Here is a 72,089-nt window from a genome sequence, read left to right on the forward strand (position 1 = left end):
AGTACATACCGCCCAGCTGCGGTTACCCCTTTGGTCTTGAATCGCCATGTTTAGCGAGCGCCTACAACGTAAATTCGAAACATTCCTTAAATTTCGAATTCCTTGAATAACCGGTTTTGCTTGTGGATAACTGGACGGGTGAAGGCACCTCGTGAAACTTACGCCAAGTATTTTCATTTATCTTAGTTCTGAGTAAGTTAGCCTCAAGGCAAAAACATAAGTATGGAAAAATTACAAGCATTTTGTTCACTATAAATATTGCACAATTCCTTGTACAATTTGTGAGGTATATTGCTGGAATTGTTAAATTTATATATTTACGCCTTAGTATTTTCATGTACTCAAAGTAAAATCTTGAATAAACAATCATTAATGTGATAGAACATCAATGTTGTTTGCTGTCTATATTGAATTTAAAACGATGCATGCACTAATTAATTGTTAATTCTTATACATATATTATTTTGTACATATAAATAGAAAAATAAAGTATTTTCACCAGGTACTGTGTTATTCGGAGCTTTAAACCATCAAAGCATGGATGCATGCAATCAAATCACAATAATAATATTGCCATCATGCAAACTCAAAATAAAATTCCTTTACGTTTTCACATAAAACTGTACTCCAATTTAAAAATACCCAGGTATAAAATTTAAATATATAATTTTTCAATAAAAGCAAAACAATGCTGTCAGTCAATCAACGTCGAAACCTGAAACTTGTAGAACAAACGATCGACATGAACGCGAAATTTTAAGCTATGTTTCGAACACGACATCGGAAACTTCCCAGGGATTTCACTTGTTGTTGCCCAAGTACTGTTTCCATCCGGGCTTTAATTAGTTCATCAGATAATTTAGTTTGCGCGGCGCTCGTTACGCCAACGAAGTGGACAGGCTAATGCAGCCTGAGCCTATAATCTAATTATTCGACGAGACAAATACAAATTAGTGACGTCGCCTACCTGCTAGCTACAGCGCTGTAAAAGATTTTTATGATCTTGTTAAGATGGATTATGTAGATTGCAAGAGTAAGGAAGTCATGGTAAATGAACAAAGATAAAATAAGACTTAAAAATGTATCATACTTACTACGTAAACATTTCTTGCTTCTTATCCAGCACTCTCATACACAATATACACACTGCTTAATATTTTTGATATAAAAACTCTTGTACTAAACCCAGACTCAAATGAAAAGAATAATGTTTCCCTCCAACAAAATTACTCAAACTGTTTCAATTTAAAAGCGGACGAATCCTAAATAATCGTTATAATCTTCGTGGCGTTTACTCAGAAAAGCTTGTGTTATTATTTATACAAAAACATTGAATATTTAAGCAAACAAGTATTGTGAAAATCGATGACATTTTTGTACGACAAACTCCATTTTTTGTCGTCATCAACGATCAAAGGAATCTCGGTTTATTCCGTGACGCCGTACCATAAAGTAATTTATACAGAGCTATAATTTACGAAAGAATTATAACAAGACAGTAATATAAGAATGTTGGGAGTCCCACCTTTACGTCGCGACCCCAATGAAGCGAAATGTGTCACATTTTTTGTGTACTAAATAAAAATATTTCATTGTCGTAAAATGTGTCTTTGTACATTTGCCTTGTTTCTTTTGTTGTGAAACAGACGGCCTATTCGTTATCCCGGTATACTTTTTAAGTCGTACCGAGATTTTATAGGTATGAAAGAAGTACTTTATTATGTTTTATGTTATTAATTTCACTATGGAGCACAATGCTGTGCAATATTATTCTGTATATAATAAGCAAGCAAATAATGTAGCGTATTGTTGGTTTCAGTTTGAAGTACTTTTCTAATATTACCTTGGCTTAACTTATGTTCATTTAAATGTAATGACATTTCGTCTTTTTATAATATTTTGCGCGGTCCTAATGGATGTTCGGCAATTACCTTTTTGTTATAATCGTCGAAGTGACATTTTGTTTATGACATTTGGTCCAAACAATATTCAATGACCTTCTGACGAACTATTGTTATGCTAATTGGATAATTGTTTAATGTACCGTTTTACGGTGAAAATTATCAACCAATTGCAGATACTGTTACTTGATCAAACTGTATTTTTATTTTTCATAGCAACAAAAAGGTGTGGTTTTTAATAAAAACTATGATCTAATTTTTAGAAATGACTTTAATCCTCCTTTTACCTGGAAATAATTACAGACTTTAAAAATCTTAATCTATAATTTATTTACAATCGATATCTAGTTAGTTACAACCTTATTGACTATTTATACACAAAGAAAAAAATACTAATTTAAGTTATACATTCTGTGAACGCTTACCTACATTTTTACAACCTATATCACATTTTCATTTTATTTCTAGTGTCATTAAAATAGAGAGGGTGAAAAACAATTGTAGGCCCAAAGTAATTCTCAACCCTAAAAATTCTAACCCTTTTTGTATTCCAACAAAATTATTCCGTTGACCTTCGAAAACGAACACTGCCCTACGATTGGAAGGACAATACATTTTGATACTTGCTAAATATCGATGAGTCTCTTGCCTACAATTAAGATTTTCACCCCATATTAAAACAAAATTGCAGGAAAATATCTTGTTATATGAAGTTACTCAATAAAGTGAATAACATAATTGAATTTTACATTAATTTCACAATTTATTCTATTGTTTTGAGTCAGTCACTAACCACTCATACTACTAACATTTTAAAATGATTTTACTTTGTATCTTAAAATCGTATTGTCAAGCGTTTTATGTACATTTAGATATGTTATTTGATGAGAATAAAATTACTGTGAGATTTGATGCAAAGAATATAAAGTACCAAGTATCTGATGTCTGCTATTCAAACTTATTTATAGTTAATATATTTACACAATATTCTACAAAGTCAAAGTCGTAGTCTTTGTCTCGATATAAAACAAATCACCTAACAATAGAAGCCAATTTTTGTACCATTACCGGCACAATCGAGTCTGAATTTCTATTGATCAAAATGTTAGGGGAGGCACTTTTGCCGAATTCAGTCTTCCATCTAATGTTAACTCAAAGGAAATTCTGTTAAATTTAAACGTCTAACAACGCTAAACCGTCGTTTCAATGAGGTCCGGGGAGGGTCAACAAAAACCATCTTTCAAGTCCGGATAGCCCAAATCGGGCATTGCTCTTCTTGAACCGTTGCCTCTCGAGTTCTCGACTCGCATGCCTCGACCGGCGCGACCTAAACTAGCATACCTTGTATCCGAGAGCTTGTCCCTTTGAGCCACCTCGTCGTAGTAACGAGCGTCGTTCAACCCTGCACTGTATTTCTGACTTAAGCTGTATTTATCTATCGTCGCGTATTTTTGCACTGTTGCGTATTGTCGCGCTGCTTCTGGAACACCGTTTGTTTTAGCGCGATCAAAGGGTCTTTCTTCGGGCGGAAGGGCACCATCTAGCCTTGCTTTGAATTCTTTGTCTTTTCTTCGTCGTCTGCGACAAGCGCAAAGGGCGACTGCGATTGCGCACAGAAGTAAACCTACTCCAGCGGCGGCGGCTACGTATGGTGGAGGTAAAGATATTCTGAACGAGCAGTTAGAGTCGTCTTCATCGTAGCCCGAAGGACAATGAGCGCTTCCATCACACCACAGGGCGATGGGTATACAGGCATTTAACTCCGGGCAACTAGACAGAAAAAAAAATATTTTAAGTGTTTTATAAGATACTTATAGTACCAAAATATTTAAGAATAATAATGACGTGAAACTTACCTATAACGACATTCTAATGAGACAGGTGCTGGTATAATATTCGGTGACTCAGGATCGTGCTCAAAAGAAGGTTTTTTCATAAGCTCAATCCATTTTATAGAATAATCTGCTTGCTCATGTTGCAGAAAATCAATAACGTAACTTCGAGCGTGGGGTTTAAGTGAAGTTTCCAAAGTAGTTTGTGACGATTTCCATCCTGGCGAGAAGAGCTCAATGACATTTGTGGTATCGGGACAGACTTCTCTTAGTTTTGATGTATCGTGAGCCTCGTATATGTATAATCGGTTTGGGGTAGTACAGAAAGGTGACGATGATGACACCTCATATCCAGGTATTTTAACATACAGGTATCTTCCTTGTACTGGTGTAACTTCGTCTCCTCCGGGCTCAATGAGCCAAGGTCTATGGACACAGGCAACCTCCGCCCTCACACTCTCCGATATGACATGTCTATCTCCAACAATTTCTGGTGCAACAGGGACTTGCCTTTTATCAAACAATCTTATTTCTCCACTGCTGCCTCTCAGTCGTCTTTTTCCCCAACCAGAAGAGCAGACGGTCTCATCGCCTGGACCAGTAGGAACAAATTTATATTCACCTTCAAAAGCGAAATCATCGTAATCTTCAGTGATGTTCATCATTGTGACGGTAAAATTGACCTCCACTACGGGTGCTGTCAATGTGTGAATATTCAATGGTTCTGATCTATTAGTACAAATGCAGTCTCTTTGTATAGGTACTCCTTCCCAAGGATATTCTGTTATTATGATTTGAGCGAGTCCTTCGCCGCCAAAGGTTCTCTTCGCAGGCCTATCGCATTTCCAACGACTAGTGCGCGAGTCTTTGTGTGTATTACAATATTTATTTCCAAAGTAAGTGCTCGTGAAGGTCAATTGGATTCTTTCGCCTTGTTTTGCTTCGAATCTGTAAGTATTGTTTTCGAGTGAATAACGCATGTATGTAAAATAAACACGTTTAAATAATGTAAAATGTATGTTAGTGCCTTACCTTAGAATGCAAGTTAGATTTTGTGCGCCTCCTCTTCCGTAGTAAAAGATAGCACGTGGAGCTTGGAACCTGCCAGAATAAGTCTGAGCAGATTTGAAGACTCTGTCACAGGCAGACTGTGAGTCTACCAATGGTTGTCCTTGTTCACTCACGTCGACAAACTCGTAACGAAGGACAAATGAAACAGGATAGAGAGCGGATCCTTGACGAAGTTCCTGTAACAAATTATACAAGTTAGTAACATACTCTATTTTAACATAACCTATCCCTCATCGTGTCTATTTTAAAATTTGATCCATGAACAATATTGATTTCACACTATAACTTAATTTTGTACCCACTTTGTCCCTGTTCAGTTTCAAACACACTGTTAATATAATATGAGAACTCCACAAACCGGTGACCGATCCGTATGATAAATAATTAAAGTTCAATTTATTAACTTTGTAACTTATTTTCAGTTGGAAACTAGTGTATCATCAAGGTCGACTTCCCGTTGGAGCAAGACTGCGTGGTGTAGTAAAACTTCAAATATTTAGTTAGAAACTTGCTTCCTTCCTCTGTTGAATTTAATATTGAATAATAAAGCAGTTCTCAACTAGTGACTTTAACAACTTGCTTAAGACCAGGTTTCCTATATTAACTAGGACGTATTCTGCTGGCTGCACAGCTGCGTAAGTAGAATACTAATGACAGCGTTGAAGATTTTGGAAGTAATTATTGTGTGCGTTAACTACTGCATTCATCAGCTTTCGAAACGTGATTCTTCGTATTTATTCAGTTGTTTATTCACACGCCTACTCTTGTTTGCATGTCATACTAATTTAGTATTTGCGAGTTCTAAATTGACACAATCGGAAATAGAGACCAAATAGCTAGGATATTATTTGTCATTCGGTATTGAAATCAGCGCTGATGAATTAGGAATTTAAGTGCCTCGTGCAGTGATTGCGGAATGCGTCATGCCATTTCCGAACATGAAAATTGACCTCTGAATTTTGGCTTCTAAACTCGTTAGCTCACTGCATCGACGAGTCACAAGCCTATTGAACTGAAAAGTTCTTTCCAGTTATACATGACGTTTGACATCACGTCGAGCCGTACAGTCTCCTGATTTTATGCAATACATCGCCAAGAAAATAAAACACCCATAACGACTGATGAGGTGTAATAAATCCAAGTTTTAGAAGCATTTCCGTACGTGTCTCCCCTTGACACTCCTAACACTTGAAATAACGCGACAACACAGAAGCGTTCCATCACCGCTACAGGAGTGAACTAGCACGTACCCCTTGCATTATTCACTATGGCAAATGCAACGGACGCTGAGCACGTGACTTATCTATCCCGGCCGCTATGAATGTTTCACACGCCAGAAAAGTTACAGCAAGCCATGGGAATACAGCTGAAAGGGCAGTGGCGAGGGAGAAAAGGAAACAATAGATAGTCACTGACGTAATCCCGCGTGGATTGCTGCTTTGAATGTCAGAGTAAGGGATCAATACTCGAATAGATAACTGTGTTTTGTATGCGTGAATCGAGTTATAATACTTTTTGTTTTTCCTTACTCTACTCTACATATACATATATGCTTTGCTGACTTCTGATAGTTGGTATTGAAATATTATTTGTACTGAAACTGTAATAAATTTCATTCAAAACAAAGAGCGAAAAAGTTGAGTATCGTGTCGGTCATGCATAAATTCAAAGGGTACTCAAATGCAATACTCGTGTAAGTATGCCATTCTATTTTAAAAAGAACTATCTTTTAGAAATGCGCCCATAAATATATGACAAGACGGGTATAAAAATTCTAGAAATGCACTCGCATTATTAGGTTCCTTGCACGATGCGTCCTTTAGCACGACTGCTTCTAAATTCTCTCGAGGTCACCTGCTAACTTTATTTAATGGCTAGTATATTTTATTTATAACGTGACATAACATAGAAGTCTTTCTTGCTTAGAAATAAGGTAGTAGCATAGCAGCTTTTTACTTTGGTACAGAAGTTAAAGTTAACTTTACAAAATCTATCATAATATTTTTTTAAAGCTTTATTTCAAATACACACACCAAGCAAACACTTACTAAATCTTTGACTAAACGTACCACTGCCTGTATCACACTTACACAAAATCTCGTGTCAACTGAAACCCGAACTTATTCATTTACAACCCACTCAACAATACGTCAAAAGTGTACCATTTTTTTGTACCAACATCGGTATATCAAACGGCAAATTTCTGTGACATTTTTGGCACGACTGCTAGCAAATTCATGACCGAGTCACCTTCCGATGCAACGTTCGTGTTATATGTTGGCTAAAAATTTCACGCTACCAGTAACCCGCTCTTTGCATACGTAAGTACATGCCGAAATGGGAAGATAAATATTTGCAGCAGTAATTATGTGAGCTTTGGCAGTTAGTTGTTTGCAGTCTGTTTGTGCCTTTAATTACGCGCTTAATTCTTTTGTATTACTGTTGTGTCAGACTCTTGTGAATGTGGATCACGGCTGTAAGTGCTTCTAAAGAGGCTTTACTTTTGATGTAATTAATTTGTATTCTACATTGAATTGTATAGACTAACGTTTACTCAACATACAAACTTTGATTCGAGGGATGCGATTACATGATTGAAAGCTTCGATGTTTCAAACCAAATGATAGAGTGATGAATTTGAGATGTTTTTACTCGAAACACATATTGATATGATTATATCGACATAGTAAAAATATTTTGGTATTGTCCACTTACTTGCAGTATGGTGAGCGCGTTGCCAGTAGTGATGTAGCTCTCGGAGGGCGCGCACGGGCGGGTAGCCCTTGTCGCGTTCGACAGCAGAGCGTGGTCACACAACCTCGGCGACTCTTCCCGACAGAACAACCCTAGCCGGGACTTCTTATCACTCATATCCAACTACGAACAAATAATAAAAAATATGAAACCAAAGTATGTCAAGTAATTTTATTCAAATTCCAATATAATATATAAGCCTGATAAAATTTATGTAAATTGAAAGAAAACTAAAAAGCCCTGAATAAATTATTTATTCAACTCAGCAACACTATTTACATAGTGTATCTGGGAGCGAACGGAAAAACTTTTCTGATTAAAGTGCCAACAAAAAATAAGTTGAACTAGAACCGCTTATCCATTCTTAATGCAAACTGAGGAATCTCGAATGAATGAAACGAAACACCGCACTGCAGTCGGTGGAACTCGGTAAAAGTGCTCAGACACATTAAAGAAAATTAATGTTTGGCTGCCGACGTCAAGTAGGGAGGTTGAGGTAGTTGGCAAAGTGAAATGGCACGGATAAAGGCGGTGCGAACGCCGCCCAATTCTATATCGCTTCGTACTTGTATCATCGCATTAGTCTTGCGCACTGCGAAACTTTTACTCACTACACGCTAAACTTAATCCACATTTCATTACAATACACGTTGGCTCCCGACTTTTTACCATTTAAATTCATGTTCTATAAAATTTTATACGAACGACCCTGTATTGTGATTCGGTATGCGATAACAATTTAAATATTTTATTTTTATCGCGCGAACGCCAAGAATTGTTTCCGATAAGTAACAAAGTTAGACAATAACAGTTTTAGTGCAGATTTACTGTATTATATGAGATATTAGACAGCACATGGAACTCTCTACATTGTTTTGCTCTTGGCAGTGTAAGGGAAATATCTGCTAATAGCATAGTATAATTAACTATTTTATTTTCCTGTCTCGTTTGTTTTAATTAGGTGTTATTAAAAGGAACAATAAACCTGACAATTATTTATGAACGCACTTATCAAACCTAAAATGAGACTAAATAATGTTTCAGTAGCTGTAATACGGCTGGTAGATATGACATTACAAAATACGACCATTTCTTAGCACCAGAGAAACGGCTATAATCTAGCAATTATTGTTCAAAATGTTATGTTTGGCCTTGCCTCGATTGTATATCTAATCCCGCAACGCTAATTAACAAGATAAATATTCGACTCATTACGGGAAAGGACCGAGTGGCCTCGAAATATCCCGAAAATATCCGGGAAAATGTTCAATTAGAACAGCCTAAAATTGTTTAAATATGCTTACAATTAATAAAGGTAGTTCCAACTTTTAACAAGGTAAAACCCTAAAATAATTTGAATTTAGGATAAAATATCAGCTGAATCAGTTGAAACAAGAATACCAAATTATAATTGCGTAGATACCAATTATAATTACAAACATATAATACAAGCAGTACCTCAGTATTTATTAAAAATAACGGCCGTACATTAACACTGAAAAACAAGTACTTTCTTATACATAATTACGATTTATCATCTTCAATAACGGTACACGGTTTCTCATATTTACTACAAGAATGAGCTGCTAAACAGCATATTTATACATTAAAATTTTAATTCACTCGCTAAGATACGATACAATACAAGCTTCGTTGCATATAAAACGTGTTCTTTATTCCTATGAATAACCGAACGGTGGAATCAGCAAGCATACTATGTTGAAAATATAGCTTAATACAAAATTCGAGCGCGCTCGCCTGCCCTATATTGTGCTGCATTCTAAGTACTAGGCTAGTAGAATCCAGTAGGAGATTACAGATTAACTTGTAGTGCTCCGGAAAAGTCATGCGGGTGGCTTTATCAATCATGTTCTTTGTATGTGGTTTCGGAAGCAGAAGTAGATTAAATGAAAAGTATTTTCAAGAAGTTTAAAAAATAGAAATTATTTTGGTGGAATTAATATGAGACAGAGAATTTTATTCGGGAATCGTAAGAAGCCTCTTTGACGTGCTAAGAAAACTCTGTTATAAGTACAAATAATCGCGTAAGAACAGCCAAACATTAAAAACCTTGATGTGAGATACTAACATTTCGCTTAAGTTTCGGAAACTATCATTGACTATCAGCGTTTGAACTAAATGAAAAAATTGATTTAGATTTTTGATTTTGGAGACAATCAAAACATTATAACCTAATCCCTACACACAGAAATACGAACACAAAAATATGAAACAATAAATCTTTATATATATAACTAGCTGACCCGCGCAACTTCGCTTGCGTCACTTAAGAGAATGGGTCAAAATTTTCCCCGTTTTTGTAACGTTTTTCGTTGCAGCTCCGCTCCTAATGACCGTAGCGTGATGTTATATAGCCTATAGCCTTCCTCGATAAATGGGCTATCTAACACTGAAATAATTTTTCAAATCGGACCAGTAGCTCTTGAGATTAGCGCGTTCAAACAAACAAACAAACAAACTCTTCAGCTTTATAATATTAGTATAGATTCTTCTGTAAGTGTGTATGACACTGAACTTCTCTTAAACGACTGGACCGATTATAAATTAAAATGCACATTCTTACCTTTCTATCTAAATCTGCATCGGGAGCAGCACCGTCCCATATAGTGAGTTGCGATGAACAGTCTTTTTGCTGGTCAAAACCTGCAGGCTCTGTCCCCGCTGAGTGGTACTTCACGAATGAAACCCACACGATCTCATTGGCACGTCCCTAAAAATAAAATAAAGTTTTAATAACACGGCCTAAAAATAACTTAGAACTTAGTAATAACGCTCACTCACAAAATATAAATACATAAACATGCATTTGCTGTTCTAGGGTTACGTACCCAAAGGGTGAAAACGCGACTCTATTTTGCTTTAGTTTCATTTACTAAAGTCTGTACTGAATCATTACGTTTCATAGTGATGACTACCTACTAATGTAGTAAGTCCGTTGCGATCGAAGATACATTTATCTTATAATCTAAATCAGTTAAAATAGATTTCTAACTAAAGTAAATAATCGTAATATCATCCATAATACGTTTGATTGATCCATTAAGATCATAAATACAATTGATCATCACAACTTTGTATCGACTTATCCAAATTGCTACTCGTTATAACTTAACGGATCTAATATTCTTCATGTCTGTCCCGAGGAACATGTAATAAATAATGGCATGGTTCATTAGTTGAGCCATGTTAATCCCCTGATTGATGAAATATACATCAATGAACGGCACACGGACCGATAAGTTTAGTCAGTAGACAACATTTGGGTATTTTGCTACCATAAAACACACATAGAAAATAGTATCTTTTGTTTATTTTTATTCAAAAGATTGAAAAAGTACTATTCCCATTTTCGTTTTAGATTACGTTTTTTCTCAAATCTTCCTTATTCCAGCATGATTTGAATCGCTGCAAGCTACATCAACATGAACAACAAAAACAATCTCGTGTAACGTGCAGACGGAACTAAAATATTGATACAAGCCACGGAAAACACGAACAAACCTGAAAGTAGTAAACACACGACGTATTCGGGGGCAGAGAATGCCTCGGATTCCTCAATACCCCACTAGTTTTGTCCGAAGAGCGTAGTACAAAACGACAGCGGCCGTCTGAGCGCACGTACGAATGTGAATCTTTGTCCACGTACAGCACCTGCACCCAAACATATAGCCACATCAAAACACCGCTTTGTATAGAACACAATCAACGTAAACGTGTATAGAAAACTGGAATAGATTTAGATACGATCAAATACTCCACATTATTCCAAAATCGATTCTGCTACAGCTAAACGCAAATTTAGAAGTCACAAGGATTTTTACCTCGAACAATAGTATTATGTTTTTAATGTCAAATCAAAGGATTTTAGTTTGCAAAGTTTCATAAAAGTTTTCTAATCTAAAACTTAAAAGTTATGCGAAAATGTCGCTGTCAAAACCAAGAATATTTGCGTCAAAGTATAATATTTACAATCCGAAAATCTCACCTGTACTTCAAGCTCAAATCCTGGCAGGTAGCTCAACGGGACCGGATGGAAAGGATTATCGTACGGCGATGTATGAAACTCCAACAACATATTGGGACCTCGACTGACAATATCGGGTACAGCGTCTCCTCCACAAAGGCGAACCAATACCGGGGAATCGCGAGTAGGGCCGTCCCACACTGTGAGGTAATCTTGCACAACATTGCACTGGTCCCAAATCCTGGGGAATTTTGATGCATTAGAATGGAAAAGTTTTACTTGACAACTACAGTAAATTTGAAAGACGTATTTCTCTCAAGAGAGTAATACGTTTACAGAGTAAAGCTGATTATTACCTAAGTAAATTACTGTAAATATTTTATCAAAGCAAATAATATTTAATAACAACGAACAATTCAAAATGTTTACATGTAACTCAAGTAAATCCCTGACAAAATCCATTGAGAATTATATTCAAAGTCTTTGAAAGGATTTCAATTTTAATCCGCTCATAAAAACTTCAACGAGACTGTCATCAAAAACGCGAAACTTGCGATGCAAGTTGACTTTATTAAAGCTTCAAGATTATTATTAAATCAGTTTATTTAGAAGAAAAGACCGGTCGATTTTGATGCCCTAAAGGTGAGTTTACGCTAGAAGAGACGAAACACGAGCCGAATACAAGCAGTACACCGATCCAGCACAAAATATTAAAAGTACGATGCTCACAAGTCCACACTATACTAATTTGTTTTCAGCTCGTGCTACACTCGTTCTCGGTTCCTCTACCATAGACCCACCTTTACAGCTTTATTTAATCAAGCGTAAATAACGCCCCAAAAATGTCTTGTCGAGATGGAATTTGTCAACATTATTAGCGTTACAAATGGAAGCCTTGTTTGAAAGGGGACTTGCGTTAATAAATTGTGTTGGTCAGTAGTTTTCATTCATTTGTCTTTATTCTAGTTACGATTATTATCGCAGTGAGTAATGACGGCTATAGGGTGCGTGTAGAGTGATTTTAATACTGCTAATATCAACATTATTTATATTGTTCTGGACAAATTAACCGTTCAGTTTTATTTATTTGTATTAATTTGTGATTGTAGATTAAAAATATACATTATTTTGATCTATTGCAACAATAAAACATTAATAAAAATTCCAAAGCTTCATCTCACGCAATTTTTTTTCTCCATTGTCAAGCTTAGACTCAAATCACGGAAACAATACGTTTACAGTTACAAAAAATATCCTGTTTCACGACAAAACGTAGTGAACAGTAAAAAATATATAGCTACCGTAACTCTTTTCACAAGAGACAAAATGTGAACAACTTTCAACTACACTAAAGAAAACTTTTATGGATACTCACTTCAAAACACGCTGACTCCTGTCGTACTTCACTATCTGATCTTTGATATGTATTTTGTGACTATTAGTCTGTCTTACTGCTAGTAAAACATGTTTATCTGCCGGTATCTGCAAGGAAAACAACCATTAGACCAAATTCCACTTTATTCTAACGTGGTTAAAGTACATTTTTCAGCGAAAAAAGTAACTCCTAACCCTTACACATACGGCATTTATTATGTACATTTCAGGTGTAACTGTTAGGCAGTTTGGTGTGAATTTTATATAAAATATTAACACAAACAACCACACAAAGCCCACATAACACATCTCTTGTTCACGATTTATTTTCTAAACAAAATCATGAACAACCGCTTTAATTGCTTTGTTCCCTCGTTTTAACTTTTGTGTCACACTTTTCATTTTAATGTGTAATGTAGGTCTTTAAGTAGCTTGAAGTGCTCGCGAGGGTATGTATGTAAATACGCTTATGTCTAGACCGAAATAAATTAACTTCATTTATCAAAACAAAAGTGGTATTATATAATTCTCTCGTTGTTTTACCGCAGCTTACGTACGCGCAAATGTCAAATTATTCTCTTACAACCACTGGGTGAATTAAGACTATTGTGGAAAACATTTTCTATTTCGAATAATGATACAACCTCTCTGGTACTTAGCATTTTGGTACAGAGTTATTACTAAAGTGTATAATGCACAGATGTTACATTATTATGTAAGATTCATAAGCACATCGTAATAGTCTAGTCAATTGTTACTGGAAACTAAATCATCTACGGCAACAATACAAGATGAAACATAGCATACAATATACATAGACTAACCAATCGCATCCCTAGTTCTCCACAGAGCAAGATATCCTCGTTCGCAGATAAGCCTTACAAATTTCCATTTACATTATCCAATGCTTACCTTAGTGTGTTCGATACGGTATGTACAGGTCGCGTTGCGGGGATATACGCCGGGGAAGTTGGGCGACTGTATGCGACAGGCTCTGAGGTCACAATCGCTCAGTATTCTATCGCAATACGTCCCCGGCACTCGCTCGCCTCGCCACGCACCCACTGTCGCGTTCCCATACCGTAATCTTGCTTCGCTACGACGAAGAAACTTGTAAGCCAGTTTGAAGTCGAAATTGTAGCCCACACCCTGTGAAAGACATTGGCGGTGAGACATTCGAAAAAAGAACGACTAAGTTACTTTTGTTTCTTTTTGTTTCGAACGATCGAGGGAAGAAAGAGACGTAAAATAGGCCACGACGGAACATCAAACAATTTACAAGAAGCTGGTAAACGTAATCAAATTTTCCACTTATAAATCGAAAAAGAGTCATTAATCAATTAGGAGAGCGGAATTTCATCCAGAAACATTCAAACGGGAAATATTAGTAAGAGATAAAGCGGTGCGCATTAACAAAATTTAGGGAGCCATCCGAAATGTTTTAAATGGCGAAACGAAATTCCCATTATTAAATTAAGGAATTAAGGCGGTGCCCAATAACATTATTGTAATAGCGAGGTATCCTTATCCTGCGGTCCCGGGAGGGCGTCCGTAATCGTCGCCTAATTAATTGATCGAAAGTTCAACCCCCGGTGCACATAATACGGCTGCTAGCACAAGATAAAGGAAAGGCAGCGAACCGTTAAAAGCGGGGTGATGTGAAATATTAGCCGAGTCACAGGCGAAAACATGTAGTTAGCTACGTGACGTCACTAAAACACAAAGGGATGCTTAGTAAGTGACTCTTAATGAAGATAAATACTGTTGTTCATTTATACGGATTAACTTTGCTGAGAGCAAAAAGTCTAATTAAACACGTCAGTTTGTTGTGTTAACAAATTGTATGTTAAACCATATAGCTGTGTGTTTTGCGTCTAAATGGTACAGATTTCTCGCTCTTATACTTAGTAGTTTTGTTAATTAATTGTTTGCGTTTTGGTATTATTCTTTAAGGTTAGTATGAGGTGACATCAATTTAACGTTTTTATCTCACCAATTACGGTAAGACAACCATAAAAACTACTAGGCAACACATTTTAACTTATACTCGTCGGTAGCATGATATTTTTTGCGTAAAGACTCTGTAGGCCGTGTAGACTCTTTAAGATTGTTTCTTTCTTATCCTTAAGTCAAATTTAGTAACCAACATAGTACACGTTGGTTACTAAATTTGTGTCGGACAAAGGACATGGCCAATTTAAAAACGAAGCTGTACAAAATACCGCTGTAAATATTTGGCAACACTGACCTGTTGACTCAGCCGATCTAATCTTAAAGTCATATTTATGCTGTCAGACTCGCTGAAGTAGACAGTGTAACCCCACGCAGAGCCGCACCACTGTCCCGTGGGTGGCGACGGACTTCTCTCCACGATCGTCATGTGCCCGTCCGGACACCCATCAGAGGTGAACGACACAAACTTACCCACGGTAAACGTGTCGAACGTTAACTAGAACAAAGGTGAAAGGTTAAAAATCAAAGATAATAACATCATACGAGTATTTCCCTAGAGGCGACGATGAAAATAAGATTTGTTATTGATTTAGGAATGTTTTTTTGTACTAGTAGTGTTCGACCTCATTTGTAGTTTCACAGAATTGTATTTAAATTCCTATTAGATATATGATTGCAATAGATAGCCAATAAACCTTCATTCGCTCGTCGTGTAGAAACCATCGGGTCTACACGAAATTACAACAAAGGTGGCCTAACTCTGACAGCCGAATGTATGAATAAAATATGTATGCTAGTGATGATTCTGCTTAGAGGTGGTTTGTTTGCATGTTCTTTTAGCTTAAGCGGTTATTTTAAATAACATAAATTAGCGGCGACGTTTTTAAAGTTTACGATATCTTATTTGCTACCCGACATAACAATTGATTCGCGTACAAATTAGTAACGCCATAGTAAAAACTTGAAACTACATTATAATTAAGAAACTCCATTCCGGTTCCTATTAAGAAAGAAAATAGAACTATGAATACTTTAAAATGGTTCTGTAGAAATAAAGCTGGGTACACATCTGCGAACACGTAGCACGTAGCGCATGTAGCATGTGCTGCACGTAATAACGCAAACGTAAGTTTTCATTTCTAAGACAACCCACTTTCGCATTGTCAGATAAATTGGGAAGAGAATGCAGCCATGTTTGCTTGAAAAACTAGCATTAAAACTAAGTATATTTTTGTTTGAATGTGCAGGTAAATATTTCAAATTCAAAAGCCAAGTTTAAAAAAAATATTATTAAAACCATTACCATACATTAAAATTGTGAGTCTTGTCTGATTTATTAAATAATTTAATGATAATTTGAGTATTAAATATACCACTTCATCATGTTGTCAGACATAGAGCGAAAGATGACCGTCCCACAAGAAGTATATTAACGTACTTAATCTAACTCTAGTATTTTAATCGCAACTAAGACTATTAAAAACTGAAAGGCTATTATTAACTGTTCACCCTAGAAACCATTAATCGATAATAATAATTATACAATCAGCTATAATACCGTATCGACGTTTTTAACATTATAATATTTATGCTTTCTTTTATCATGCATATTGTCTTTAAGTGTGAACCTTGCTTAAGACAAAAATGTCGTTCATCCGTGGGTTTTTTAACGAGCCTCTCGATACAATTCACTCATTGTTTTAAGATATTCGTGAGTAAGGATAAAATTACAAACGTATCTAACTTTTGTGCCAAGAATACTTAATTTTGTAATCATTTCTATATTTTTTGGTCCTAAGTTCAAATGATAAACATCTTGCTTTGTGGAATGAAAATGTTATATTAAAGATATTAAACAATAATGTGTTTTGTAATTATAATTACTTAAAATAACTTAACTATAAGTGCAATAATTATGTCATTTAACTATCACAATAAAACAAAACATTGCATATCCTAAAAACACTATTTCACATGTAACCAACGTCCGAGCCTCCAGCCTAAGCCGATCCTAAACAAAATCCTACTTCAGATTACAATCACATAGTTAATTCGGACCGATCCATCTGACGGGGGTCTACTACTTGTAAACTCGATCACGTATCTTCTAAATACCTGTATAATGTCTCCGTAGTTGCCTCCGGTGGCTGTGAAGTTGAGGTGACAGAGGAAAGGGAGATGGTCCTCGCGCGGCCGTCGCACTTCTAATTCGTATGTACGACCGACGTCGCCCATGTAAGTCCTGTTGCATGCTGGGAAAGAGAAATAACATGTTAGATTTATTGCTGTTGGTGAGGAAAAGTGCGGTGGCAAATTGACAACGTGAAGAAACAGTCTTGTCAACCCTAATACATTTATGTCGTAAATAATAATTCGGACAGTTTAGATGTATCATGAGATGTGCATTAAAGATTAAACGATGACAATTTTTTTTCAGATTTTCAATAATTAAGATGTCCAAAAACAGATCGAATATATTGCCATATTATTTTATTGATAAGCATCACGTTGTACGTCAGCTTCTAATCTTTTTATCACGTGGCTAATTACCATTTAAATACTTGGAAAACGCTTACCAATAAGAAAATGCTAAGACTGCCATTATAATTTATAAAGTTTTCAAACTTGCAAATCTACGTAATTCACGAATATCAATCTAAGCAGAAAAGTTCAGGCTAATTCTGCATTCTTTGAAAATATAGATATAAGTTGCAAAACTTTGTACAAACCTATTATTACATTAGGCAATAATTCAAGGGTTAATGAGAAAAGTTTTCAGTGTCAGACCTAAGAGTAACGACTTACGAAAAACACGCATATAAATACTGAACCAAATTCAAGAAGCTTGTATAACCCTAAGACAATGTAGGCTTACTTTTGTTTTAGAACAAAATATAAAGAAGTCGTGAAACATTAAAAAGACAGAACTGTTGTAAAAACGTTTAAAACCAACATAATTTATTCATGGAAAAGTGTACTTTAAAGTCGTATTGTGTTACGTTTCTTAAGTATGTTTTCACCAGTGTCACAAGATGACGTCACCACAAGTTAGTTACCGCACTTTGATATGTCTAAACGATTGCGATAAAATGTCAAATTGTAAAAATAATTAGGATAGAATCTTAATTCAATTGCTAATATTATAGAAACCTGTAAAATGGTACACTCAAATCCAGTAAGTATATATAATTAATTTCTTGAATAATTATCTAATTAATATGTACAGAATAAACAGGAGAATTGACTCAGAACACCAATTGCGATTTAAATGACGAGATTATAGAAGACATTGCAGTCATTTAAGCATGCCAATAAAAGTGTGTTAATCTTATAAAGATAGTTTTATTTTTGCGTGTTAAACGACAATCGCCAACTCATATAACTACTTATTCTAAATGAACAATTGCCAAAGATTTCAAAAGTAATACTCAGTATTATTCCTTGAAACAAAGGAATTGCTTACGTTTAATATCTAAATATGTGTATGGAATATAATTTTTGGCACGGATAACAACAGTTTCCTTATCCGTAAGTATGTCACATAATTGTTAAGCATACCGTGAAGCGAGTAGGTCGCTGCTAGACGGAATTTCTGATACCCTGACGTGATTATAACGTCACTAGGCTTCAGTAAAAGCTTTAAGTTCACTTTACTATCTAAAGACCGCTTCGTAATTAAAAATGTTGAAGCAGATTTTTATAATAATATTTTTTATAATGATGTTGATACTTAGAAGTGACGCAGGAGTCAAAGTTGTCATTTGATGGGTGCGTCTCATAAACTATGCGTTCAAGGAAATAAGTTTGTTTTTTTTATGTTTTACTTGTATGTTTCTTTAAAGATTTAAAAATGTTATAGTGTATATAAGCTACATAATATAGTAGATACATTTTTGTACGTCGCTATTTACCGCTGACATCTCTGTTTTCTTAGACGATCTACGAGCCGCTACGATTTCGTAGCACAGCTTAGCAACGTAGCGCGTCGTAACCAACTTATGATTTCATCAAAAAGTGTTTTGTACATTAGCGGATGAGGCCTTTATTTTTTTTAAAACAGAGCAAGCAAATAATGAAAGCTATTGAACGCATGTACAATCATAAATACAATTCACAAAATTAACAAGACAAGTTAATCCATACATCTTGTCCTGTATGGCAAGATATTATGTACATATGTGAAGGAAGCAAAGGAAGTTTGTAACCATCGTATCAAGTGGTGGTTTCTGATCTCTGCCCTTCACTTTCAGAAAAAGGCGTGATTTTATGAATGTAAAGTTAACAAATAAATTAGTCTGCAAACTAGCTCTTATAATATGAATAAAAAAACTGCAGTCAAAATTCCCCGTCACACCTCAACTGAACAGCACTTAAGTTTGAATAGAAAAATAAAAAGCGGTCAAGTGTGACTTGTGCGCTGGCGGCTCGTACCATGAACTAAATGTCTAGCCACGCGGTAAGAGAAAAATTAAATATGTAGCACTGACCTGAATAAAATTTATTTATTTTCAACTTATTCGTATTGGGAATTATGTGGTCAAAGCACTTGGGTATCGTTTGCGAACGAATGTTGGAAATATTTTTCTTTCTTTTAGGAAAATTTTAAACACGCTTATAAATGAAAGGGTTTTCTAAAAGCTATGTGTGTAATGTTCCCGTTCGTCAGAAACATGATTGAACTACGGGCAAAAAGAAACTTATTTTGTTTTAAATAAGAAAAAGCAGGACATCAATATTTGCATAAAAAAGTATTATCAAAACAGACTAACAAACAAGATGAACCGGTGTGTTGAAATATGAAGTATGTAGAACCAGCATAAAGACAATTAAACAAGCCAAAAAGGAATCACAAAATGAAATATGTGTCCTAAATTTATGCAAGTCATTATAAAACAGACCGTACCTGTACTATTGTTAATCCTTTCAACACAAAAATAGGGAAATGAGAAGGAAAAATATCGTGAATAAGCGCCGCTCACAATGGACTGGGGCCATATTTTTACGATCTTTTTGAAAAAAAACTGCCTTTGTCCTCCCTGACAGCGCATTACATAGCATAAGACAAGTGTTCTGCTCCCCCAAATATCATTGTTTTCATTAATGTGCCCCACTGTTCTTCTTTTGTTTTGACGAAGTACCAAAACCAGTTCACCGCTTAATTACGTAAAATGATATAACCTAATTTGTTTGGCCTATTCTGTCAAAACTTAAATTCGCAACTTTTGATTGTTCAAGTTTCAAGTGAAAGGCGAGCTGTCGAAGCCATTTCGTTATTTTAGTTCTCACTCGCTAATTAGTCAACTTTTGTTAAGTCAACAAGTTTATTATGTCAAATCTTCGAATTGTTCGTAAGATTTCCGACACTTGACTCGGAGCCATTTCAACTGCGGGATTTTGGCTTCAATAGTCGTTTTTATTCGCAATAAATGAACATTGATTTCTGAATCACAAGTACTAAATCAGTTCTATGAACCAGTTTGAACAAATAGTACTTTTGACTTTATGCAAATAATTTTAAATCTAGTCAAAATAGCTTTTTACACTTTTCTCTATTGATTTTCACAAGAATGAAGATGTTATTATCATACGTCAAACATTGATTCTAAAGTAAGTATTTGATATATCATGAGTAGTACGTAAATGTAACTCAATAAAAGACATTTCGTAATAGTAATACTGTAATAATTATCTTCAAACATCAACATTTTAACTTAACATAAAAAATAACTCAACTGAAAACTAGTAATATAAATATGTTTAAAACTACAAAGGAGCTTCGAATACGACGGAATACGAACAAAAGTGTTTGCTTAGCGAACATAATTGAGACATTTTAGTGAGGACGCCGTTAGTACTCAGTGAAGTTTTACCCGAATGTGAACGGAATTGTTCTTGCAAACTTCCCCGGGAATAGGCACGCTAGCGAGCGTGATTGTCGAATAGGGGATAAAGATGTGAGGTGAATGACACTAGTGAGAAATAATTGGTATGTAACGCAGTGGAATAATTGTATGTTTAAGACTGTGTGAAGCCGGCACCAGTTATGTAGTCTTAGGGATTCACCAGCATTTGAATTAACTTGGAGTTTGAATAAGATTTAGATGTTTTGGTACGTTTTTTAATTTACAAGGATAATTTGATATTTGTTGAATGTGTGAACGTTGGATATGTAGTGATCAATGGTTTTCTTGTTTTTAATTTTGTCTTCAAAAATGTAGTATTTAGAAAGGTTCCAACTAATAAAACATTAATAATATATCACAAGGTTTAGATGGAAAGCGTTTCTCAAAAATAATTATTTATACAGCATACAACAATTTGGGAATTTCAAGTAGAGATTTCATTGTACTTTTCTTCTCGATCAGCTTGACTAATTTCTAATAATAATACCAAAATTATTTAATATATGACATATTATTATAAACTAAAATTTCACAGAAGTAATCAAATACGATAAAACAGTAGTCTTAATTTTAGTTCCCGTGGAGAGTGTGTAACGTTGATAACTCTACTAATGTGCGCAAAGCACGATTTCCAGTTTGCACATAATTAGTGCGCCACACGTGCTTGCTCCTGTTTGCTAATACAGTTTTACTGTAGGCTTACTTGTGTACTTAGCACTGATTACTATTGCAAATCTGATTATTGTGTTTACTTAAACAATCATTTGAGGTCAGTGATCTGTAGGCATTTACTTCACTTGATAATATAGAACGATCGTTTGATATTTAGTTGAAAAATAGTTCTTATGGAATACGCTAGGGGCGCTGATTTGTCATTTACACGTATTTAACAGATACTTGGTTGTCGATAGTCAATAGGCAATTTTAAAAAAACCTCTTGGATGCTCCATTTAAGGTGATGGTTCTTGGTTATATAATATTTATTGTTCGTCGTAAACCAGAAAAGATCGCTATGGGTTTCACGACACAATGCATCACTTTTGATTTAATTAACTAATGTTAAACAGGTATCCTTTCCTTTAGGAGGAAGAGAGAATAGTTTAATGACAATTTTATACTAGAAACTCCAAATAGTTCCCGTGAATGTAGCGTTTAAAATGATAAATCATTCATAGCTTTTATTATATTTCAATAACCTGTCTAATTAACAACAAAGAGATTACAAGTACTAACTATACTAACTAAGTAATACATCTGTATAATACTGGTACAACATTTTCGGTTTCACACTAAAATCTACTAATTTAGTAAGACTACGCTCCCGAAGGCTTTAATTATGTGCATACGGTGTCGCGTGAACGTTTGTGGTGAACTTAATTATTCTTTCGCCACTGTTCGGGATCCATTGTGCATTGTTTTAAGTGGTTATGTAGTAATAACGTGAAATACTGTTGGACTAATGACGACATGTAACGTAAAGTTTATGTTTGTCTTTTTTTTAGGATATTTTGGACAATTGTTTTATATAGGTATTTTAAATGATGGGATAGGAGAATGGGTAAAGATTGGATAAAATAAGAATTTTGCTTTTCTTCTTGCCCGATTAGCAATATTTTTGCCGAAAGATATAAAACATGTGGATTTCTAAAAAATGACTAATTTAGAGACCCAAATTATGTATGTTCAATGTGCTGACGTTTCATTTCCAAAATAATAACTGGTACCTGAACAACGAGAAAGTTCTACATCATAAAATAAACATCCAATATTGCCCGATATTCTCGTATTTCATCACAACGATTACTAACATAACAGGACATACGATACACGTCAATATCCGTCCAATTTTCTAAAAAAATAACACACATTACATCGTCCAACGGCTATCAAAATGTTTGGTTTGAGGTCCATGACCCCGCTACGTCACTGATCCGAATTCTCGAGTTTCTCGGCAAAGGTTTTACTTCCTCTTACCTACACGTGATCGGATGTTTTTCACAGTTTGCCCCCATTTGCCGGTAACCTATCTAGATCGATCAAATCGAGCCTCGAGCTTTGAATTGACAATTTATTCTCCGAATTTCTGTGTCGGACTCAGACTATTTATTTTTCTTTTGAGTTCAGATTTTCGGTACTTAAAAGTAAGTTAACATAAATACTATTTTTCTTTGTGGATAACGCTCCCGTATCCGATTTAATATCAGTCAGATGTCGTAAAGTAACAGACATGCATGAACTTCATAATGATACTTACATAACATAACAAAATATGGCCTACTCAAGGCTCAAAATATGGCCTCAAGGCAATTATTATAAAAATATCTCTGAATTCATAACAAGAAATAATAGTGAAACTCTTGCACAATCGCATTACACATCGACTCAGCCCAGCAGAAAATGAGAATAAGCTCTTAATAACATCCCACTTAGCTCGATGCAGTGGTGAATTTAAATAATTCTTTTAATTAAAAAGCCTCTCGTTCATTGGACTACCTGACCTCATTTACGTTTCTACGGGCATTTTTTTCTCGCAGCTACAATTGATTTCGAGTTAACTCACCGTAGTGTGACCTATTTGCATTCTTAATTCCACAATAAAACATAAAATAGCTATTTAAAACGCGAATGAATGTAAAATATTTTAACTTAAAGCAAAAAGTCGAGCTTACATTTGGAATTTTCCAATTTATTAGCCGAAAAAAGTAGGGCGTAACATTTTGCAGATTAAAATGTAGGTTTCATATTTTTTTGAAATATGCTGGGTCTTGACGAAGTTATTACTGAGTAGCAGATGTTTAAAAGTTAGAGTGATAAAGTAAGCCTCTTTACATTAAGTATGATACTAAACGTTCCAAGAAAAAAATAACAACAAACCGAGACATAATAGGACTCCATTCTTCTTTATTTCCTTTATCATTCAATACATAATAGTTTTATTATTCACTAAACGGCACTATTACCGCAATTTCGCCGGTAAGAATGCTCCGTGGAGACACACACGGGATCTCACCTTGGGTTCGTGACTAATGACAGTCCATTTTGTAAACACCACCCCGGTAAACTTAACACCTTATTAAACGTGGGTTTTTTTGTTAATTGTAGCTATATTTTGGCTTAATGACCACCTACGTGGGCACGATAAAAGGGAAAGCTCGTTTCAGCGGTCGCTATAATTAAAGAAGGTTTATTGTTCGCCTCAGACTTTGAGTGGTTGCTATTTAAAATTTCACGATGTTTGCATGAATATTTCCTGACGCCATTTCAGATCATTTTTGTGTTTAGTGAACCGTTTAACATTTAGTGTAATTGTGTCTTTATGAGGTGTTTAGTCGTCAATTTATATTAGTCGTACATTAGCTACACTAGTTTTTTATTTTACCTATTTCAAGTTATGCTTTTTTACTAACTTTAATATTTAAATAATACTATAAAGTTTTTCAATTTTACCTCCATGGATGCAGGTGTTCAGTACAAATTAATAAAACAATTTATATGATAACATTTCTTTGTTTAATTAAGTCCACTTATACTCCATCGCAACTATTCTCCAAGGAATAATGATAACAAAATGAATTCTTTTCCTTGCAAAAATTATGCAAGGAATTGCAGCGAAGAGGGTGAGAAAATTAAAAATTAAACTTAATAGCCAAGGTAGAGGACACTTGTATTGCTGATAAAGTTATACTTAAGTATATATACCTTAGTTTTATTCGTACCACCGTCATACCAACAGATTGTTATTTTTTAATATCTTTAAGTATTACCAGTCCTATTTAAGTATTGCCACTCTCGTTTGCTTTTTAAGCGGCGAATGAGAGTGTTCTAATAATAATTTTACGCCGCCTTTATCATCTGCAATAGATGACTACTGGCCAATAATAAGCTATGTAATAGTAGTACCTAAAATAATTATGTATTTTTAAAAATATTTTTTTGTGCCCATGATATAATAGACGTTTCTTCTAGTGCTAAACAACACTTACTGTTTTCACATTCTTCTTCGTACTGTTTGCAAAGTTTACCTCACTTGACCTGTTAATCGATCACTTGATCCGCAGCCGAGTGAGTGCAGTGATAAAACTAGTTGGAGCATTACTCAAAATAAACTTAAGTAACTAGTGCAAATAAATACGACCCCGTCTAAGCAAAGCTTTTAAACCAGCTTCGGACAAACACTTTCTCGCAAGTACATTTAACAGTGTAGTACTATCGGCAATCCCAAACACAAATAAATTCCAGTAAAGCATGCCTTAATCTGCCTCGCGCAGTTTCACCAAAACGGCTCTCATTTCTCGCTAGTAAAATACGTTTTTGCTCTGAAAATGTCTGCAACGATAATTGTCTTACACAAAAGAGCTCGAAGATGTACTCACAAAGGGAATTGAAAGAACTAGATTACAATGAGTTTGCACAGTTCTATCTCTTGGGAGGTCACTGCATCTGTCTGATGGGGACCACGGACCGACGGATTACATTTTTATTGGACGTATAGATTATTCTGGAACAATACGGATACCAACTTCTTATTTCAATGTAAATCACTCGTTCGTTATTCCGATGATATTAACTCAATAAATAAATCTTCCTGGAAATCTTTCCTTCGTTGTCCATTCAGAAAACGAAGATTCGTTGATAAAAATAGGTACCGCGTGAATTATATTTATTAGTCCGTTAGCAGGAACATTTTATAAGAAAAAGTAAATATACAAAACTCCCTCGTAAATAGTTCGTTATTGAAGATATGTGATAAAAGTAAAAAAAACGTACCACGCGCACAATGGTCTGCATTATTAAAAACTTTTAAAGTAACTCCCGACAACTAAACGTTTGGAAGGACTTTGTAAGCAACACAACAACAAATGGTCCACAAAACCAATCAGAACCCTTCCACTTGAATGCCTCAACACAATGCAAAGTCCCCCAACTACCAAAATAATGCAGAAGCAATACAGTCCGTCGGTATTACGTAAATCCATAAACATCTTGTATAATATGTTTTGGCGGAGTCCTCGCATAACTCCGGAGATGAATATTACATAAAAGGCAAAGGGAGCCAAGTCTGTCCATCGCTGACACAGCCACTCGACTGCCATACGACGCAGCAACTGAGGCCATGAGAATTGCGACTCAAGTGGCCAAGAGAAGTGTACAATCCTGACACCTTTTTGAAATGAATTTCAATTTACGAAATATTTGATGAGCGTGTTTTCAGTATGTTATTAATAATAAGCTATCAATCATTCGATATATTTTCTGTGTTCCAATATTTTATCGATTATACAAATTGATTACGAGTTCATAACACTTGCATATTCTAATTCTTGTTTAATCTTAACGATCATTTTGTAATGTAAAGCTTCATAATATTGCTGATTCAAACGGATTTAATACAAACCATATTATCGTTTTCAAATTGCTTCCCTCAGGAAAATCGATTACCCCTTTCTTTTGTACTTAAGACCCTTTCCCATATCTTACAGAACCGCTGACGTTAAGGCCCAATCTTTAGCCTCCTTTACCATACCTTTTCTTTTGTGACAGATGTCAGCAAACCGAGAAGGGGAGACATATTAAAAATGCGTTTGAATGACCTAAAATGACTTTCAAAAGATTTATATTCGCACATTTTTGTATGAAAAAGTCCTTTATCTCCACATATTACTTTTGAAACACTTTCTACAAAGTTATTGTAGAACTGAATCGTCGTTTGAACTCGAATAAACAGGGATTAAATGCAAAATACATTTCAAAGTTATTAATTTAAAGCTGAATCTTAATTCAGCGGCAAGAACATGCAACTTAGTTAGCTGTCAGGGAACACGCGAGTCACAATAATCTTACATAACGGCGGTACACAAGTGAGATAGGAAGATAGTACTTACGCGTGCAAGACTTGGGCTCGTCGCTCTTATCGCCGCAGTCGTCCTCGCCGTTACAATACTTGTCCAGCGATATACACTGTCCAGTATCACAGAGCAACTCGCTCATCCTACACGGCGTAGACGCACCCGCGTTCCGTGGAAACTTCACCTTTTTCACTGGCACAACCATACTAATATCAGATAAAGTTTCTATACTATCCTCGTTCACAAATTCCTCGTTCAAGTCCTGAGGACTGCACAGTTTTAAGGAGAGAAGCACTATCATGAACAAAAAAGTTCTGTTGACGTCATGAGAACTCTTTGGATGACACATTTTCGTTAGTGTCAGGTGTCCCCGCTTCTCATGTGGGCACGGTGTATGTCACAACATTTCGTCCGGAGAGATGTTGTTTCATATTAGTACCTGTAAAGAGGAAAAGGTAATTAATCTTTGTACTGTGATGGTGGGATGGCGTAGGTTGTTAACGAGAATGTGAGAATGAATACGAGTCTTTAACGGTAAACAAAAATACCTAAGCATGCTAGTTTGTAACATAATAATGATAATAACATTTATTTTTATTCAAATAAATTACCCAAAAATAAGTTTTTTGAGCTACCGCAATAAAAGTAGCTTTTGGCATAGTTATTACCTATCTCTATAATTTGTGTATCACAATTTCATCTAATCAAGTTCTAAACTATTCGACCTCAGCTCGCTTAGTTTACGAAACAACACATTCCCCGAAACGTGCTTAGCTGCTTAAAGTTATTTCAGAACGTTTACTCGTTCACGGTAACTCATTAAAATAATAGTAAGGAAAATGTTATGCTAATCAATACGAGGCGACGGTAACAAACTTTTACGTAAGCCGTGGCGTGTTGGCGAACCCGGATTTCATTTATGTAATCACAATTTACAAAAGCAGGTAATTTTGATGTATATTACTTATTGTTCGTGTTTCAGAACCACTGCTGTTACGTAAACGAACAACACTATATACAGCAGGATATTTTAAATGCCGTGTTTATAATACTGTTTAATGAGGACTTATTTATTAAACACACACTCATTAAACCGCTAAAATACAACGTGCGTAAACACACAAAATTATTAATTCACAACGATTTACATTCTGCCATATTCTCACGTTTTAATTGTTAAAATACATTTTGTGATATAATGAAGTGCTTTCGATAGCGAGTTATTAAAAAGTAATTGAATACCATTAACATATCGACGCAGTGAAGTACTCATTAATAAGTTAATCAGAGCGATTTACCGAACACTCTGTATAACGTGAAATTAGTGATCGATGTAATTGATCGTAATTAAGTTTTTAATTGGATTTTATCACGAATTATTTTATTAGTAGGTACACGTTTAATCAGTACATTATTTTACCGACCTATTTTTATTCTAAAGGTTTTTTATCCTTAGAGCAACATATATTAAAAAAGTTTGTTCAGTCAAATATAAAAGGCACGGCAAACTATGATGACCGCTCAGTAGACTCTTTAACGACATTTTTCAAAGCGTCATTGTATTGAAAACATACTTCACCACAAGTGGTACAAAGCTGCCAAACTTTTCCATTTCCATATTCACACAATATTTCTCAATACATAAAGTTTTGTCGATAATCCAGAACATTAGACATCTGCTACAAAAGCAAAATGTGGAAGTGAACGAGGAAAACACGTTGTTGTATCGTCGACGTGTTTTTATTATTTTGATTTTCATGCTAAAAATTACAGAACGGGATTAGCGCGTTCATGCATTACCGGGAAGCGATAAAAAAATAAGCAGCTATCTAAAAGTCGTGTTTTCGTTCGGAGTTTGCTTATAATAATATGCCAAAGGGTTAAAAATTTAATTTTTTAAATCATGCAATATAAGTAAGAGTATAGTATAGTATTGTCATTCTTAGAATTGGCGTAAAAATCCGTCGTAATTATATAATTTTTGGTGATTTATAATTTCATAGATTTGTTTTATTCGATCCCAAAGAATATTTTCATTAATAATTTCCAACATTAGTTTTTTTAATGCTATTAGTATTAACATGGACTATAAAATATTCCTATCTATCCTAAAACCACAACAATAAGCGAGGCATTAGCATAATCCGTCAATAAAACACTCGGAAGCAATCCGATTACTAACGTACATTTTTGTTAATCCTATTAAAATAACCCATACATTTTAAAGTTAATCCAATAAGTACATACACGTTAGTATAGTAGTAAAGTTATATATTATACATCTATAGCAGTTATACATGCACTGTACACCCTTAAAAATGTATAGTCTACGTGTATTATACACTACTATAGTTTATACATATATTTCTGCTCAAATTAATTCTGTTTTTTTGCGTGAAAGGGTATCAAGTATACTTACCTAGGTACATTCTCACAAAAGCTTGCATTTATTATATTTTCAGAAATGTAAAATTTTGGGCGTTGTGAAATTGTACGGATTGGCCTATGTTCAGCTGTGGATGATTTTAGTAATATGCTTTTAGTCAAATTTTTACCTCAAATTGACAGTTTCGAGTAATCATTGACATAATTTAGCCTAACATGAAATGAATATTTCATGAGTTGACAGAAGCTAAAGGTATTGATTAGTTATTTTCCATAAACACAAATTAATTAAGATATTTATTACGTCTTAACTACTTTCGAAATCCGGTATAAGCGCTCTCATAACACAAGCAATTAAATTACCTGTAAAGTACGGTGCTATTTTTATCGAGATACTTCACTTATAATAATGTTGCTAGGTCGGGAGGTAAATCAATCTTCAATGAAGATAGCCGCTTCAAGATTCTTGAACTAAGAGCTTTATTTGAAGGGTTTTGGTAAAACTTAAGACCCTGTTGTTGTTATTTAAGAGCAATCGTTTATGATTCGATTAACTTGGAGTTTTATTACCAAAATACCTAATTTATGACAGAGAGGATGACGGAATCAAGTTAAGGATTTTGACATTGAATGGCGCATATTGTAAATATTTATCACTCAGTACTATTGGGGTTATGCCTGTCAACAAAATATATTATGGTCATTGATTCATTTGGATACTGTTATTGTAGTAATATACCATTATATTAGTAAAAGCATGGGAAATCGTAAATCAATCATACTAAAACTAATACGTACGGTAAGCCTAGCTAAAACCCCATTCATTTCTTTGACGTGAATATATTTCTGTCTCTTTCTTATAATATGTAAAGATTAAAGCGAGAAAGAGAGAACAAAGTGTCGAAAGAATTACAATTTTCGCTACGTTCTAGAATAACAAATCATAAATCAGGCCGCAATATTAAATTTCTTTATCTAGGCACGGTCTAGCACTTACAGGTGTGGAATAGAATTTATGGCCTCCGCATATGTCGCGAAGGGCCGCTGAATGTATTGCCCTACTTACGGGGTCGATTGTGTCTCACATTTGCTCCGATCGTATACGTTCGTGTAATATTTGTCCTTTGTTTTACGCGGAACAGTAAACACAGAAGCGTGAGATGTTCTTTTATTTTAGTTATCCTGTCACGACGTATATGAAGGAAGTGCGCAGACTGGCTCACTTTATTAGTAGGTACTCTGTAATCTAGTTTAAGAAATTGATAAGATTCGGATATAATTATTCTAACTACATATTGTTACTTATTATGATTCAATGACATTCATACTCCGACATTTGTCAAAATGGTGCCGTCGGCCACGGCCGCATCTGCGACCGATGAATCGTCGCTACCGTAGCTATTGCCGTAGATATTACAAATCGTGACTGCAAAGGCGACTTTATTGCTTCTTCATTTTAAACTTCAATGCCCGTTTCCCTTTTTATTTCAAGACACTCAAGTCTACCTTTCTTTGTGTGGGTGCTTGGATAGGTATCCGTCTTTGTTGGAATCTCAATAATAGAATTTATCTCGAAATAGGACACAGTGTTAGCAGTTTTATGCTCGCCGCCGTCATAACGTGAATACAAATTTTCATAAGCGCTTGTAATCCGTCGCTCCCTTCGGCGTTCAAATGTAAATTTTCCTAAATTCCTTCATTTCAATCCTTTAGCAGAATCAGAAATTCAAATCGCGGTTTTAATCTTGGAGTGGATTTTGTGAAAAAAGTTTTCTTTATCGCAAGGTTTTGCTTGAATCGTGAAATGACAAGATTCAGGTGCTTACATATGTGAAGTATTTTTAGTCGTATTTATAAGACTCATTGAAAAAGTCCTCAACGTGTTTTTAATCATTTTATTAACGAACTAGAAAAAGCGTAATAAGGCAATGTCTAACCAACTAGTCTCATTTTAAAGGCTTATTAGTAACTAAATATGTATTCAAAACCTCATCAAATATGTTTTTAATTATAACCAACAACTGATAACGCTTTAAATATGAATGTATAAGCAGAAATTCGTTTAATTAAACGCCAGTTTTAATTATAATAGGGGTTGCGCTCAATAAATTAGACATTAAAACAGTACGTCGGCCCCATAAAACGGAAATTAGACGCCATGACGTTATAAAGCAAAGCAAAACGATCGTGTTTGTTGTAATAACCATTGCAGCGCACAACCAGACGTTCGGAAGTCACCGCAACAGTGACACAGCAATGCAAATGAACTTAAAAGCGAATTTGTGTTCCCAAATGCAGAGCGCTTATAAAGGGTTTAAATTTGCAATTCTATTATAAACGCGATGCAGATAATACGTTGAAATGTAAAACCGATCGGATGGTTCGTCCGTTGAGTATGTGAATCGGTAGATAACGTTTGAACTGCGCTCCGTACTCGGACCGTATTTACTGCACTAAATCCCGCTCGCAATTGAAAATTAACGAAAGATTTTTTTATTGGTGCGAATGTTTTGTTAGAACTGTTGTTTTTACTCATAAAAACGTTGTATTTTTTATACTTTTCGAAATTGAAAAGAGTTAAAAATATTTACACTATACTCCTAAGTGCACAACGTTGTAAAAGTTACGAGACCAAAAAACTTTGAAAAGAACCCTATTTTTTAGTTACTTCTATTACATTTCAGTCAATTTCATTTTCTACAAGTAAGTACATAAATCAATCCCACAAAAGACGTTCAATCACCACACGAAAGCATTAACTGCGAACAAAAAGTAACTTTAATACGTCCCTGCATTAAAAACACAAATTGGGTCATTGATCCTCCCTGGACAAGATAATTTGGTGGACAGTGATAAATTAATGAGTAAATAAGCGTTGATAATGATCGAAAGCAAAAAGTAGCCGAACCCCTGTTTGCAAACGCAGCTTGACAAATGAACGGGCAGTGTAGAAAAAAATAATTGCGCCATTTAAATGTCGCCTCAGTGCAAAGCTAAATAAATTGACTCCCTCTATTTATGTTTGCGCGGCAAATTCCTCTTGGCACTATTTAGGTAAGCACGGTTTGTTTTGCGGGATTCTTTGTTTTGCGCCACAAAAAATATCAGAGGAATGCGGTTCGGATAATCGTTCTACGTATTTTGATATTGATAGTACATTCTATAAAATGAAAAATGTTTTGCGTACTTATAACAAAATAAATATTCGTGAACGAACATTTTAAGCAGATTTTGAACAAGACAATTAATAAACATGATCTCACGAATGTAAATTAGACTGCGTATTCTATTCTTATTCAACTATAATGACAAAGCCTTTTTATCTCTTGTCGATATATCTAGTCATAAAAATCTGAATCTTAATCAATCATCAACAGCAAATTAATATATAATCTTCGTAGTTTAGTTGTAACACAATTTACTAGTACACTAATAACAATCTATAGAGCTAACCTGCTTAGCGAGCCCAACGATTACAGCAATTTCCTCTTAGTTACGGCGACGCTTAGCTAAACAGTGACCCAGTGACATAGTGCAACAAGAATGAACTTTACTTTAACGATGTCTTAAGAGCTATCAAATATCTAGACAAACAAGGCGTGAATAAGACGGGGAACGACGTGAGGGCTTAATGAATGTCAAATGTGTTTTCGTCGTTGTCGTTGTGTATTTGAGCACTAATATAATCTGGGGGCACGGAAGTGCCCCCGCAAGTCGAGCAAAAAAAAAGCGGCACGGCCGTAACATCCTTTTCTCGAAGCAATTCGGGCTATTTTTGACACCCCTATAATTTCGTTGTGGATAAAACAAGAAGCCTGGATTTTCAGCAACTAATCAGTCATTGTATAAACACGGTAAATTTAAAATTTCAGTCAATTTGAACCAGTAGTTTAAGAATGACAACTTATTAAAATTTTGAATTTTGTCACTCACTGATTCACTGACTCACTGACTCACTGACTCACCGATCATCAAAAGTCTAAGGTACTTCTAGCAGACTTAGAAGCTTCAAATTTAAAATACAAATAGGGTTTAGTGTCTTAATCATGGGAAAAATTTAATATTTTCTAATTTCGGTCCAGTTTTCTAAATACACCAACTGCAACAATAACTTTGTAATCCCATATAAATGTATAACATTACAAGGTTACATTTGCAGTTAATGAATTATTATTACTGGAGAAAATAAAATAAATAGCTGTAAATAGGTACCTACTATATGAAGCATAACGGGAGGGGGTATAGGGTGGGTAAGGGTGTTTAGCCCATGAATATGAACAACATTCCCATAGGAAAATATGTTGAATTATGAAAAAAAAACGTCTTTCCATACAAATTGGACTTATGTTCGCTCTACAAAAAGAAGTGAGATCCCATCAAAAACATCCTGTAAAAACCTCAAGTCTCGCCGTAAAAAGTTGTGAGATCTATATAATACCAAGTCGATTAATCTATTTAGTCTCTACTTAAAGGACCTTCTGTCTTAAGTTATTACGTATGTTATTATCATGCCATTTAAAAAAAAATACCTTTAAAACAAATAGATCGACTTGGTCATCGCAAGAAAACACAAATTCACCATTAACATTTCAGGAGCATTAACTTCTCGTCGTGCTGTGTAGTGTGATACATACTAATAATGAAATCATGCGATGGCCAGGTCGGTCTATTTGTTTTAGAGGCATTTTTTTAAATTGGCATGATAATAACATACGTAATAACTTAAGACAGAAGGTCCTTTAAGTAGAGACTAAATAGATTAATCGACTTGGTATTATATAGATCTCACAACTTTTTACGGCGAGACTTGAGGTTTTTACAGGATGTTTTTGATGGGATTCTCTTATTGATAAAATGATGTAATGGTTTTCATTAATGAGGTGTGTGAGTAGTGGACATGTATAGGTAACAGAGAACGCATGGGTATGTAATGTGTCCTTATTTTTAATCCTACAAATCTGAGTTACAAAATTCTATCATTGATTGGAAGGTAATATTGTTATAGGTATAGGAAATATACCTTACTTACCTACACTACAGGTGTAGGATATAGGTGTTTCGTAAAAACCACGCAAATAAAAAGTAGAGTAGAGACTAAGTATAGACACACACGTTACCTAGTCCGTGTATAAATAAAAAGAAATGTGTTAATAATAATAATATAACGTGCTAAAGCCACTTAAAAACTGCAATAGCGTGGTTATGTACAATATAACTCGATAATTACAAACGTGTTTCAGTTGAAATTATTTCATTTATTTGAGTAGCTACATGTTGTTGCTTATCGTAACGCTTTTGACCTAGAAAGGGTTATTATATCATAATTATAAGGTGTATTTTAATTATAATCTTTAGCTGTTTTTGAGTACTCGTTGGTAGCGCGAATCTCTACTACTGTCGACTGTAGGCAACCGGCTAGCAATCGAAAAATGCTGTGTGAAAATCAATCAAGGGCTCTAACGGGCCCCGAAAGAATTACTATTGCAGTGCCTCGATACAGGACATTTTAAATGCCAAACCCTCTATTCTCGATAGTACCGACTGTAAAGAATCACACTTGTGCAGTACAATTTCTATTGTCGGTAGGCAAATACTATTAACTAGAGAGCTTTTGACATTAAAATTTATTTGAAAAAAAAAAATTGTTCACAAAAAGAACGCTAGTGGCGTAAGTTTCTCATACAAAATTGGTCGATAGGTAGCTTGTAACCGTAAAATGTAATGGAAAAAAACCTATCAAAAATATTTTTTATGTTGCTACTCAACAAAAAATGTTATCTCTATTTTTCAGATACAAAGGAGATTACTAAAATCTTGAACTATCTACCTAAAAAATAATAGACAAAGGATCAACGCTTCTAGCAAGTTTTAAAAACATTTGAGAAGGTACTAGTTTTTTCACATCACAGACAACACATTCTTTGGAAATCATCATCTTATTATATCGACCAAATGTCAAAGTCATTTGACATTTGTTCGCCAACATAGTAACAGACTACCAGAACAAAATGTCAATACAGTATCTAGATTAGTAATGTAGTAGGATTACACTATTTGTTAGACAATGGAGAGCTAAAATTCTCTGAATACATAGAGAATATAGCTAAAACTGCAGAATGTATATCTCTTCTATGATCGAATTTCAGTGAGCCACTTCAATTAGGTCGTCCGCCCGCTTAGCCCCGGGCTACATCGAGCTTGTCTGTACACTATTTATTAATTTGCATAAATTCAAATATTCAGTAACAGATTGGCCAGATAACAAGAACTTAGTTTGGACAACAACAGAATGGTTGTTTTATGAGAAACTTCAACATCTAAAAACTTGATTTATAGAATAAGTCTTAGTCTCATGGTAAAAAGCATTTCAGTTATCAACTGTCGTCCATATAATATTATGTTTTCTAGAAGGTATTTTTGTTGAATTCTGATAATGTGGCCTTAACTACATATTGGTATATTTATGTATATCGTTATAATCTCTATTAGCGAGTCTAATAGGCATAAGTATGTGTTTATTTTGGATAAAATCATAAAAACTAAGCATAGCTAAAGTCTAAACTTCAACCAATTATATCAACGTCAGGTAAATGTTCATTTATTAAATCATATTCTACGTAGCCAGTCTTAAGGACCTAGTGACTTGTGCCCTCTCGTCAAAACTCAGTGAACTAATTCGATCTAGTTGATGTACTACATTTTCCTGCTTTGTAGTTAGAAGGGTCTAAGTCCAAGTAATAAGCCTAACATAAGCAGCCATGTTACTTAATCTAACCGTGCCTGGAGGAAAACTTTCTAGGTTCAATAAGCCTCTAGCCATTATGCGTAGCGGCTAGACAGACCAACTCATCAAATCAAATAGAATACAAAAAAAAAAAAAAAATCAAATCATTTATTCATTTAGGTCAAGTGCTGACACTTATGATAGTCAATGATACAGAGAGTGAATTTACCGCCAGTTCGGAAGGTAGGGCCAATGAGAAGAGCTGGCAAGAAACTCCTGGCCACTCTTTTTAATCGCCAAATGATTTTTACAATATTTATGCTGGTATAAATACGTTAAAGATAGTTGAAATCTTCAAGGTTTTAGACGTTTTGACTAAATTACAGTACATAGTGTATTTTTTCTTGCTATGTTCTACAAGAATACTAGACGTAACTCGAGTTAAATACATTTAAAATATTAACAACCATATTATCTCAGATTGTAATTCATATGCTCTGACTGCATAAAAAAATGTTTAAACTGACTGCATTAAAAACCTTTTAGTTCTAAGCAGCTTAAGTTGAACAGTTTTAAGTCAATGCTATTGCATGCTTTAACAATTTAAAAAAGTACTATGTTCTAAATAATCTATGTATTCGATAACGTAGTGAATTTGGCGCACATTTTCCATATGAAAACAATATTCTACTGGCTACATCTAAAACTTTGACAATTAATTTCAATATCCGCCAATACCGCTGCTTTACGGGACTGCAGTTGTCTCAACTATTTTATTAATTTGCATAAATTCAGTGTCCGAACTAACAGATTGGAAACTATGAATTACTTAGGTCGCCAGCGGCCGTTCGCGGTCGACGACCACTATTCCAACTTTTTTGGCACGGACTCAAAGCTACTCAGTTATAAGGCTCGCCACCTACTATGGCCCATTTGCGCAACATAAACGTTTCAGTGCAATATGTTTCGTTAATAGTAATCACATGAAGTTGATGCTTGCAAGTGGTTGGCGGGTGTAAAACACAGTCAAGCAGCCAATGACGATTCAAAGAATGTATTATTATTATGAATATTTTTATGTGTATTTTTATTATTGTCAAAGGCCGGTGTTCATCTATCGCAGATTTTCAGACGTCACACAAAGGAATATTTGTAACGAAGAAACATTACCGTCGTGACCTATGAGGTCTATGCGGGATTGACAAACGTGAGTCTTGTTTGAACATATATTGAAGAAACGAAAACAACGCGATAAAACCTTGCATAGAGAATGCCTAAAATACTCTAAGAAATAACTACTCACTCAATGAAAAGTTTGGCTTCAAGTTGCGATATTGTTGCCTCTTTTAAAAAGCCTTTATGAACCCATCCCATCCGTGTTTTCTTCCCATAGGTACGTATACGTATTATTTAGTTTCAGCACGTCCGCAGCATGAATTTTAGTGGCGTTAGTAATTTAATTTCATCTGCTATAGTCCGGCAGGAACAATAACCATTCCAACAGCACACCACATAATGGACACCGGTTTGCTAATTACGTGTATTAATAAAATTTGTACTGAAACAGATTATTGGTGTCTAATCAGAACACTTTGCTTCTGTGGCGGAATAAACACAACTAACGAAAAAACTGTAAATATTCTTCTTTGGTAATTTCGGATAATAATGTGCAAACATTTATTTGCCTATTTTTCTTTAAAAAAATATACTGTGTTTTCGACTCGACATCAGTTTAAAAGGTTATATTTTAATAAATCAACTACAAACTTTTCACGTGGGTGTTTTTGCTAAACAGCTTTATCAGAATTCCAGAAACTACAAACAATATAAAAAGCAAACTATATTTAGAATTAATGATCGTCATTCAAATCGCAATCCTAATATACAATGCCGTGTTGCGAACTACATATTTGATTCAAAGTTTAGCTGTAGGCATAGCTTCTTGAGCATTAATTACATATACACCAACACGCACAATGAGTAATGAGCATACGCGTCGCATTACCTCTACGACGTACTAAGTACATATGCCAACATCATTTATATTACGTATGTACCAGGACAGCTGAGTCGGGTATACGACGAACGGCTTCCGGCCGTCACAATCCTACTCAATCCTAAGTGATAGTTTCTGTCGCAGCATACCTACTTATTATACCAATTAATTATAGCCTCTTATACGGACTTACTTCAACTTTGTGGAAACCATTCCTGTTTATTAATGCGGTCCATTATTCAGAGGCAGCCGCAGATGAGACGCAGAGAGTCTGTACATTCTTGAAATATATTCATCTTGCCTCGTTAAAAGTAAGTTGAGTTGGAAACTTGACTTTATGATAGTTGTCGTTTGTTTTAAATTGTTCAATCTGGTGAAGTTGGGAGTCTTTAGTTTATTGTTAATGTCACTTTTAATTCTGTTTTTTTATAGTTTAGTGTCGGAATTGGGGTTTAGTACATGGCAACTACTTTGGAACGATTGGTCAATGAACTCTTGTGAAACGTAACATAAGTTGTTGCAATCTATAAATTTTTACTAAGTATCCTGATCTGATTATACTGACTCTGTGGCTGGGCTGATTTTGAATTCGTATTTTCTAATTAATATAAGAATGACACAAATAACCGTAGTACCGAGTACTAACTTCTGCTTAGCTTACAAAAGTACCTAGAAAATATAAAAAACAGTACAGCCAAATAACATTTTTCCCATAAAACACAGCATCGTTACTAGGAAACATATGCCGTCATATTTACCAACCACTATAAACAATAATTGAACTAGTGTCCATATAATTTTATTACATATAAGTGGTTAGTACAATAAAAGCCAGTTGTTCCCTCGACCACCGGTCCCATTGTGTTGCCTGAATACTAAACACTGTGAAATGTTTCTTGTAATATTTCTAACTTTTGCTCGCCATTTCGTCTGCGTGAAACATTTTCCCCGGGAAAAATGTATTCTGTGTTGATTTAAACTATAAGCTGTCTGTGTACCAGATTTTATCGATATATGTCCAGTAGTTTTGCCATAATTAAGTAATAAATATGCGAAAATTTGTGTTTGTAAAATTAGTATAGACTAATTTTATTATTTCTTAGGGTTGTCTTGAGTTTTAACGAAAAGATTGTAAAATAATTTTCAAACATTTATTAGCACTTTGATACATATTATTTTTGCAAGATCTTACCATACTATTAAAATGTAATCAGTATAAATTCCTTGCTACAAACCACTGGTACATAATTATTCGGAGCGTACAATAACACTTTATAGGATCCCTAAAGTTTCTTCGTTATTCGCCTCCGATAGTATTGGCATGCAAATTTCCTAAATGCCTCTACGTCCGGCCCGAGTGCAAACTACCATCGCGTTCAGTTAAATCCCTGATGTAGGCCAATCTCGGGCAAATAAGTTGTGAAGTGAAAACTTTAGCCACTCATTTTTGTTTATGTATGGGCCTCGATCCTACGTTCTGCTGAAACGGAATACAGAAATTGGTACAGGTATATTGAAACTCTGTTATGGTGCCACGGCCAATCTGCTGAGCTGATTTAAATGACATGTCAATGCGATAGTTGGATACAAAGGCTATCTAATCAGCTATCATACAGTGCAGCCTTATATAGTCGAATAATTTTAAAATTACAAGAGTAAAATTCTGTCAAGAATATACAAAGCAAACTATATACCTACGTGTGCTTACACAAGACGCTGCCACGAAACACGGCAATTCCATTTGCGAACTCGAATGACAATATTTTGTAGAGCAATAACAGGGAACGCGTACATTAATCAAGAGATTTTCTTGGCAGTAAAAATTTAAATGAAAATAGATTTTCCTTTACAAATTTCATTTGGGATCCTGTCAGTGAGATCGTTTGCCCTCGCATTTTGTCCGTAACGAAGTGTTCCTTCTAAACTGTTATTCCCAATTCGCCACGGTATGTTAGGCAAAGTAGGAAGGTACCTTTTGAAATATTTTTTGTCCCAAATTTAGTCTCATTTTATATACTCGTATTTAAATTTGTTGTCTTTAAGTGACCCGTATCAGCCCTTTGTTTTAACAGCGAAAAGTTTATTTGATCTTAGAAAAGACGTTTAAGGAAATATCTTTGTTTTATAATTTACAATATTTCAGTAATTCGAACAAAGAGAATGTATTTACGCGGGTACCGTGAAAAACACACCCGAGATACAAAACAACCGAAGCATTTTCCATCAAACTCCTCATAATATTGTATAAAATTAATGACCCTTCAGACTGTCCTAACTTTATTATAATCTCTCGAGTGCGCAATCGCGCAACCAACCACATGATCCAAATTACACAGACGACGGAGAAAAATAGATCGACATTTTTCATCAGCGAAGTTTCGTTAGCAAGTTCCAACCATGTCTTCTTTATTAAGCTCGATAGAAGATATATTGCACATCTCATGGCTGCCGACTCTACCGTGTACTAAACCCTAAGGAAGTGCGATATCAGTATAATAGGCGTAGGTACCGCCTATAAAGATAACGTCCTTCCGTTACGTTTGCTTCGCTGACCGACGCAACGCTGACATTATTCTTTGCTCGTGAACTAAGATAAAACTTCGAGGGAAAATATTTTGTGTGTAATCCCCAAAGACGACGCATTTTCCTTATTTCAAATATACTTTGCGTTAACTTCATTCGACACCATGCAAAAAAATATTATAAAGGAGCCTCCTTGGAAACTTATACGAATTAATGTTGTGGGAATAAGTTCGCCGAGAATAATTTTCTCAGAAATTATGGATTACCGAAGGGCGCTTTATCAATGCCTGGGTAATATATCGCTTCTCGTCTTACATTTTCTTATAGGAAAACAACTTCGTCATGAATTCAGCATCACGAATTCTTTCTTAGATACAAATAATTTATGATATATTAACAGTACTCGCTTTTGTAATATGAATACTTGAGATAGAAAAGTAGATCGTAAGAGTAATATTAATATGAAACATGCTTACTTATATATTTCTTATGTACACAGGTTTTTATTACTTTAATGTAATTGTATACTTTTTTGATACTGTTATCAAATTAGGGCTTACCGAATAGGTACTGGAACTAAACCGTTACAATTTTCATATGGCTATCATCAATAACAAAGATGTCAACAACATAATTAAGGATTTGAAAACTAACCATTCTACAAAAGTTTCAGATAGATTGCTTACTATCATTGAACTTGTTATTTTCAATAAATAACATTAAAAACCCACATAAAAACCGCCCATACAATAATCGTCCTAAATGCTTATTTTTATTGTCCTGTATTCGTGACTGAAAAACATTTCTTGACACGATAAACAAATAAAAGCGTTTATGTGTTACACCATCCGGTCAGTTAAAATATTTCTACCGTGGAGTGAGTATAACAACGATTACGGCTATTGCAGAACAAACAACATTCAAAGAAAGATGGGAAACATTGGGAAAAACATGAAACCAACAATTTTCACAACAAACAGAATATGTTGGACACGCTTCACTTGTTCTCAGCAGTATTGTATTTCGTCGACGGCCATCATTGTGTTTTGGAGCATTTGTTTCCTTACGAAACGGCAGTTAGGGATATTTATTGGATGAACTTGTGGCGTGATGTCGCTTTTTAGCCAATTGTAGCCATTTTTGTATCTACACGCTCCAGTTAGATATATTGAATGTAATAAAAGTTCGATGGCAATTTCGATTCAGTGGTACAAACACTTCGCTACTTTTATTTCGCATTACCGTTTTAACTTCCTGCATTTTAGAGTCGTTCATTGGATTAGCAATAAAAGGACAGTGCTAAAAAATATTTCTTTTAAGAACAAAGAATATAAAGATTTTTATCCAAATCACTTAACCGCGCCGCCAATCATTATAATCCCGTATAATCCAATTAAATCTGTGAGAGCTACCATCAAAAAGTCTTATTAAAGTTTTACAACCCATCTTATGACGGACAGGACTTATGCAAATGAGTGAAGGGTATTTTGAACGGCTGTGTGTCCTGGATTAAAGGGGACGGGACGAGGCGAGCTGTTTTTACAGTGCCACATGGTGTCGAGGGCTTTTAAACAAAACAAGCAACTGAGGGGAGGGGATAAGTAGCTAAACGGACGCATCTACATTTTTGGGCTTATGTATACACTAGTAGTGTACCGTCACTTGTTTCCAGATTATGTGGAAAGCTTATTGAGTAGACCAAGGATTACAGACTTGGTGGTTTGAATGCTGTTTGGTGAAAGAATTTGTTGCAACGAATGCAACTGCGCGTTGTTTGTTAAAACATTTCAGTTCTTAGCCAATAAATCGATAAACAAAGTGAAGTTACAACTTAGGCGTAAAACAATTTCGGGGATTGTCATGTACATAAACACCATTTTAATATAACCACAAAAGTTTATAACGTAAAAAAAAACACGCAATATATTTTCTCGCGTCCTTCGTATCTGACCCAGACAGTTATCTAAGTTCTCGACGTTCGTTAAGATATTTTCCAGCCACCACGCCTTTGGTAAAAGTATATCGTTTCTAATCTTCCCCTGCTTTCACGGTTTTGTTTTAGAAAACCTCCCTTGGGCTCGGCGTCGCTCCCCGCGCCGTCTCACTGGCTTCAGAGTACATTATCTATGTCAATACTGTGAAATGGGCGAGCCATTTTACGAAAACATTTTGGTATATCGCGTGTATCCTTAAAATAAGGACCCGTGTGGGAACCATTACGAAGAGATTTCTGTCCACAAACAGGCTATAATATGGGTATATCGTTATGTAACCCACTCACGACGTATTTTTCCGAATCACGATTTATCGGATATGGTATTAAGGTTTACTTTTTCACCGGAACAAAGGTGATGCTCGATGTGTATAGGATTATCTGCAGTGACGCAATGGTGTGAGTTCGTGTCAGAGGTCGATGGGAAAAGCTTATTTTCCTTGCTTTCTTTATCATAAATATCATTATGACAAGAATTAAATACTATGTGTATTTTAATTGTATTATAGTTTGTCGTAAATAAACCAATAACCCTAATAATCGAGCTACTTTTCCACTATTTACAGTTTTACTAGCTAAAAATATCTGAGCGTAATTGTAAAAACAAATAAGGTAAATTCAAAGCAAAGTCACATTGTGTCTCACCCGCCGTAAAACAATATCAATAAAATGTAATGTGTTCGTGAACTATGACGTCACACATCGGTAATCTCATTCGAACCACTAACTTCAAAGTGACTGTTCAGTAGAAGCTCGCTCTTATTCAAGTCCATTACACTACAAGAGCCATTGAAATAAAATTAGTGTCAAACAATTGGGCCTAAGTCGTCATTCAGTAGTCGGGCGGCGAATGATTGTTTCGTGTAATGCTGTTATTTCCGACTGAATACCAGAACAGAAGGCTACTTACAGTTAAAGTAATCCCGTTTAATCCAGTACAAAGTAAGTGCTCCTAATACGGACACTATTTCACGTAGATAATTGCTTGGCGAGCGAACGGGTCGCCAGATTAAGCCTGGCCCGACGATGCTGCGCGAACACTGTTCTTAATACTAGGATTTACTTCTATAATATTATTTGTTCAGCATTTTTAATAATAAGGTTGGATGAATGCAACGTTTTTACTGTCGTTGTAATGGAAGATTGGACTATTGTTGTGAATGGACTAATTTATGCAGTAGTTATTGTGGTCGTTTGGGTATATTGAGATTGAAACGGTGTTTTATTCGGTACTGTTTGTATAAACATGACTTTTTTGAAATTGCATTAATTTAAAATGCGATTGCAACAAAAAATCAAGGCTATTTGCGTTGCTACAACACATAAATTTTGCTTGAAATGCTAATTAATACTTTTATTATCAGAATGAATTTTTATAAGTAAACACAAAAGATTTTTTAAAATATTTACGAAAAAAATGATTTCCTAATTTGCAGCTTTACAAACCAAATTCGATGAAAGGGACTTTTAAAAATACAAAATGTGTATTTATCACAATTTTTGTTGACCCAAAAATGTCATTTCAAATAAATTCAGTGCGCATTCGGTAAATTTTCCGCCAAACATAATATAATTTGTGTCAGTTAACTTGAGTATCAGTTGACATCGAGGAACAGAAGTGTCGACTTCCTCACTAAATCATCGTTTATCAACTTAAACGTAACGTCATAACAAGCCTTGGATTCTCAGAATGAACAACAAAAATGATGCTTTAATTCCTTGCTGACTTACGTCGAAAACACGAAATATTTGGTAAATATTGCATTTTGGGAACTAATTAAGATTAAGGAGACAAAAACTGAACCTCGATTCTGTACCACTATCGACTACCGACAACCGGCTAGCTATCGAAAATTTTACATTTATAATGTACTGCCAATATATTTCCTACGACACCCGTCAGAGGCGCTGATCCGATTTTCATACCAAAATTTTGATGACAGGTCGGTTGTCGGTAGTCGATGGTAATAGAGAATTGAGCTACTGTTTATAAATTTCTAGTAAAGTAACAAATAATAAATTTTCTAATTGCATAAGAAAGAAACCAATTACTTCCCACTTTTCACAATGACTTGCCAATAACACTACCATTTTATTCATAGGTACATTTACCACGGATAAATAACATTATTCCAACAATAGTTCATTAAAAACTAATCTCAATCAAAAAACTTTTCCAACTTCTTCCGAACAGTTGGCTTAATCCATACTTCCATACTAATATTATAAATGCGAAAGTAACTCTGTCTGTCTGTCTGTCTGTCTGTCTGTCTGTCTGCTACTCAATCACGCCTAAACTACTGAACCAATTTGCATGAAATTTGGTATGGAGATATTTTAATACCCGAGAAAGGACATAGGCTACTTTTTATCCCGGGAAAATGACGCATTTCCCGGGAAAATTCAGGTGGCGAAGGAAGTCGCGAGTAATCAATATTATAATGACATTTGAATTAACAAAATTCCGTTGTCATGGCAACTGTTTACATGGCGGATATGCCTTAGCGCGACTTCGTTATATTAAGAGATATAAATAATTTTGAGAATATTTTTCGTGAAAAAGAAACATATTTTATATCATCACGCTACGACCAATAGGAGCAGAGTAAAAGTAAAAAGTGTTACAAAAACGTGGTAAATTCTGACCCATTCTCTCTTATGTGACGCAAGCGAAGTTGCGCGGGTCAGCTAGTAAAACATAATTTAAAGAGGGTTTCTATGAATACAAGGACAAATAGATCTCAAACCCCTCGCTATAAATCCCTCGTCAAATTAAAAAATCAATACAAGTATATTTAGGGCATTGCCATTCATACTATACGTGTATTTAAAATTCAAATAAAGTTCCGAGTCGAGTCTTCCAATTCATACCGTTTGATTACTGTTTTGATTACAAAAGGGGCCTGCTGAGCCCAGCGAGGGTTCCCTACACGGTCAGTTGATCGATAACCATCGCCCGGGGGTTCTTTCGACGGTTTTTTGTGTATTTATGATCAAAGCTGATATAAGTGGTATGAAAATTTATTGTGCTCATGCTTGCTCGAATCTTTGCTTGAAGATATTCCGGTCTCGTTTGGGTCACATATTTATGTTTGTTATTTATGTACTGGGCACACAAATCATATTGATTTGGGTTTGGATGCGTCATGTGTTATGTATTGGTGTGAGACTCACTCGCGAGAATCACTCGTAAACATAAAGACAGGCAGTAAAACACTTGAATCATTTCGATGATAGAGATATGTCAAAACTTTTGGAGGGTAAAGCATAATTATTGTCAACAGCAGCAATCAGCATGTTTAAAAAAATAATGACGAGGAAATGTAAATAATATCCTACCTAAACGAGTAAATCTTTTATTTTGTTTTTATATTTATTATTCGATGTACCTAGAAAAAAAATGAATAAATTTTTAACATTTCAAAAATGCACACCAGCAGAGAAATATGTCTAACATTATCGCCCGTAATTCAATAATAAATGCAAGCTTCATTATGTCTATTATACACGTTATAAATTATTCATAATACGTATTACGTAAATATTAAAAGATTTTTTTAAAACGCGTCTCTTTTGAATGTGATAGAGCATTATGTTGGTGGCCGTGGTCGTAAAAACCACCCAGCGTTTTAATTACTGAGTAAATACGGAGGGTTACATTTATACTTTTAAATTTGCTGTGGTGCATACTGTTTTTGTGCATAAAGAAAGAAGAAATTTGAATGCTCAACTTGAGCTTTTGGGGTCCCCTATATTTAAATATAAAAAGCGAGTGAGAGTAATGTTTGTTTGCTCACTCGAATGTAATAATAGCTTAAGTTTATTAAAATATTATTGGAATTTTGACCTCAATGATAAAGTAGCTTCTTCTACATTTTTTGTGTTTTATTATTTATGATATTTGTTTTAAAAATAGGCCGCAAATAAAGGTAAGTACTAATTTTGCTCAATTTTTCACCGAAATTAAAATAATCATAAAAAAAAATTAAGTTGCTATTAAACAGCAAATGAAACAAGCAACAGAGAACTGTCGAAAGAACACAACTAACTCCAAAAAAAACCTCTCATCAGAAATGTTAACACAATATTTGTCTCGTAAATGTTATTTACATTAAAGAAGTAAAATCTAAGATCTTTTTAATCGCAAACATACTGACTAAGCTCAGAAAATACGAAGCCTTAATAATGAAAACGTTTTGCAAGAATCGTTTCATGGAAACCATTTGAACTGTTGTATAGCAATCGCTTGGCCGAGCATTTCCAGGAAATGTATGGCTATTGTAGGAAATAATCATTTAAGTAAATACACAATATATCGTATTGAAACGTAATCTCTTTACGTAAGTATCGAATTGCTTAGGTATTTGCTATGAAGTTAGTAAATTACTGTGAACAATTGTGTTACGCAATAGGACTGTAATTTCTGTTATGATTAAAATATGACAGTAGGAACCCCACCTAAATTATCAGTAGTTGTTTACCTTATGTAATTTGTCATTAAAAATATTTGGGTACAAATAGGAATCGGAAACAAAAAAACCGGCCCGCCTCATGATTTTAGCAATTTATATCCAAAAATATCTCTATCGGCATTTGTGTAACAATGAACCCGTCATGACAAGCTAGAAGTACGTTCAATTGTAGTCGCGTTTCCCGGTCTCAGTTAGCTCTCTTGACAAAAATACGCAACTTTATGTAGGCATAATCAATTATTAAACCATAATTAATAGATTTACAGTACAATAGCATATTAACACCGAATTGGTTTATTGAAGACATCGATCTAATAGTCTGTTAGTAGGTCAACACTGCAACAAAGCTATCAACGCGGTGAGGCTCAGATTTCAGTAATGAGAGGAATCCGATTGGACAATTCGGGCATTGACGGCATTTAGCGTCTATTATTCTATTATCTAAATCTAGATGCCGAAATCAATAGCGCGATTCCGTACAGTCGTTACTGTCTAGAATCGAAAGTTTGACATTTAAAATGTAGTGCCAAAATAGTTCCTACGACGCCCGTCAGAGGCGCTGATCAGATTTTCAAACAAAATTTCTCGATGACAGATCGGTTGTCCGTAGTCAATAGTAGAGAATCGAGCTACAATTAATGTAGTTCACGATTTTGTAAATGACTCAAACGACTCTCAAGTGGTGCTCGAACGTATTTCTGTCGCTAAAATATGCGCTTAAAGGACAGAGACAGGAGATAGAGATATTAGGGTAAAGGAATTACTTCATTTGAGTGACGTTTTAACTGCCCGCCTAGGCTAGCGACTCGGCCGAATAAAATTATTCAAACTAAGCCCGAACAAAATGTCATTGTTAACAAACCAATAATTCTCGTGCTACATTCTTAAATCTAGACCTAGGAACGATCACTTAACAAGGCATAATTGATATTCTGGAATGAAATACGAATATTTTATAAAATACCATTATCAATTAAGTATCAGCGTAGATACGCTATGACATGTATAAAATCTTTAGCTTTTATTTCGGATTAAAATATTTTCCTCTCTTAAACAGAAAACATAACAAAACAAAAACTTAATGTGCTCTCATGTGGCAGCATTTTAACTATAAAGCCAATGAGGTTTAAATAAATAAATAGCCACAAATAAGAGTGGAGCGTTGTAGACACTGAATGAGTTGCGGTGCGGGGTGACAACCGCAACTGGGACGTTCTCTATTTATTTTTTATTTTATTTCTTTGGCTCGATAAGCACAAGTTCCAATGGATTTGAAGCGGTTTTAGAAGTATCCACATGCTGCAGCAGGGTTTTAGTTAAACCACAACTTTTAATCAGCCAACTTAAGTTTTTATTTATTTATACCGTCGGGCGAATAAAATTAAGAACCTAAAGTGAAATGTGTTGAAATATAGCTTTTGAATGAAAAGCGAATGACTTTGAGTATAAAAAAATTACATTTGTAGTGAACTTTTTTATGTAGAATGCAGATACCAATAAAATAACTATGAGGAAATATACCATCATGTCACATTAATGGACGAATTTTTGGGTCTACCCAGAACATCGACTTATAAAATGACAAAATTTTGAAAAACTATACGTAATTTAGATAAGGCCTTAAGTTTTTATATAGCTAACGGTGCATTTTCCTCATAGAATATTTAAAAATAAATCATGTGAATGCTCGCATGATCGCGGCGCAGCACGAGATGCAGTTATTCTTAACTAGTCGTATCTTATTTTGCAGTTCATCACTTAGTTGTGTCGCGAGTACCTTTTAGAAAATAGCGTCTAGTGAGGGCAATGACCTCTGCAGCGAGCTGCAATGAAAAATTTCCTCATTGTAAAATGTCTCTCTTAAAGCAGCTAGGTTTGAATACCTTTACGGAAAATGCATACTTTTTATCATTAAGTGATTGAAATAAGAAATTTTTCTTTACTCCTAAATAGAAGAAACGAATCGTTGAGAGATTTCCTCAGAGTACTTTTTTATTCCCCACATCGTAGGTATGTTTATTTTCGGAAAAATACCATCTAGAAAGACAATATATTAGATCATACAATTATTTTAGCCTGTCACAATAGAATGGACTTCAGCGACCCAAAAAAGGAACCTAGAAAGGTTCTTTGATTATTCCTAGCACATCTGAAACCTACATTTTCCTTTACATGAGAATGGTAATAAATTCATGCTAAAGAGAAAAAAATGTTCTCGTATAGTGGATGCCGATCTAAAAAATGATGGTTATACAACGGTCCGGTCCGACACGGTCAAGCAAAAGCGGTACTTATATAGCGATGGATAATTCCAAACGCCGGGATATGAGTTTCCTACAAGCGGAAAATTTCGTCTATTTTATTCAAGGTCGAAATGTCGTACAGCCTTCGGCGTACAAAGCCTTGCTACCTTAGGCATTTTGCCTTCATAATGTAGTGCGTATTTGGTAATTTTATACGCTTAGGTATATTTGCAAAAAGCCTTATCTTGTAATCTTTTGGCGAAATAATCCCTTTTGTTGCCAGTGCTCTAATAAACTGGGTTCTCGACGCTGGTATGTGCTAACATAAAATAAAAATATAGAAGATTTTAAATAGACGTCTTTTTGTATTGTTATTTTGTAGAGTGTAATATTTTGTATACTGTGAGTATCTTGAGCAAAGAGAGAAAATTAATAGGAGTTTGCGACGTTACTTGGGGGCTAAAATCTTAAGTAACCCTTTGTTGCTATGAAATTGAATCTTTCTCATAAAATAGATCTATCAAATAATCATAAACGATTTTTTGTACAACTAACACAATGTAAAATATATCCACGCTGCCTACGTCTTTTTAATGATTAAGTTTAATCAGTAGAATACGTTTTATGGTAAGAATTCATTTTAAAATACATTTAAAGATCGTTATCATACATCGTTCATATAACAAGTACGTGTGTGTCTAGACATAGACTATGAACGTTTTTATCGTAAAATTAAAAAAAGCCCAAAATAACTTATTATAAGCGTCAAACTGAAACCCGCACCTAAAAGGGAAAACACCTACTCATAAACTCTTTTTTTACAATCTTAATTCGAAAAACGGCTCATAGCTCGTTAAAATGATATGGAGTAAACTGAAAAATATTATTGTTCTTTTATGTTTGGAACACGTCGCCATAAAATAACATTTTAAATCACATTGCGGAGGCCAAAAATATTTTACACCAAAAACATTTCCGCGCTTCTGCGGATCGGATTTCAAAGCAATAAAATTCCACACACCTATTTCAAACCGTAATATTTTTTCGGCCGCATTATATTATCCAAAGCATAAAGCCATTTTTGGATATAATCACATATCTGTATGCAAATCTCAATGGACATGAGACCATTTCGCGTGCTTTAATTGCGTAACGGATGGCCGTTCGCACTCATAACCGAGGGGAAAATTATATCTTTATTAATAACTGCCCCCGTTTTCCTAACGCCGGTAATTTTATTAGAGATCGTTCATTTATTATTTATTTTATGAGAATCCATTTTAGCATGACACTCCTATCAAATCGCTTTAAATCTTTTATAAAACCAATTCCATTTTTTTAGGTGCGGGTTGATGGAATATTTAATCGTTATTTAAATATTTAGATGTGCTCATATCGAGTATATGGTATAGCTACGAAATTTATTCTATTTACAGGTTTCAAATTATTGATAACTTTATTTAACCATTTTGGCTAATTAAATGCGACATTTTATACAGTATATGCATATAAGTCCTTTTCCTTTCAGAAATATACTACCCCAAAGATAACAAATACTGAAATTGCGGCCAAAACAATCTTCCATCCCATCGGAACTCTTCTTATCAATCAAATCACGCACTCGCAGAATAAAAGCAATTCTTCAAACAACAAGCTAACCCGTTAAATTACTCCAGAAATTCACAATCCTTTTTCACGTACCTAATATATCGTTTGGAACATTCGGAACAAATCTTTGACGTTCAACTTATTGGTTCTGTGTAACAAGTAAGAATTTCGTGTATCTTATAAAAGACATTTTCAAAAGTGAAATAGGTACTACAGACTCAATTCAATTTTCTCGATTCAAAGAGCATTGCAAGGAAGAGTGTGAGGTGACATTCAACGAGTACAGTGATCACATTCTTTGGCGCGTAACACGTAAAAGGTGCCGCTCTGACCACGCCATTGGCCCGTGGATGCTCGTACAATTTTCGCTATGAAATCTTATCATGTTTTCTACATTCCGGGAGGTATTCATTATTTGATGTACGCTGCAGCGCCGAAGTGAACGACCTTTTATAGATACCTATTTGGTAAATATTTTTAGTTTAGTTTAATATACTTAAAGAAGTATACTTATAATATTAGTTTTTTAATGTACGATTTGGATAAATAACAGTGAAGCAGACGACAACAATATTTACCGACTATACAGTCCAGGTAAAATATCAAGCTCGTTAGTTACTCCAATTCGGACTTCGAACCCGCAGCTAGGGATTTACTCAACATAGAAATTGAATCCCCGGAAACCACAGAACATTCACAAACAAGTGAGGTAACCCTAGTTTTTCGAACTAGATTTTCTGCGAAAAACTACTCAACGCGCTGTCGATTTCAATTTTATTACAACAGTTTGATTGAGAGTAGGCTTCAGTTTTAATTTACTCGCACGTTTAGAATCCAACTATATAATGTTCGAGGTTTTTATTCTGTGCATGTATGTACCTATCGAATGTCCTAGGTTATGAGGTAATTACTACTGAACAAAAATAGAACACTAATTTCAAATCGCAGACTTAATCATTCGCTATAAATAAAGTACGATCAATGTGTCAGCACGATCGGCAGATTTGCAAAAGTTGAAATTTTTCATATTCAATACCATCTATAAACCATTACGGCGACTGAAATTGAATACAAACATTGATACTCAAACGGCAATAAAGCAAAGTATCGGGTCAAACGAACTATTTTTATTTAAAATCTCGTTTAAAATCTCTATTGACTCTAGGACAGTAAAGTAAGCGTCCGGCGAGTAGCGTAATATAAAATAGGCCACTTTGCAAACAGTGCGCTCAGTTCGAACAAATTTACTGAACTGGTCCCGTTATAAAATGCTTGTCAAATTTTATTTTAGTTACAGAATGCGCTTTTGGTTTCCAGTGTTGTTTACTTCGTTTGTTTGAAATGGAAATTAGTTTTTTATAGTATCAGTTCCGATTTTGTATTGCACAGTGCTATGTGAACAATATGACTACGTTGATGAATCCATTGGTTGTTAGATATTGAATTAAAGATGTAATTAGCTTTAACATTTCATAACAATTTCATCCAAAAAAAGTTGTCCTCCTACATGCAATAGACAAAACTAAGATGTGCTGGTATACTCGGTAGTATTGAGCGTCTGACATTTTAAATCACTTTAAGTAGTTCTTACACAGTACACTAGGAGGGCTAATCAGATTTTCATACAAAATTTTGAGAAAAGCTAGTCGATTGTCAATAATAGATAGTAGGGGGAAATCGCGCCTCTACATCAGTATTTTCGACTTCCAACAAATATTTTCGAAAAGAATATTCAATAGAATAGACTCTTATTGACTGCTACATAAAAGAACTTAGGTGAATATTGCGCCTACTATCTCTTACGTAAGTTTACTTTCGAACCAATAACTTTTTATTTTGATTTGTGCTCTCTCGCATACTCTCGGCGTATTTGTATAAGAATGTGACTCGAGGCTACGTAAGCAATAGAGGCTTGAATGAAAAAGAAATGCGCTAGTTATGACAGCTTCCACTTAAATACCACTATACATACATATATTATCTATTCCCCGGAAGGGTGATTACGAACCATTATTGATAAGATAGCTCTATGAAACTACACAATTCTGATATAGAAATGTAATCAGGATTTCCCTAGCGTACTTCACATTTTAATAATCTAAAATTATAAACGATTGATATAAACACAATATGTGCCTATGTATTAAACTACACAGTTTATATTTAAGACTACGATGAGTAAAGAGCTTGCAGTCTATAGTTTTGAACCTCAAAGGGGCTTAAGTTTTGGTAAAACGAGAACCCTATAACTTAGATTTCACTGTCTTTCTTTAAGTTTTTTTTATAACAACTATACGTACTTAATTGGAACGGAAGCAAAATTTAATAGAAGTAGTTATACTAGTACCGATCAATAAATAATTACTTGTTATATTTGCAACATAAATTAATGCAGGTATATTATTAACCCCGGCCTCGTCGACTGCGCGGACAGTGGACGTTTTTCTTTAATTCCCGGGTCAACTGTTGTGTACCGTGTCAGGTGTTTTTACAACCGTATAACCTGATTTATTGTGCTTTAGATAAACTTCTATAAATAAACTAAACAAATGAGGGTTCGGTCTGGTCTTTGAACAGCTACTAGAGGGAAATTCTTTATTTTATTTTGCGACTGACTGGAGCAATCATTGTTACTAGGTACCTAACCCGTCACACTTTAAGCAAGAAAATACGGTGTGTTTGTTTCCAATTGCTTATTCTTGACCATACATTTGAGCAACAGAAATAAATAAGTAGAGTTAGTTACCTTTCGTTACATACGTAAAGGTTTTACGAACTTAGATTAGTTTCTGTGATTTTCCACAATAATTTTATTGTATAGTCTGGAAAATAAATTACTAAAGGTTAGACGCAATGGGAATAAACAAGACCAATCCGAAATACTAGCTCAATTTCTAAAAGTAATCTAGAAAAATGTACCTACATTCGCGTGTCATGTTTCTGCGCAAAAACAATTGTGTTACTTCAATTGTACACCCAGTCCGGTGAGAATAAAATTGGAAATATAATATTTGGTACACGCATTGTTGGTAGTAGTGTATAATACGCGACGCAGGAGTAGGAGTACACTGTACGGACGAGCGCTATGACATTTTCCCTCCACAATGGAGTTACGCTCGCCGCGTCAAACAATGAACCCAGTCAATCGCGGTATCGCTGCTTCTGCAAACAACACCGCCGGGCGTAACAACAGGGAATTGTTGCAAGTGTATACGGGACTTAAAGGTGGGTTTCGGTTGCGTCTATTGTGTACCGGGATGGAGTTTGATATCGATCCTGTCAATCTTTAGTTTCCGTAATGATGCCTCCTGCCAATTATATCTGAGACTCATAGTGTTTCTATAGATCAAGTAATGTATGAATAGGAACAATGTTGAAGAGGAGGTACGCCAATGGTTAAGGATCTTACCGGACCGGAGAATATTAATTTCAAATATCCTGTGTGACAAATACTTACCACCAAATGTGAAAGACAATGACTCGTGATATAGAAAATTGCACCAGAAAAGTTGGAAAAGGGTAGTATCAATAAAAATGTCGACCTTATCAACAAGCACATTTTTTATGGTATTTTGTAGATATTTATTGCTTTTAAGGTAGGATGAATCTCTTCGACTATGATTCAGATTAACAAAGTTTTACCTGAACACAATCAACTTTCTTTATACCGATTTACAAAACATCTTGAATACGTAACACTAATGAACAATCTATAGCTCAGCCGCGATAGAGGTTGCTTACAAAAAATGTCCTTAAGACTACAACAACAATTGACTCTGTATTTCAATAACAATAATCGCAATATTCGCTATGAAACAATAGCATTGTATGAATATGGAACAGCGACTACATGCTCTGTACATCCGCCTGCCAAACGTCAAGTGTGAGACAGGACTCAAGAACCGTTTGTTGCAGGTCGACTGGTCTTCCGATGTACGTTCTGAGGAAATTGAATTTATACTTCGAGCTGTAGCCAAGAATTTGTGTGCTAATACCGATTTAGAATACACGTAACAGTTATTTGTTATAGATTTTCGTTATTGATTTGATTAAAAAAACTACCTGTTTTATAATTATATTGTGATAAACTAGCACAATATCAAACAGCCACATTAAAAATCATATTTTTGTAATTAAAAAAATCTCCGACCATTTCTTTGTATTGTGTTTGCGTTGTGACATAAGTAACGATTTTATACAATGTTTGATTACTTTGCTTTCATGATTACAATGCCGCATCATACTCTAATGTATGACAATTGTAATACTATATATATCCTTAACGAGTAGGTACATAGCACTCGTATTTACATACATACATACATATTTTGAAGCCACTAACTTATCTTTATCCGATACAATCTTGAACACCTTGAAGCATTATTCTGAGTAAAGTTACGAAGTCCTCGAGACATCCCATTTTCAGAGGAGGAGCAATAGTACAATATGTACATGTTCGCCAGTACTTGAGAAACTTGTTGAAAATAAAGTAGCGGATTTAAAGTTTGCAAGTAGTAACAAGGTGCGATCGTCTACTACCCAAGAAGATAATCAGAGTACATTCGTACTTTTGTTTTAGAAAGGATACATCATGGATGGGTAACTATTTGTTTCTTACAGTAGCTCGATTCTCTACTTCTATCGACTACCGACAACCGATCTGTCATCGAGAAATTTTTGTATGAAAATCTGATCAGCGCCTCTGACGGATGTTGTAGGAAACATTTTGGCAGTACATTCTAAGTGTCAAAATTTCAATACTCGACAGTACCGACTTTTGCTTTAAAGAGGATACATCATGAATTGCTACCTATTTGTTTCTTACAGTAGCTCGATTCTCTACTTCTATCGACTACCGTCAACCGATCTGTCATCGAGAAATTTTGTATGAAAATCTAATCAGCGCCTCTGACGGGTGTCGTAGGAAACATTTTGGCAGTACATTCCAAATGTCACAATTCCGACACTCGACAGTATCGACTGTACAGAACATGGCTTAACGACTGTTATCTTAGTAGCCGGGACCGGCAATTACGTGCCCTCCGAAGCACGGAGACGCACAGATCAAAAACCACTACGCGGACACCCATCAATGGATTGACCGCGCCAAGTGTTGCTTAACCCACAGATCGTTTACCGACCAGTGAGCGCAACTGGCTATAGGCGCCTCAAATAACTAAGATAATAATACGGTACGAGAAGGGCTTGCAAATAATCGAATATTCGAATACCTGCAAGGCCGAGTCTTAACCAGTACCGCAATTCTTAGAGAATTGCTACTCTACTACTATCGACTACCGACAACCGGCTAACTATCGACAAAATTTGTACGACAATCAGGTCAGCGCCACTAGTGGCTGATGGAGAAATCTTTTTTGCAGTAAATTTTAAATTTCAAACTTTCGATACCTGCTCAAAAGTACCGACTGTGCAGAATTGCGTTACTAAGTGACATACAATTATTGTTTTACCAATAAACTATTTTTATTTTATTATTCATTTTATCACATAATTCCGGTCTAAGTTGGTCAAAACGTCTGATAATAAATAAGATACCGTAATTTTTTTTATCACCGTACAAGATTCGTTTTAGATTTCAGTCATATGTGTACAAGTCGCGCTAATTTCAATTACATGTTGATTATAACTACTATGTAACGCTACTATAACATAATTTATTATAGCACGTATTTATTAACAAAAGCTCAGACTTGCGATTGACAGCACAGCGGCGTCCATTTTTCGCAATACTTTTATTTTAAAATACGTTGAAAAATATATAATGTTAACAGTGAAATTTTAAATATATATATATAAAGCCCGATGGATATTTCAAGAGTAAAAAAAAAAACTGCAAACCATATATGCTGCATTAAAAAACTTTTATGAACAACAAAGCTTTATTGATACGAGACTATGAAAATAATTTGAATTGATATTGACTCAACGTCCGTATATTGATTCGTCAAAAACAAACTACAATTACGAACAACATTTAATATAACGTTGATAAACAACCTTGTATTATAACTATTTAATTATTCAAACTGATTTATCGGTAATCCGTTCGAATCCAAATGGAAATATGACGCGTTACCTTATTGGCTACAAATGTAATCCTGCAGCAAAACTTTATTACTCTACATAATGCAAAAGGTATAACGCAAATGGATGTGTGTGTTCAGATAACAAAGTAATTATAGCATTAAGAGATTATATTTATTTATTACTGTTTTTTGTGCGGTTTGTGTCGAAATTAAACAAAATTTTATTATTTATTTAAGTAGGGCTAAAAGCCTATGCACATACGATAATTTTATTTAAAAAGCTACAGATAACCAATTTGACGTTCTAAAATTAGTCAAACGGGTGCTGTTATCAGCTATAGAGATAAAATAAAATTTTAGTAAAACTACATGTGCTAAGACTACGACTACAATGCTCTTAGCATATTATTATGATTCAATGCAGACAACGCATCTAAGCAGTAACCTCCAGATAAGCCGCAATTGCAAGAGTAATTTGATACCACTGCCACCTATCCATTGTATCTATCGAGCAATTTTTGTATACAAAACTGATCAGCGCCCCTACCGTCTTTTGAAGGAACAATTTTTTTAAGACCCGATACTTTTAGAAAACCGCTACCAGAGGAGCTACTTATTAATTGTTGTATATTGTGTAGGTTGCTTACTTTACACTGTTCTATAATTCTATTGATTGAGATTGAGCAAAATATTTCTTCTGTACCATTTGTGGTCAGTGTAGTTAGTGTCTAGATGTTTCTCGGAGATTTTCTTGGAGGTTGTCGAAAACTACTTTGACGCCATTGTGCCAATAAAAACTGGCTAACTACTGAACTAAATGAAGGGAGTATCTACTGTACTAATAATATGATAATATTTACTAATTTCTATTAAAATACAACAAAGGTTAATGTAGTTAATATTGAATTACACTCGAGGCACAATAAATTGCTCAACAAACATAATATATTTTAATAATCAGTATACTAAAAATAACTCATTATTTATAGCGACTGATTACTGTTTTAACGATTTTAAAATATCGCGACTTGTACGCATAATATTATAAGTCCTGTTCCATTTTAATATTATGTCTATTTCTTTACATTAATGCGTGTTTTTAAAGAAGATACCGCTGCCTATATAAGTTTGATGAAGCCAGTAAAATGACAATTAAATACCGCTATTAAACAAGTAATGCCGGGTACGAAGTAGTTTCGTCGTAATTACTCAGAGAACCCAATAATAGTTTTCTGCAAGTTTCTGAATATTAAGAAATAAGGCTTTAGGCCAAAAATTAAGCCATGTCAAAGGCCTTCGGGCGGCTCGAACATCTTTGACACTAGGTTGAGCACTAACCATACGATAAGAAGAAGAAGAAGAAGCTAAAAACTAGAACAATAGTACATAATATAAGTAGTCATGGATTGTGTATATGTAGGATGCATCGATATTCCTTTTACAAGAGTTTCATACAACTCTGCTATGCATATTTGCATAATAATTAAATATAAAAAATAAAGTTTAATAATTAGTAGTAAAAGTTTATAATCCGCTAACATGTTATGGATATAAAACATTAACAATGTTTTGTATTTATAAATAAATGCTTTATTAATTATTATACTACATAATCACAAAAAAAATATAAAATCTGTATTATCACTTCCATTAATGACAATTAACGTAAAAAAATATAAGTCAGGATCGATAAACATGCAAAAGCTTTAAAATAACATTTAACGTTGATAAATACACAAATAATTCATGCAAATAATTGAAATATTTAAACATCAATATTATGATTCATTCAATATCTATAAACGAAACATTAATTATACGCTCATTAATCAATCAGTCGAGCTAAATAATGTATAAAATATTGTCGCTAAATAAAACTTCAATTTTAGATTAAACGTTAAATAAATATTCGTTAAATATATACTGCATTGAATTCTAAGAAAAATGCGCGCCAAATTTTGACCAGAAACCCCGAACCAAGTACTTGCAAATATTTTATTATCTTCATTATCGAAAAGAAATAGTTCAGAATAGTAATAAGTGTCACCGAAATAAAAAAAAACTACATACCATGAAGAACAAAGTAAAACCAACAGAAGAGATCAAAGAACACATTAACACGTAATATTAACAGCGAAATATTTACCTTACATTTGTATTTGTGCAGGCAGAAGTACAAACTCCATTACGGCACTCGCTATATAATTGTCTGATATTAATTACGTTACACCAACACTACAGCGTCACATGGATTACAATAATACGCCAAAATTGGCTTTCGGCGTCTATTTATTAATACACAACATCGACTCCAGCTGCGGACTTACATCCCGCTCAATCTACCGCAACACGACTAAACTGTCCCAATTTGTAAGCTATCATTTTAACAAATTAATGTTCAAAAATTACATAGTGCCGCCTTAATAACCGTCTCTTTTGTGGACAAAGGGTGTCCCTTCAGCATACTGTCTCCGCTTTTTACGAGTGAATGTCACAAAGAGTCGCTTTTATTCACATCTGACAAAAAAATAACAAAACGCCACGAATCGTCGCCGGTCCTATTGTCCGATGATGTGGGTAGGGGGACAGATGCGAGCGCGATCGCTACGGCGTAGGCGCGTCGTAGTGCCGCTACGGCCGGCTCGCCACTGGCGGGGGCTACGCGAGCCCGGACCGTTCACCTACACATCTACATCGAGCTCGCGAACCTATCGCGACACGGCTGCTCACGCACACACCTTCGCCGCTTACAAGAGGCCCGCGAGAGGAAGCGGGAAAGTAACATTTTTGGGCTTGTAAATGATGTACACACTAATGGTGATTTACTCACACACGCATCTTCGACGCACAACTTCTCTCGTGCCCATACACATAGAAGCGATTTAAACTTGTAATCCCTAACGATAATTTGAATTCAACGGATTTGGTTTATAGTAAAACAAAAACGAACGAGTTTAATATAAATAAATAATCGGATACGATAACATAATTTTTTACATTTGTAAAATATTTTATTCGTTAACGTCAAGTTATAAACAAAAATTTTAGAATGTATAAACTCCATCGTAATATTCATGACTTCGGCTGTAGAGCAATCGCATATCAAAGGCTTGACATTTAATCGATAAAGCTGCCTGCGATTTGCGAAAAGACTGACGGCTAATTGAAGGCAATAAGGCAAGGCATTCCCTTAGTTCACTGTTCTATTGACTACAATCAACAAGAAATGAACTTACAATTTATTTATTTACAAGTTTGCACAAAGGGCATTGCCCCAGAAATCTGTCAGTAGCAAGTGCGCTTGCAGACCGTGAGCTCCTGAGTTCTTTACTTAAGTTGAACAAAATGTTATTAGTTTGGAGTGGTACTCAGTATATTCGGCAATAGTCATATCACCATATAGATAGATCCATGGAGTTATTGACAATCTGTAAGGTCTGGTCCACCACCTAACTCTTCGAGGACATCCGTGGGAAGGTTGCGTAGAAGTTACGTAACGGGTTATTTTGATTGAGTGGAAAACAGGTAAATTCACATGTTCGTGTGCGCGCTCACGAGAACTTAATTAAAGTGTCCTAAGTCGTGACGCGAGTAAATAACATTATAAGTCTTTTCCGAGTTTATTGATTTGGTGTAATTAAACTCGGCGCAGAACGAGATGGGAACTTTGTTAATAATGTTTTGGCAATCCAGTAGAAGGTTTCAACGGGTGATTGAAGAGAAAATTTGTTTAAGATTTACTTGTACGTAACAGCTACTCAGTCAGCCCCTCCCGGAGTTTTACGGTAGACACACTCTGTATTGTCAAAGTTTCGCCGAAGGAAAATTTACGTAGGTATCAAAGTTGAGTGAAAAGTTTTCAATGAAGATGTCGCAATTAATTTTCGATAAAATTTAACTCGTTAACGTCGGAAAATTACAGTCTTTGAAAGGATACTAATTGAAATGTAAAGTTTTTTCATTAAAATCTGCGGTGTCTTCTTTGTGTGTGTAGTTCTAGGAATATCTTGCTATATATAATAATAATATAATAACATCTATGTTATAAACACTAATTAATTATTTATAATAATATTTTCTTGGAAAACGTGTTCGATGAGGTGTAGGTACTTACTTAGAATTCAAGGCATTGGTTGTTATTCGTTAAAGATAATTTTATCAACATATTTTACTACAATTTCTTAGAATTCCTACCTATATAGACGCTAAGACTTGGTGAACAGAAACTAAACATTAAATTTTGAAGTCTGGTTTTTCTTACAATTCATATTATAACTCCTTTAGTGGTGTTTGTCAATTATAGGTTTGGTTCAGATTTTGGACTGTCTCAATGCCGTGGCATCATTTTCAATAACAACTTCAAGTATCAAAAGTTCGTTATCAGTTACATAGAATTAAAAAACATAACGAAGATACATTTCACACACCTCCATACACTCTTCAAATACTACATATATTGACGTAATAAGTGTAAATGAGGTCTAAAAACCACACATTTTGTAACCTAAGTCCACAGTACTATTTATTTTCAATCACACGAAATGATTTCTTCCAATTGTAAAAGCAATACTTTTGTAAAAAGGTACGTACGTATTTCAACAATACTTATTGTATGTTTGCCGCAGAAATGGTCAGAGTCAGCTGAGAAAAATGGTTGACTGCAATGCGTAAGAGAAAACAAACTGTGAATACTACTACACTTTTTACTTCAATATAGAATAATAATAAACATAAAATGTTTAAGTACAAAACTTGTCGAGTATGCTTTGTTTCTAAACAAATACTGTGCATGTAAATTTAAATTTATGGACATAAAAACTTCAAACAATTCATGCTTCTAAAAATCCATTAAAATTTGAAAAACCAAATATTTCATTTTAAAAGGCAATCAATTGCTATCCGTACGTCGTTCCAATAACATTCACATAAACCAAAAAGCCGTAAACTATCAAAAACTAAAGCCAATTTTTATCTAAAACACGGATAGTTTCGGTGGAGACAATCCGACGGTCAATTCTCTTGAAAGGCTGCAATAAAACTGCAGGCCGGCTATTCACCATTTCGGGCCGGCATTAGCGGACGATCATTCTTTCTATGTCGCACTTACACTACGATTCGAATGGTAACAAAGACTTACGGACAAATGGATGCGACTTAGATCCCAGATATAAAGACCGGGGAACGTAGGAACTAAAATAGAACCACTTTAAGTTCGGCTTAACGGTGCGGGTGTATAAATGTGTTGATGTTGCAAGCGTTAAGGCTAGTTTCACGGCTTATAAATAAGTATTAGATAACCTTCCGAATAAAAAAAGTTACACAATGAATTAAATTCCACTTTATTAAACCAAACAATAATCATTTTGAAATACAAAGACGGGACTCGGTAAAGCTACTTATTTATCGTCACTACTTGGAACCAAAACTGTTCTCCGGAATTAAAGTAGGTAATGATTACAGTAAGGCGATTCTCTAACTCCATCGACAGTCACCAAGCGGTAAGTTATCGAGAAGTTTTGTATGAAAATCGGATCAGCGCCTCTACTGGTTGCCCTAGAACGTATCTCTACATCATTTTAAATGTCAAGTTCTCGATACTTGATACTAACGAGCGTAGAGAATCACGCTGCAGTTTCTTGATATTACCCTTAAATTAATCTTAAAAATTCTCATCTTGTTCAAGACCATTTTAGAAGCTTAATTTTAAGTAGAAAGTAAGTATAAATTAAGTTATTAACGCATAATTGCATACCTCATTTCCAATCAGACTGTGTACAATGCATTAAACAGTACGGCTTCTTTAATAATAGACTGCATCGACACTCGACACTCATTATAGCAACAAAGGAATAGAAACACACACCACCACACGGCAACGATGTATGTACGGCGTTAAGGTATGTTTACATAGAATTGAATAGCGAGAATATACCGGTGATATGATAGTTTTACTATTTTATTTTTTTATTGTCACAAATGTATAATTATGGTTAAAGGTGTTTTAATACTAGACTAGCTATTATATAGGCTCAAGTAGAAAGGGGCATCATCACTAAAATATTAAAAAACGAAAAAAGAGAAAATAGTTTAAACAAATTTTCTGCCATCCTGTATGACAAGATGTATGCATGTGAAAAAAGTTTGTAAGGATAAACTTCAAAGACGCATTCTTTGTTCTCTGCCTAGCACTATCGGTAAAAAGTCCGTTATTATGTTTGTATGTTAAACGAAAGAAACAAAACATCAATTTACAGCAAATATTAAATAACCACGCACTCACTAATACAACAGAGTTTTGTATATGTTACTGTAAAAGCCCGAACGATGGTAAATCCTAAGTTTTTCCGGTATAACCTAAGATTTACCAATTCGCAGTGGTAAAAGTCCGAACAATTCTTTTAATTCGAACTTTTACCTATACTCACTTGATGATGTCGAGATGTCGCCGGAGCCCCGCTTCGCGGGGCTCCTCCTTCTGGGTGGTTAAAAAAAAAAAACCACGAAGGCTAAGGTGGGAGCTTCGCTTCGCTCGCTCCCACCTTAGCCTTCTAACCTAACCTACCCATGTCGCTTTGCCTAAAACTCCTTCTTTATAACTATGTCACAGTATATAATTATACCGTGAAATAGTTAAAAACATAGTTATGAAGGAGGATTTTTTTATATATCGTAACATAGTTTTTAAACTCTGGCTTGTTCGGACTTTTACCATAGAGAGTTGGTAAATCTTAGATTTTACCGGAAAATCTTAGGATTTACCACAGGTCGGGCTTTTACAGTAACATATATAAAAAATAGTAATATGATGGAATTTCCCACCAAACTTTGACGAATTACTTTTAAGACACTATCGACTGTAACTACATATTACTTAGACAATAAAACAATTCATAAATCTCAATATTATCAAGTATTAAGTAAGTAGAAGTATACATAAGTATATAAGTACAGTAACCTAAAGCAAGTGATCCGAGAGATCGCTAGTGGAAGACTGTTAAGACAGGCAGGCATGGAGCGTAACACACGTCCGATGGTTCAGTGGTTGGGGCGCAATTCCTTATTTCATTCATGTTTCATTTATATATACTATATAATATGTATGTAATTACCTACTTTTGTTCTATTTTAATTCATAAAGCGTGTGTAATTGTGTGGTAAGTATAATAAGCGAAGATATTTTCTTTTCAAGTATTGTTTTCACAGAAATAAAACCGCGCATGTTACTAATATGAAAAATTATTAACTGCAGCTCTATCTATATTTTTTTAAATATACACGCTCACAAAATTGCAGAATTGTACAAAAGACCTAGTCCAAATTGAATAAATCAAATACTAGTTTTTTAGCATTTTTATCTTCATTCTATTTAAGCAGTTACTATGTCACTTCGGGCCGCGAGTCTCTTTTTCTAACGAAGGGTGATTGACTTGACACACTGTATAATATCTCATACATAATAGACAATTACTAAGTATTCTACACTTGAATTATACACCGAAATGAATGTAAATTTCAAATGCCTTGTATAACTGAAATACTCATCCATTTAGTGCTTGTAATAGAGAATTTAATATTCCATTTAACTGTGAGAATATATTATAAGAGATAAACACGAGATGGCACGATTACTTAGTAATGCGATAAGTATTTAAGTTTAAACTAAACAGGTTTACAGTATATAAAAGTCTAGTCTTTGCCCGCGGCTGCGTCTAGGGGAACTATAGTTCAGTTTTCATAGTCTCGAAATTTAGGGTATAAAACCTGTTCTGTATTCTTTTTCGAGTTTCAAACTACTTTAAACAAAATTTTATCTAAATCGGGTCAGTGATTTAGGCATGGTGAAATGAGAGATATACATACAAAGTTACAATATTAGCAGAGATCAATGTACCGCTATCACATTATATTGAAAAATTACTAAACATTTTCCGTATTTTTTCATTAGATTACCTTAGCATCGTCACTTGCCTTTAAAAAATAGTCCGCATTTTGTACCGTCGGGGACGATTTTACAAAATCACTTCTTTATTCACATTTACTACTTACTATTTTAAAATCATAAAAGTAACTGTTTTATTAGGCCCTAGGCTCTAAGACTTTTCGTTTTCGATATTAGTTTCAGAATAACATTTTTTATCGTGAAATTTGTTTTGATCGATTGACGTTAGAAATTGCGGTTTTTTGTATAGCGAAGAAATGTGTAAGCAGATTTTAAATGCAGTATTGTAATGTAACCAAATACTCGTATCATTTACCATTTTCAGCTTCAATTTCATTTATTACGAGCTGTCATCAACATCGCTTCAGAATCTTATTCAATTATTGTGTAACATCTGTATTCCCTTTCAACGTTCACAACAAAAAAGAGCGAAATAGATAAACAAAACCCGAAATCGCGCGGCGTATTCGCAACCCTTCATTCGTTTCATGACAGCTTCGCGTGTGAAGTACACACAAAATTACGGCTTGTTTTCCTCAACAAAAAAGCAGGCAATTCGTTGTCGTGTAAACGCACCCTAAGGCTAAACTACTACACGAAAAGGCTCGCTGTAGAAGAGGAAAGACCGCGATCGCCGGACCTTAAAGGAGCCGGCTTAAGATATTGCTGCTATCGAACGCCCTTTGAGACTTCCTTCTGACGGAAATTTAATTTAATCGCATTTTCTTCTTTGCTAAACGACCTCTTTATACGGCATACGAGTTTTCGAATTTTCCGTTTAAAATTAGAGGGATTATCGAGATAGTGGTTGGCTTATTTGTTAACGTGTTTAACCCGTAAAAGAAAATTGGTTGTTGAGTGGATGAAAACAACTGAAAATGTGTACCTCTCTTTTTAAGAAAGGATAGCTTTCGTACTAGGCATAGTTATTGTATCTCGAGAGGGTAATACACAAAGATTTATTTGAGACAACACTTTGAGCATCACATAACCGTGTATTTACCTAAAAACTGAGCACGTGGTATGCGTTGCGATTCGAGTGCGCCGATATCATTTTTCTACGGCATCGTATTTGCATCAACGCATAAATATCAGTGTACTTTTTAAACGAGTTATCGCGCACTTTATGAACATTATAAAAAGGCATTAAAAATAAATAGGCTCTTAATTCTACGTTATAACGCGGATCATTAATCAATCTATACTATCTATACTAATATAATAAAGCTGAAGAGTTTGTTTGTTTGTTTGTTTGTTTGAACGCGCTAATCTCAGGAACTACTGGTCCGATTTGAAAAATTTTTCAGTGTTAGATAGCCCATTTATCGAGGAAGGCTATAGGCTATATAACATCACGCAACAGTCATTAGGAGCGGAGTAGCAACGAAAAATGTTACAAAAACGGGGAAAATTTTGACCCATTCTCTTAGGTTACGCAAGCGAAGTTGCGCGGGTCAGCTAGTAAAAAATAAAGCGAACTTTTCAATTGTTTTTAACAAATTATCTTATTGGCTAACTATGTGTAATAGCTAAACAGACAAAGGTTCTAGCACTTGACAACTTCTGATATTTTAATCCTTATAAGTTAACCTGCATCTAAGAAAAAACATAATATACAAATACTAATAACAACTTTCGTTTCCAGTATCGATATTTCCAAGTAATCAAAACTAGTTTCAAGACATCGAACCACCTAAGCCACGAGATTTCCAATGATCACTATTTCAAGTTTTAAACCGAGCAATAGTTGTGTGGACGTAAATCTCAGCATTCTTTCGGATTCGCCTCCAAAAGGCTGTAAGCAATTATCGTAAAAGGGAACTCTTTGGAAAATACCTAGTCCATTATTGCTTCTATTGTATCCTTTCATAGGTCAATTGCTTCGTCGAAGTGGATTAAGCCTGAATTGAACTTATCTCTGTAAAGTATGTTATTATACCTGTGTGTATTTTTAAAAGCCGCATATTGAAAACTTACCCTTAGGAAATACAGTAATCGGATTGCAGAAAATAGAAATCATCGATATAACATTTTCGTTTATTCCAGTCTGGCTTATAGAAATATTTGTATTTTTATCTCTCGTTTCATTTAATCTTTGTAAACCTACATATATAATTTAAGACTGAAGATATTTGTACCTTTTTTTTATTATTTTTAATCTCTAAAGTACCATCCTCGGATTAGTATGATGGCCACTATAATGAGGAAATATATAGGCTAAATTACGCGTCATGTTTTATATTTAGATCTATGGAAGCAAAGTAGACATTTAAAATGTATCATAAGAGATAGTGCAGAAGGACGATTTCTAACTACACACACAAATTTTATACGAAAATCTGCTCATCACCTATCGAACGCCGTAGGAACTATTTTCGAAGTTAGATTTTAAATGTCAAAATCAATAGTACCGACCGACACCGCAAGATGGTGCTTGTTATAGTGATAGCTCATGAATGGTTGGTTAATGACCATTCTTATTATATTATAGACTCATTTTCCTTAACAATAGGTCTACAATCTTACTTCGATTCGATTAGCTTAAACAATGTAAGGCTTTCATCTACTGGTTGTTAACTTTGAAATTGCTTAATTTGATAGGTTATTGACCTGATGATTGTTCTAAAGTCTAAACGGCTAATGGACATTTAATTTTATAGTTACATTGTATCAACATATTAAATTAAAGCTTCTGAATACATACAAAAGCTTAAACAAATAATCCTATCAACATAAGTTCGATAAGTCTGGAGATGACTTGTTGAAAGACAAAGAAAATGCGTTCTGTTTTCAATAAAACTTATACGAAAGTAGAAAACGGTACATTTTGAGAACAAGTTTATATCTCACGTAGATTTATTCTCGAATACTTTTTTGAAGACAATTCTCTCTTTGGCCATAAGTTAGGTGTCGTGATTAGAATTAAGAAATTCATAATAATATCTACTTCAAAGTTTTATTACTACTTTAACTTTATGAATGTGAAAATATGAGTTTGTGTGTTTATTGATTTTTTCGCCAAGATCTCAAAGAAGCCCCGAAGAAGAAGAACCTTTTTAGGTAACATTTTATGGAGTTATAGATTATATAGTGTTAGAGTTGTTTTGACGAATCGTGTACAATGACGTGACACAAAAGCTATTACAATATAAAAACGCGATAAGATGTAAGTGAAAGTTGTACCCGGTATTAAAGGAGAACTATCTAACCGTACAAATACATTTATTACAGCATTAACTTTACTACAAATTAATACCTAATGTCACGGCCGCTCATATTTTATTCACGTCATATAATATTAAACTACAACGTGTACATAATTGAGGACCAGTTATACCTATAATTTGTTGTTGACTGATATAACACGGCCCATTAAGGTTGCTGCTTAATTAATTACTACAGATCTATTATATCGATTGTCGAACCGATAACTGTCTTTTGGGTGGTTAGTCAAACACGTACAATTGTTTAAGTCTCCCAAATCCCTTGTTGCTGAATCGTTGTTTTAACATGCCGTTCAAAGCAAAAAACTCTGATAAACCGTATGTCTAAATCTGTGCAGTTCATTTAATGCGATTACGAGAAAGATAATTCAATATCAGGTACATCCTAACTTTTACACATTGAACACTTTTTGTAGTTTCAAGCAAAACTATACTTAACAGTATACATGCATATCATTTAGTGTACAAAGAATAGATTAGAGCCTCTTAAACACCGACTCCCGTTTCAAAGTTATCGGTTAGCCAACTGCAGCAAAACTTGCTCCACAGTGTTTCTTGCGAAACATAATAAATCTTTCTTACTGTCATTGATATTTAGCTCGTGCGAGGGATGCGAGCCACAATGGAAGGCGCCTTCGATAAATCATTTAGAAGTATTATGTTTATACAAGTACGCTATATTATACTCCCGATTGCTGAAGACAAGCTTAATCAATATATTTGAAGTGATTTACTCGCTTTTGTTTATGGTGTTTATGTGTTCGTAACGGTGCTGTTTGAACAAAGTTTCTTTTGAAAGTGTCTATTATACACGAATATTAAATTGTCTTAGATTTTGTTGCACCTTTATTATGAAGGGCTAGCTAATCGGTATCGGTAAGTGTTATTGTCTAATACAACAAAATGGGCCTAAGTACTCGGGTCCTGTTTTGTAGTAACTTTGTAGTTTCTATTTTGTTGTTGGGCTAAAAGTAGTAAAACACGTAGGATATATGTAGGTGTGTCCCATTTATAGAGTCTTCAATTCGATAAAGTTGATATATCTGCCAAAAGTTCACAATATCGACAGCTTACAAAAATAATATAATGTTAAAGCCTTATTGGCTACTGCTATCATTAAACACACACCAAATGATTTTTATAATAATGAGTACACGTAATAAAATATTAAATATTTACTAAAAATATCCTACTTAATTATTTTATTGCTGGCTAAATATGAATTTCGTTTGTTTCACTCTGCTATTTAAGGCATTAATCACATACAAGTTGAAACCGTTAAATTGCAATATTCCTACAACAAAGCTCACTCTCTGCATTTACAAGTGATTTAATTAATTCCAGATTATTCTGATAACTAAATTAATTGAAATACCTCTACTGTGAACTTCTACAATACCTCGCGTTTTAATTAAGAACGCAACTACGAACTCAATCACAAATGGATTGCTGATTATTTTCTTAATTCAATCTCAGTGGATTTCTACGAATATGTTTTCTATTGTCCATTTAAATGTACCTACTTCTGTTTTCGTACTACAAAACAAAGGAATAAAACAGAACTCAGGATTCTATGAATTTGTCTCAGAAATCGAAGGGAAGTAACTAAAACGCAGCTGAAGGTATTTAATATAACTTGAGCCAATACCGAGAATAATAGCAAGGACAGAAAATATCAAAGCGGGAGAAAATTTAATAAGAAATCCATGCTGCTGCGTTATTATAATTTACTTCCCATAATATCAATCGACCAACCGTAAGATTATTCTCAAAAATTGAACACACAAATCCAAACGCTACAATAAATGGGACGAAGGAATGGAAAAAGAAAAATCAGCGTAAAAAAATCTTCAAACTTTTTTTATACCAGGCGTAGTCATTGGTAGAAAATGAAAAGGACACCCCGTTACGATTTCCATTAACAGGGAATAGGAATGCGTCGAAGGCCCGGGGCACCAATAAATCAATCTAGGAGGAGACAGACCGCTCCCAAATTGCTCTCAAAATACACAGTATTAAATTTTGTAGGCTCCATGACTGCGTTGGTAAGCCTGAAACAGAACGATGTATGCTTGTATGGGCAGACATTATGAGAAGTGTGCTAGACGCCTAGACACACAATCCCTGTACAAGCTGTTTGGTGTATCAGCCGGTTCACGTACTAATACAGACGGTTTAGGACCAAAACGCGTGAAGAACACACGATTAGTTTAATTAATGCAAACCCTTCTCCATTTATACATAGTTCTGTTATCTATAGACTAATTTTTGCCTACTGAGTAGTAATGTAAAAATGTTTAGCTGAATTTAAGTAAACTTGGTAAATGACACTTTGGATCTACAGAGTGCGTTGCAAATATTTTAACCCGTTTACATTTCATATTTTCGTATAATATGAAAGCGACGTCACTTTTTAAAAAATCAACATGAAAAATTACCTCCGTCGTCTTTTTTTTTAATTATTTTAATGAATTAGCTACAATAATTCAGTTCAAGAGAACACATAAAACGAATTTTCATCTACATCCAAGGCCACTCACATCCGAGTCAAGAGGAAAATTGAGGAAACTTAAACTGTACCGAATTTTCCTGAACACGGCTGCGTTTGAAGTGATTTCCACATGATGAAGTAGCTCTGCGTACTAAAACACATACATTTGTTACTCAAAGGACCAAAACAAGGGTAACCCTTCGTCATTGACCCCCATTCTCTCAGCTGATTGTTACGATTTGTGCAAAAATAAGGAAAATGTTTCATATTTTTGAAGCCTTGGGAACTATTGTCTTGAACAAAATGTGAACTTAAGATTTGTGTGTCTGATTTTGCAATGAATTGCCTTTATGATTAAGGCAGCACATTTAGGTTTATACATAAGATTTAACGGTTATACATATGTAATTTGCTTTATGTGTTTCGTGGTTCTTAATAAATTACAATTTAAAATGACTTCTATGGATGCTAAAAATTAATCCACAGAGGATATTTATACAATATTTTAGAAGAATACTATTACGTTTTCAGTATTATGACTTCAAGTCGAACCGTTCACTAGTTCATATATCTCTTCACAGATATGCTCAACGATGACATAAAACAAAAAATACCTCAACAAAAACATACCAGCATTCAACTAGACCATAAAACATTGTAAGAAACAGCCTGCCGTAACAACAAAACCTTCTGAAAATTTTAAACAAGCTCGATTCTTATTCACAAAGACACGGGCAATAAAAGTGACTCCCCAAGTAATTCTACACTGTATCAATCACGTTGCAGTAGTAAAATTGAACGTAAAACTTACTTCAAGATACAAGTACTTGTGTACCGACGCTCGTTCTATGTTGAATTTGCTTCCGAAGCACGTAGGTAGACACTTGCAGCCCTGTTCGACCAATCACCGATGTGTTTGAGACGAGAATACGTTAAAGAATCCCTGATATTAAAGTTTTAAGTGGTTACATTTTTAATTCAGAGGATTCAACGGTATTAAGTGATTTGAGTGGTGGGATATGATGAGTTGGATATGTTGTATCTATCTGATATATCAAACACTTTCCTTGCTGTCTTAGCTATTGATGATAAAAAATATTGTTAAATTTATTTATTTTATTCATTTATAGATCTGGTATTATGCTTCAAAAATCATATTACGCAGATTGATAATGAAGTGTAACTGTCTACACCCTAAATACGGTTATACAAAGTGCTCATTAGAATAAGGTATCGTACAAACTCCACTAAGGTTTAAAGCAATTAATAGTAATAGCTGATACAAAAAACCTTTCTAATATAAATTGAACCTAGGTATAAACCATAGCTACTTCCATCGCCAGTGAACCATAAAGCTATCAATCTACCTTGTCATTTAGCCAAGACCTTGACAGAATGACAGCCATCGTTTTCACTAACTTGTCCTCACAATGAAACCAATACGAGCATCGTTAAGGTAAACAAAGGGACGGGTAAATAGATTTAGAGCTGCATATCCACTTAAAGACCGAAGGAAAGCTATATAGAGCATGGAAAATTGTTAGACGTTTTAAAATAGAACGTAAAATGAAATTTAGAATAACATAGTCGTATTTATTTAAACCATCCAAAACTTATATGCAAGACCTTTTTTCGGCTACCCTAAGGTTAAGTTTTCTTCTCCTTCTTCGTGTCAATGATTTTTAAAGTCTTACCTACCTTAATTTTTATATAAACAATAAATAGATACAGATACGTATACAAATTATAATAATTAGATATATTTAGACTAGATTTTGACCAAAAGTTGGCTGCGGCAACGGCGTCATGGTTAAGTTTTAATCAC

The 72,089-nt window shown here is 34.6% G+C and overlaps 1 protein-coding gene across 2 annotated transcripts; it reads right to left on the reverse strand.

Annotated features, from left to right (window-relative positions):
* Nucleotides 1-2,170: 2,170 nt before the first annotated feature.
* LOC142977920 (uncharacterized) lies at nt 2,171-59,285 on the reverse strand. 2 transcript variants are annotated; one of them, XM_076122050.1, is made up of 13 exons: nt 58,762-59,285; nt 26,656-27,058; nt 16,986-17,122; nt 15,166-15,366; nt 13,830-14,066; nt 12,919-13,025; nt 11,565-11,784; nt 11,081-11,230; nt 10,143-10,289; nt 7,520-7,681; nt 4,766-4,980; nt 3,758-4,681; nt 2,171-3,671 (listed from the first exon to the last, which is right to left on the reverse strand). In XM_076122050.1, exons 2-13 carry the CDS (start codon nt 26,966-26,968, stop codon nt 3,125-3,127), a joined length of 3,360 nt encoding a protein of 1,119 aa, XP_075978165.1. In that variant the 5' UTR covers nt 26,969-27,058; nt 58,762-59,285; the 3' UTR covers nt 2,171-3,124. The 2 variants fall into 2 exon arrangements, with proteins under 2 accessions (XP_075978165.1, XP_075978164.1); XM_076122049.1 differs by having other exon boundaries at nt 58,757-59,285.
* Between the last annotated feature and the right edge of the window lie 12,804 nt (nt 59,286-72,089).

This window comes from Anticarsia gemmatalis, chromosome 13 (genome assembly GCF_050436995.1).
Source record: "Anticarsia gemmatalis isolate Benzon Research Colony breed Stoneville strain chromosome 13, ilAntGemm2 primary, whole genome shotgun sequence".
In the NCBI taxonomy this organism is placed as follows: domain Eukaryota; kingdom Metazoa; phylum Arthropoda; class Insecta; order Lepidoptera; family Erebidae; genus Anticarsia; species Anticarsia gemmatalis.

What these genes read in the sequence shown, in the direction of transcription:
- LOC142977920 (XM_076122050.1), bottom strand. Translation starts at nt 26,968, where the DNA reads ATGTGTCATCCAAAGAGTTCTCATGACGTCAACAGAACTTTTTTGTTC. An exon ending in CGAGCCCAAGTCTTGCACGC is followed by an intron (nt 17,123 to 26,655) that starts GTAAGTACTATC and finishes TCTCTTTCCCAG; the next exon opens with CATGCAACAGGACTTACATG. An exon ending in AGGAGTCAGCGTGTTTTGAA is followed by an intron (nt 11,785 to 12,918) that starts GTGAGTATCCAT and finishes AAAATTCCCCAG; the next exon opens with GATTTGGGACCAGTGCAATG.